The sequence below is a fragment of the Papio anubis genome, chromosome 8 (assembly GCF_008728515.1).
Source record: "Papio anubis isolate 15944 chromosome 8, Panubis1.0, whole genome shotgun sequence".
In the NCBI taxonomy this organism is placed as follows: Eukaryota; Metazoa; Chordata; class Mammalia; order Primates; family Cercopithecidae; genus Papio; species Papio anubis.
The window spans coordinates 53,927,471-53,991,122 of record NC_044983.1 but is presented as its reverse complement, the minus strand read 5'-3'; the positions used below and the strand labels follow the sequence as shown (position 1 = coordinate 53,991,122).

Here is a 63,652-nt window from a genome sequence, read left to right as displayed (position 1 = left end):
CTGCAAACAGGGACAATTTGACTTCTTCTTTTCCTAACTGAATACCCTTGATTTCTTTCTCTTGCCTGATTGCCCTAGCCAGAACTTCCAACACTATGTTGAATAGGAGTGGTGAGAGAGGGCATCCCTGTCTTGTGCCAGTTTTCAAAGGGAATTTTTCCAGTTTTTGCCCATTCAGTATGAGATTGGCTGTGGGTTTGTCATAAAAAGCTCTTATTATTTTGAGGTACGTTCCATCAATACCGAATTTATTGAGCGTTTTTAGCATGAAGGGCTGTTGAATTTTGTCAAAAGCCTTTTCTGCATCTATTGAGATAATCATGTGGTTCTTGTCTTTGGTTCTGTTTATATGCTGGATTACGTTTATTGATTTGCGAATGTTGAACCAGCCTTGCATCCCAGGGATGAAGCCCACTTGATCATGGTGGATAAGCTTTTTGATGTGCTGCTGAATCCGGTTTGCCAGTATTTTATTGAGGATTTTTGCATTGATGTTCATCAGGGATATTGGTCTAAAATTCTCTTTTTTTGTTGTATCTCTGCCAGGCTTTGGTATCAGGATGATGTTGGCCTCATCAAATGAGTTAGGGAGGATTCCCTCTTTTTCTATTGATTGGAATAGTTTCAGAAGGAATGGTACCACCTCCTCTTTGTACCTCTGGTAGAATTCAGCTGTAAATCCATCTGGTCCTGGACTTTTTTTGGTTGGTAGGCTATTAATTATTGCCTCAATTTCAGAGCCTGCTATTGGTCTAGTCAGGAATTCAACTTCTTCCTGGTTTAGTCTTGGAAGAGTGTAAGTGTTCAGGAAATTATCCATTTCTTCTAGATTTTCTAGTTTATTTGCGTAGAGGTGTTTATAGTATTCTCTGATGGTAGTTTGTATTTCTGTGGGGTTGGTGGTGATATCCCCTTTATCATTTTTTATTGCATCTATTTGATTCTTCTCTCTTTTCTTCTTTATTAGTCTTGCTAGCGGTCTGTCAATTTTGTTGATCTTTTCAAAAAACCAACTCCTGGATTCATTGATTTTTTGGAGGGTTTTTTGTGTCTCTATCTCCTTCAGTTCTGCTCTGATCTTAGTTATTTCTAGCCTTCTGCTAGCTTTCGAATGTGTTTGCTCTTGCTTCTCTAATTCTTTTAATTGCGATGTTAGAGTGTCAATTTTAGATCTTTCCTGCTTTCTCTTGTGGGCATTTAGTGCTATAAATTTCCCTCTACACACTGCTTTAAATGTGTCCCAGAGATTCTGGTATGTTGTATCTTTGTTCTCATTGGTTTCAAAGAACATCTTTATTTCTGCCTTCATTTCGTGATGTACCCAGTAGTCATTCAGGAGCAGGTTGTTCAGTTTCCATGTAGTTGAGCGGTTTTGATTGAGTTTCTTAGTCCTGAGTTCTAGTTTGATTGCACTGTGGTCTGAGAGACAGTTTGTTATAATTTCTGTTCTTGTACATTTGCTGAGGAGTGCTTTACTTCCAATTACGTGGTCAATTTTGGAGTAAGTACGATGTGGTGCTGAGAAGAATGTATATTCTGTTGATTTGGGGTGGAGAGTTCTATGTCTATTAGGTCTGCTTGCTGCAGAGATGAGTTCAATTCCTGGATATCCTTGTTAACTTTCTGTCTCGTTGATCTGTCTAATGTTGACAGTGGAGTGTTGAAGTCACCCATTATTATTGTATGGGAGTCTAAGTCTCTTTGTAAGTCTCTAAGGACTTGCTTTATGAATCTGGGTGCTCCTGTATTGGGTGCATATATATTTAGGATAGTTAGCTCTTCCTGTTGAATTGATCCCTTTACCATTATGTAATGGCCTTCTTTGTGTCTTTTGATCTTTGATGGTTTAAAGTCTATTTTATCAGAGACTAGTATTGCAACCTCTGCTTTCTTTTGTTCTCCATTTGCTTGGTAAATCTTCCTCCATCCCTTTATTTTGAGCCTATGTATGTCTCTGCATGTGAGATGGGTCTCCTGAATACAGCAGACTGATGGGTCTTGACTCTTTATCCAGTTTGCCAGTCTATGTCTTTTAATTGGAGCATTTAGTCCATTTACATTTAAGATTAATATTGTTATGTGTGAACTTGATCCTGCCATTATGATATTTACAGGTTATTTTGCTTGTTAGTTGATGCAGTTTCTTCCTAGCCTCGATGGTCTTTACATTTTGGCATGTTTTTGCAATGGCTGGTACTGGTTGTTCCTTGCCATGTTTAGTGCTTCCTTCAGGGTCTCTTGTAAGGCAGGCCTAGTGGTGACAAAATCTCTAAGCATTTGCTTATCTGTAAAGGATTTTATTTCTCCTTCACTTATGAAACTTAGGTTGGCTGGATATGAAATTCTGGGTTTAAAATTCTTTTCTTTAAGCATGTTGAATATTGGCCCCCACTCTCTTCTGGCTTGGAGAGTTTCTGCCGAGAGATCTGCTGTTAGTCTGATGGGCTTCCCTTTGTGGGTAACCTGACCTTTCTCTCTGGCTGCCCTTAAGATTTTTTCCTTCATTTCAACTTTGGTGAATCTGGCAATTATGTGTCTTGGAGTTGCTCTTCTCAAGGAGTATCTTTGTGGCGTTCTCTGTATTTCCTGGATTTGAATGTTGGCCTGCCCTACTAGGTTGGGGAAGTTCTCCTGGATGATATCCTGAAGAGTGTTTTCCAACTTGGTTCCATTTTCCCCCTCACTTTCAGGCACCCCAATCAGACGTAGATTTGGTCTTTTTACATAATCCCATACTTCTTGCAGGCTTTGTTCATTTCTTTTTCTTCTTTTTTCTTTTGGTTTCTCTTCTCACTTCATTTCATTCATTTGATCCTTAATCGCTGATACTCTTTATTCCAGTTGATCTAGTCGGTTACTGAAGCTTGTGCATTCGTCACGTATTTCTCGTGTCATGGTTTTCATCTCTTGCATTTCGTTTATGACCTTCTCTGCATTAATTACTCTAGCTATCAATTCTTCCACTTTTTTTTCAAGATTTTTAGTTTCTTTGCACTGGGTACGTAATTCCTCCTTTAGCTCTGAGAAGTTTGATGGACTGAAGCCTTCTTCTCTCATCTCGTCAAAGTCCTTCTCCGTCAAGCTTTGATCCGTTGCTGGCGATGAGCTGCGCTCCTTTGCCGGGGGAGATGCGCTCTTATTTTTTGAATTTCCAGCTTTTCTGCCCTGCTTTTTCCCCATCTTTGTGGTTTTATCTGCCTCTGGTCTTTGATGATGGTGATGTTCTGATGGGGTTTTGGTGTAGGTGTCCTTCCTGTTTGATAGTTTTCCTTCTAACAGTCCAGGCCCTCAGCTGTAGGTCTGTTGGAGATTGCTTGAGGTCCACTCCAGACCCTGTTTGCCTGGGTGTCAGCAGCAGAGGCTGCAGAAGATAGAATATTGCCGAACAGCGAGTGTACCTGTCTGATTCTTGCTTTGGAGGCTTCCTCTCAGGGGTGTACTCCACCCTGTGAGGTGTGGGGTGTCAGACTGCCCCTAGTGGGGGATGTCTCCCAGTTAGGCTACTCAGGGGTCAGGGACCCACTTGAGCAGGCAGTCTGTCCCTTCTCAGATCTCAACCTCTGTGTTGGGAGATCCACTGCTCTCTTCAAAGCTGTCAGACAGAGTCCTTTGCGTCTGCAGAGGTTTCTGCTGCTTTTGTTGTTATCTGTGCCCTGTCCCCAGAGGTGGAGTCTACAGAGACAGGCAGGTTTCCTTGAGCTGCTGTGAGCTCCACCCAGTTCGAGCTTCCCAGCGGCTTTGTTTACCTACTGAAGCCTTAGCAATGGCGGGCACCCCTCCCCCAGCCTCGCTGCTGCCTTGCCATGATATCGCAGACTGCTGTGCTAGCAATGAGGGAGGCTCCGTGGGCATGGGACCCTCCCGGCCAGGTGTGGGATATTATCTCCAGGTATGCCTGTTTGCTTAAAGCGCAGTATTGGGGTGGGAGTTACCTGATTTTCCAGGTGTTGTGTGTCTCAGTTCCCCTGACTAGGAAAAGGGATTCCCTTTCCCCTTGCGCTTCCCAGGTGAGGTGATGCCTGGCCCTGCTTCAGCTCTTGCTGGTCAGGCTGCAGCAGTGGACCAGCACCGATTGTCCGGCACTCCCTAGTGAGATGAACCCAGTACCTCAGTTGAAAATGCAGAAATCACCGGTCTTCTGTGTCGCTCAGGCTGGGAGTTGGAGACTGGAGCTGTTCCTATTCAGCCATCTTGCTCCAACATTTCTATGTTTACCTTTTTTAAAATCAGTAATCAATTACCAAAAATGGAGTGCTAATATCTTCAGCTTTAATTGTAGATTTGTGGACTCCTTTCATTTCTGTCAATTTTTAATTAACATATTTTAAACCTCTCTTATTAGATACATAAATACTTAGAATTGTTATGCTTTTTTGTTGAATTTTTTTTTTATCATAATGTATTATGCTTCCATATCTCTGTTTTTCACCTTAAGTGTTCTTTGTGTGGTATTATTATAGCCACTTCAGCTTCCTTATGATATGTTTTTGCAAGATACATATTTTTCCATCCTTTTACTTTTGATTTGTGACTTTATAGTTATAGTAGGTTTTTTGTAGACAGTTCATAGTTAAGTGATGCTCCTTTGCATTGTTACTGGAATATTAAACTCTTTTAATACGATTATTTATGTGGATAGATTTATGTCTGCCATCTTGCTATTTTGTTTTTTATTTATCTTTTTTGTTTGTATTTTTCCTACATTTTCATCTTTCAGATAAATTAAGTGTTTGTAGCAACATGTTTTATTTCCTTTACTGGAATATTAGCTGTTTTTATCTGTTTCATTTTTTTTTTTTAGTGATTTTGTGATTACTCTTAATATTATGTTACTTTAACCAATTTTATTTTGGAGTAATGGAAAGACAAGACAACTGGTTTATATTGCCCACATATTACCATTTCCAGCACTCTTCTTTTTTTGTCTAGCTCATAATTTTCATTCTGGTAGTATTTTCATTCTTGCAATGCAGATCCGCTAATGATTAATTCTTTCAGCTATTTTCTTTCTGTCAGTCTTCATTTTGTCTTCATGTTTGAGGCATATTTTCATTGAACATTGAGTTATAGATTAGCAGGGCTTTTATTTCTCTAAGCACCTTAAGTATATCATTTTATTGTCTTCTTGGTGTATTGTTTCTGATGACAAATCTGTGTATATCTCTTGATTTTTATCTTATGTAAGCTGTCTTTTTTTTTTACCCCTCTAAATAATTTTTAGATTTTCCTCTTGACTTTTGTGTTTAATACTTTGACCATGATGTGTCTACCCTTGTTAGTTGTGTTGTTCTTTATCTTTCTCCAGCTTGGAGTTCTGACTTCATTGATCTGTAAGTTTGTTTTTCACTAAATATAAGTAATTTTGACTGTAATTTCTTCAACATTTTTTCACCCCATTTCCTTCTCTTTTTGTAGAATTTCAATTACAATTAGGTTACTTATTGCTGTACCATAGGTCACTGAAGCTATATTTGCTTTTTCTAATCTTTTTTATTTCTGATCTTATCATATAATTTCCATTGATCTAGATTTAAATTTAAGTAGTTGTGTGTTTTTTGAAATCTGCTATTAAATCTAGCAGTGAATTTTAAAATTTCAGGTATATTTTTAAATTTAACAATTTACTGTTGATTTTTTCTCCATAGTTTCCATTTCTCTACTAATTTTTACTACCTATGCATTTATTATGACTATCTTTTCCTTTAAGTCCTTGAATATAATTATAATCATATCTGGGTCAGGATAAAATGTTTCTATTAATTTTCCCCCGATTATGTGCCATGCATTATTACTTATGTGTGTCTAGTAACTTTGTGTTGCATACTGAACAACGTGGATGTGTTGCATGTGGTCTGGATGATATCACCTTTTCTTAAAAAGTGTTGAATTTTGTTTTGGTAGTCAGTTAAATTAATGATGAGTCATTTCCTTTGCGTCTGAAAGTCCTTTGTTTTGAACTTTGTCCTAGCCTATGGCCCTTACTCAGGGATACAGTTGCTTAGTTGGCTCTCTCTATTATAACTGGACTGGAACTCCAATATCTTTCAGTACTCTATAACCTCTGGTATCACCATATAAGTCTCATCCCTGCAGCAGGTAAACTCTGCTAGATGTTTTAGAATCTTGTCCTGCAGATGCATAGCACAGCCCTTGGCCAAAGATTTAAAGTTTATGATGCTTTATGGAGCAAACTTCTGTGCTGCTTTCACTTCTTTAATATCCTGCTCTACAAATTCCAGCTACTCCAGCAGTCTGTAGCTCTGTTCTCTTTATGTTGGTTCATTGAGACTGGTGTTTTGCTTGGGCTCCGCCTCCATGTGCTGCAGAAGGAACATGCCTGCAGGCAGAAAACTGAGGTTATTATGAAGTTTATTTTGATTGTTTTTCTTCTCTCAAGGATCATAGTTCTGTGATACCTATTTTTCAATGCCTGAAAAAATTGCTTTAAATAGTTTGTCCAGTTTTATTGTTGATTTTGGTGGAAGGGCATATCTCCCATTTACTCTATCAAGGATGGAAGTGGAAGTTATATATTTAACTTTACATTCTGATTCCAGATTATAAACAGTAAGCTTTAAATTGCAGCATGATTTATCCTGACACCTTTTTATTTGGGCTGCCTCCCATTCATTGTGAGTATGCTCAGAATAAGAGTAAAACAAAAATCTTAAATACAGTATTTTTCTAAGAAAAAAACAGTTGACAAGATTAATGTAAAACATTATAAATATCAAAATAATGACTTTTGTTCTGTTTTATTTCTTGGCTCCTATATATAATTAATAATTGACTTTTATACTAAATGTAACTTCCTGTATCAAGCCATTATGAAATGACAGTCTTTTTCTTCCTTCCTTCCAGGTTTGATAATTGAACTTCAGTCAGAGGCAGCTTTAAACATCTACTTACATAAGAACTCAATTATATGGATGCTCTGATACAAGTTATATGGTCCTATAAGACAACTAGATTTTATGTAGGTCAGAATTGATAAGAATCTTGGATTACCAAATCAATTATCTGTTGTAGATTTTACCTTCTAGGATCAGTAATGGAATACATTGGCTTCCCAGAGTTTCCAATGAAGGTTGTAACCAGCTGTTCTGGTTAATTATATCCTTTTTATGTCTAAGAGAGATAGGATGCTAAAGCTTTAACCTCAAATTTATTTTTGTACCTTTCCAATCACACCAGGACAAAAGGTTGAATTTTATGCAAATTTAGTGCATCAGTATACTAGATCAAACATATTTTCATATCGTTTGAAATGCAGATTTGCTGGACTTTTACTTTACAGCTCTCTTTTTATATGAGGTTTTTAACTGCACACTCTCCTTGGTTCATTTCTCATATGTGCTTTTGGGTCAATTACAACCCTGCCTCACTGCTTGCCTTGTTCTCTGGCAGCAAGATAAACACTGAACAGAGCCTTTTATCTTAGCAGGGCCTCTCCAGATACAGCACTAGAATGACTTTTCTCTCTTCAATGTATTATTTATGGGATTTTAAGTTATTCTTTCACTTCGGGTGTGAAACCAAAACTTTCTTGTGCACTGCAGCAGATGCGTCAGTAAGTACACATGATTACCCATCTTCCTGTGATTTAGTCTGTAGTACTTCCTTTGGTTAACCACTTTCAGCTGTTATTTTCTGCAGCTAGCATTATGAACTTGGGTTTATAGCACCTTGAGACTGAGGAAAATTTTCAACTCAGGCACACTGAAGGGTGACAACTTTTTTGGACAGAGGCTGTTTATGGTAACAACAATTACAGATCTATTTCCACTTGCATACGATTGCTCATGCTGCCTTCTGCTTTCTGGTGAATGTTCCCTAGATGGTGCTTCTCACGGTTATCCATCACCCACCTCCCGCAGAGTCATTCTGGGTGTTTGGGTCATACCCAGACCTGCACCAGGTCTTTGGGGTTGAAGTTTGGAATTTGCATTTTAAACAAGCATCCAAGGTGGTTCCCATGCATACAAAAGTTTCAGAACCAGTTTCTTGAGGGCAGATATTTTAAGATCCAAATTGGCAAAATATTTACTAATTAAATCTATGATCTGACGAATTCATATATTAGATGATTTAGCATTAAATTTCATGTCTAGAACTTTGCATATACACCTATTGTACTTTATTGCAGTAAAGATTTTTGCAGCCTGGGCCAAAGATTTCAATTTGAATTAGCAGCCACACCATTTCCCTACTTTTAAAATGGGATGTAGCAAAGCCACCTTTATGGTGCATGTCCTTCCTTTTAGGATCATCAGTTTTCTGGACCAAATTATTAATGTATTTGTTGCAAGTGATCATGGCATTGTCTCTCTTTGATCTGAGACTGATGATGTCTCCTGAGATTCTTGTAACTTTCTGCAGATATTCTTGCTCATGTTGAAAGAATGAATAGGATCTTCCAATGGATGCTCTGATTCCCTGATGTGACAAAGGAATTGCTTTGGACATTTAGCAGGCTCCACACTGCTTCCTGGCTTATTTTCTAGACAGTGCAGGGTCAGAAGCCTAAATTGGCCACTCGCTTTCTAACTGGTCTCCTTACTGGTGCTCTGACTTCCAACCATCATTTTCAATGTAGCAACAAGAGTGTTCCTTAAGAGTATAATTCCAATCATGCCATTTCCTTGCTCAATACCCACTAACAACTTCCCACAGCACATGCTCTGTTGCACTGCCCAGATGCTTTTTAGGGCTGAAGCACTGATTTTTCCAGATACTCATCTGTAGGGCTGAAGCACTAATTTTTCCAGATGCTAGGACTGTTGACAGTCTTCTGCTAAGTCTTTCTTTAGGACCTGCCTCTCTTGAAGAGAGTTGTCTCACCCATGGTTTCCTCCATAACAGCTTTTGCACCTACTGATAGTCAATGCAAGTATATATGGCCTGCAGTGAATTGCACGTTCTAGATTGAGAGCTCCCAGAGGGAGAGGCTGCGTCACAGTTCAACTTCCTCCTCTGCCAAATCTTGCTTCCTTCACACTTCTGAAGATATAGATGCCTGATATCCCTTCTCAGAAACTCCCTGCCCATACATTTCCACCTCATTGTCTGTCCCAGGGAACTCAGATGGCAACACTTCTATCTCACCCAGAAGAGATCCAGACTCCTTCCCTGAGTGGCCTGGGCCTGCTTCCTCCTCCCTCTCTTCTCTCCATGAACTTCATTACGGTCACTTGGATTTTTCTGCTGTTCCTCAAATTATCCTAGTTTGATCCTGCCTCAAGGTTTTGCACTTCCCTCTGCCTGGAACAGAATCCTTGCCCAGAACTCTGCAGGACTTGCCTCCTTGTCTCCATTAACGCAACCCCCGAAGAAAGGCCTTCTCTTATGATCCTTTCCTTTTTTTCATATCACATGTTACTTTTATTGACATTAAATTTACTGGGAAAATAGTGAGTTGGGAAGCAACTCACTTTTACAGATTATGCTTCAGTTTCAACGACAGGTTGGCTATGGATACAAGAGTTCTGCAAAACTAAAGTATTCTCTGAGAATCAATTGGCTCTATGGAATCAATGAAAAAGAATATTGTACGTTTTATTACTAATTATAGATGATGTGCTGCAATGCTTCATATCAGTAAAACTGATGATGAGTACATGCATACATATACATATATGTATATGTATATGTATATGTGTATATATATGTATATGTACTCCTCCCCAGCCAGCCACTTAACATGGACCATCAGCCTGACCTTTAGGGTAAGTGGTTCCTGGCTTTCCTTTATAATTTAGTCACTTTTCAATTTTCCTCTTACCTAGATGTGACCCAGGCACCTCAGAGCCTGGAGAAGTATCTGGCACATAGTAGCTCTTTAAAAGATGTTGCTGGAGTAGATAAACTCCTGACGATTGCTAATTTTACAGAGCAACCAGCAGTGGCAATACAATTCTTAGCCTTTCAATAAAATGGCAGAAAAATTCAGGGAACATTATGTTTTCTTGTTTTTTAATCTCTGTAAACCTCCTTAAATCTTTTTAGAATCAACAGAGTATAAATTTTTTTTAAAAAGCAACAACGATAATAAGAACTACCATCGACTATGTGCTTGGGAAATGCTGAATAGTGTTTTTCACATAGAATCTCATAAGTACAATCTCTAAGAGTAGGTGATACAAAAAAAAGTAAAACACTTTTAACATGTACAAAAGTCAGTTTTATGTTTTAGTAATTCAGTTATAATTAAAGCAATTATATTTAAATAAATTATTGTTTTTACCATTTGTTCATTTATTTATTGAATCTGCATTAAGCATTTTATAAAGCCACTGACGTCGGCACATTAGTCTCTACTTTTTTTTTTTTTTGAGACGGAGTCTCGCTCTGTCGCCCAGGTTAGAGTGCAGTGGCGGGATCTCAGCTCACTGCAAGCTCCGCCTGCCTGGTTCACGCCATTTCCCCCGCCTCAACCTCCCGAGTAGCTGGGACTACAGGCGCCCGCCACCTTGCCCGGCTAGTTTTTTATTTTTTATTTTTTAGTAGAGAAAGGGTTTCACCATGTTAGCCAGGATGGTCTCCATCTCCTGACCTCGTGATCTGCCCGTCTTGGCCTTCCAAAGTGCTGGGATTACAGGCTTGAGCCACCGTGCCCGGCCTAGTCCCTACTTTTAACAAACTTACAATTCAGTTGAGGAGGCAAGTCATGAGGCTCCGCAGCAGAGACACAGCCCCTGGGCCCCACCTCGTGCGTGAACATCCAGTGTTCATCAACACAATGCTGTGCAAACCCAGCTTCAGGACCTTGGCGGCTCCTCCCCAGCCTTGAGTGGAGTCATAAAGACTCCACTCAAACTGGCCTCCACCCGTCACTCGCACACATTAACTGTGGGCAGGTGATCTCACTTCCCCAGGCATCCGGAGAATGGCGTTGCTGCTTTGGAAATGGGAACATGCAGTGCTGGGCTCCTCTCGGAAAGGGCAGGCCAAGCTTAGGGACCTTATCACATGGGCACCATGTGCTGGCCCCTAACCCTCTCCCCCTTCTTCCCCACTACTCCCAACCTCCCTTCTGCACCAGTGGACACACAGTGGTAGGGGTTCCTTGCCGGCCACGCCACGAAGCCAGGAGTCCCAGAGGAGAAGGCAGGGACAGTCTCCCTGCCAGCATCCCTGTGCCTGCTGACCTCTGCATCCAGCCCCATTTTTTTTAGGGTTGCTCCTCTCCTGTGGCCGAATGGTGTGGTGTATAGACATAGGTCCTGGTAGGCCTGAAACCCCAGGTTGACAAATTTACACGGGAGAAGTGGAGTCCTGGGTGTGAGTCCCTGGTGTCCTTTCTAAAGTGTACCCCCTTCTGTCAATTTCTGTCCTCTAACCCAGTTTGACTTCTTCAAAGAATTATCAAGCTAGCATTTTATTATATATTTATTTGTTTCTTATGTTTCCTTTATGTGAATGTAAAGCCTATGATTTCAGTCGTTTTCCTGATCAGGGAGCAATGCCTGGCTTGTGGTAGGCACTCAGTAAATAGTTCTGATTGGGTGGAGGAATGATTGGATGAATTCATGAATGTCCACCAGTTGACCCAACTCTCACACAAAACAATAGGGATAAGAATGCATATCTATTTTGCTCTCTGCTTTTCAGTCTTCATTTCTAACAGGCATTTTCACATATTATTTACTGTATGTCCTTTTCTTAGCTCTGCTATCTATTGGCTGTGTGACCCGAGCCAAGTTACTTTACCTCTGTGTCTCAGTTTTCTTATCCATAAAATGTAGATAACAGGGTTGTTGCCAATGAAAGTACCTAGAATAGTGCCTAAAGTGTGGCAACTACTTCGTTAAGTGATAATGAGTTATTTTTCAAATGATTACTATATTATTTAATTTAAAATTAAAATTTAAATACTTAAAAGTATTCTATCATAAATATATTTACCTAATGAAGTACTTTTGTATGACATATTGTTTCCAAGTCCTTCATGCTCATAAATAATACTGTAATGTATTATTTATGTACATGAAAATTTTTCATATCTGTAATTATTTCCTTGGATCAGTGCCTATAAGTAGAATTGTGGCTACAACACTATACACTTCTGTTAGTCAGGGTGTGCTATCTGCTGTAATAAGTACACTAAAATGGATAATGGTAAAATACAGCGAAAGTTTATTTCTTACTCAGATTTCTAAGTGGGTATTGCTAATCGCCCTCCTCTAAGTGGTATTGAGCTCCACCATCTTCAGGACATGGACTCCAGGGTTATCACACTAATCTGCTTCAGGCCAGTGGAAGGAGGAACAGAGGCTGAGTGAGGAAGGCACATTCCTTATGCTCCTTGGCACAGAAAAGATGCACCTCACATCCAATCTCATTCCGCAGTGAGAGAGACACATATGGCCTTGCAGAGATGTCAAGAGAGCTAGGAAATGACTCTGGCTGGCTTAGCCACTCTACCCTATGGTGAAGGGAAGCATGAATTGTTGGTGGACCCATAGCTGTCTCAGCCACAGCACATTTTTAATACTGCTGATAAATCATGTCAAATAATCATCAATCAACAAAAAATTATTATATCCATGTGGTACCCTAATGAGTCAAAATTTATATTTCTCAAAGCAGAGATGAAGTAGTCAAATAAATATTTGTTAAAATTTGTAATATTTCTTTATGGTATTGCCCTCTTATGTGAAGTATACAAGTGTCAAACAATTAAATCCCTGTTTCCCTTAACGTTCTGAACCAAATTGAGAAATACACCCAAAAGTAAGGTGAGGATTGTAACATGGTAAACCCAGTGAAGAGAGACTATGTTTGGGCCCAAAGTCAAAAGAGTGCTTTCAACTACCTCCTCTCCTTCCAATCTCGACTTGGAGACTTGTTCCTGAAAAGAGTTATGTCTGAAGAGTACCATTTGTGAGGGCACTTACCCAAAGGGCTGCCCTGAAAATGGCAGCCTATGTTGTATTCATTAAGTCCAGGAAAGCAGAAGCCAAAAGAAATGGCTTCCAGGTCTGTCCAAAGAAGGTTGGTCTGACTCCTGACCCAGGTATATTCATTGGCTAGGAGTGGGGTTAACTCTTAATAAAAAGGTGATGTACACCTTGAGGGTAAGACAGTATCTATAATGAGAGCCATCAGACTAGGCCAGGCATGAAAAAGGAATCTTGTGCCCAATTTTACCAATCAGATAAATCATTCCCCTTCCATTTGGAGGAATGAGAGCTTAGAGAAAGGGTTATTAAAAATTTTTGAATTGGGAGGTCATTAGGCTGGCACAGCTCTGGCACTTTTAGTTCCTATGTGAGCAAGCTGAAGCCCAACGTAGACCGTAAAACAAAACTAGAGACTTTACCAATCACCAACTTCTAACAAACCTCTAGTAGGAATTTTCCATCCTAATCAATCCAATATGTTTTTTTGTGTGTTTCTTCGACATACAGCCTATTAAAAGCTTGCTGCCATGCCACTGCAGTGGAGGTCTCTGAACCTCTTCTGGTTCTGCATGTTGCCCAATTCATAAATCATTATTCATTCAAATAAACTGTTAAGTGTAGTTTGTCTAGATGTTTTTAAAGGCGTGGATGCTTCCTCTCTAATACCTTGTGAACAGGTAAAAGTCCCAATTCTATTAGCTGAGATGGAGGTAGGCTCCTTGTTCTGCTCACACTAATCCCTCTGGAAAAAGAAAGTACACTGTTTCAAGGCTCAGGCTCTAAGGAAATAGCAGATCTCAGTTTCCCACGTTGAACTGTTGAGAACTTAGTCATATGGCTGCACATACCTGAGAGGGAGGCTGCATAGTATACCTTAGCTGTTACCGCAGGGAGGACCACCGAGCTCTTGGCTCTTGCATAAATTACACCTGTCTAAACACAAATTTTTCTCAGAGAAGTTTTAATAGGCTTGTAGTTTGAGCAAAGCAAGGGAGCAGCGTATGGGAAAGAGGTCCTGACTCCCTGAAGGGCTTGGCTGTGGTCATTTTAAGGACGATGAGGTGGGAAAAGGAGCGACATGCAGGCACATAGAGGCAGATAACTTTTAGCACCTGCACAGTTTGATAACATGTCTTTTCATGGGTCGCATGTCTCACAGCATGTTAATCTCTACACCTGTGTGTGAATTTTAGTATTATCATGGGATTATAATGAGGAAAAACTCAGTGAAAGGTCAGTGCTGGAGTCCATCCTGTCTTCAGTCAGCTGGATCCGGTCTGGTTCTTATCGGGAATGCCAGAGTCTCACTTCGGTGACCTTGGAAGATGGTCAGGTTCAGGGATGTTTGACTCTTGCTTTAGCAATCTTGAGAGGCATTAGTCAAGGAGATAAATGGTTAGATTCTTCCTTTTATGGTTAGAAATTTAGCCTAGTCAGCAACGTCAGGAAGGGACTGCTTTCTGCTATGTGACTTGGGTCCATCTTGGGAAGGGAGGCAGGTAGATGAGGACAGAATATACCAGATGTATGAGGCCATGGGGTCTCGGTGCCTGTGTCTCTTCTTTGCCAGGACCGCGTATCTTCTGTGTACTCTCTCAGCCACATGCTTAAAGGTGGGGACAGATTTTGGTGGATGCTCATCTGCTTCATCCATCCCCTTAACTTCCATACCATCCTTACTCCTATCTGGTTGATTTACCCTTCAGAGTTTCTGCGCACTCCAGAGTGGCGCTGTAGTGAGAAGAAAGAGAGCATTGCTCTTAAATCTTAGAGTAGCTTCAGTATTGCTTCAAGATTGGGGATGGTGTAAACCGGAGGATGCTGCGGTGTGTTGTGTCCCTGGTGGACCTACTAGATTGGAAGTTGTGGACTGTGTTTGGCAGTCCTGTTAGTCCTTTCCTGTTTTTCTATCTCTTTAACTCACAGGTGTGTGGTCTGGAAAGGTTCAGTGCCTTAAGTCAGTCGCCTCACGGTTCATCTGTGGCCTATTTGTCAGCTATGAAAATTCCTGGAAGAAGTGAGAAGTGGTCATTTACTTATTAGTGCATTCTAATGTATGCATTGCTAAGGATTTCGATGAAACCTGTGGTAATTAAGAATTTGTTAAAAGCTGGGCAGTCAATTCCAACCAGAATTCTTGGCATTACGAGGGAATTCCTGAGAAACTTATAAACAAAAGTATGGTCCGTGCTCTCAAGTAGCTTAGAATCTAAGTCAAATGAATGATATATGGAAAGTGTGGAAAAATAGCCTGTTTTATAAATTATAAAGCACATAATCTGCCCCTACCCGAAGGTCTCAAATAAGGCTAATTTGTTTGTACTTTTCTATTTAAACTGGCAACAATAGCCATGAATAATTGTATGCCCTTGAGCATTTCAACCACTCACACAGATGTCTCCAAAGATAAGATTTTATTTTGGGCAGAGGATGACTGAATGATTTGTAAGCCTCAGGCCCATGTTTAGTGGGATAAGCTAAAAGTGCTGGCTATATTTTAAACCATGAAATTAACTTTTATGATTTTCATTTGGAATCGTCCCCCAAGCTTATTCCAAATAGCTCCGTCATGAAAATTAAATATTTCATCTGTGAGTAAAATTATTTCCTAAATGTAATTTCTTCTAAAAACATAAATCTCATACTAGGCACACTTTTCAAAGCTATTTAAAATGGTAAATCCTCTCAAACACCAAACAATGCTCACAGGCATGTTGTCACTGGCTGTCCCAATTACAACCTTATGCTTCATCAGTAAGGACCAAATCTATCTTATTTCTGCCAGAGAACGGGTGGTGGTGAACTCATTCACAGATGCTGCTGATGAAACACTGGGTTAACTGTGACTTGTGTTCTGTGTGGGCAGCTCCACTGCGTGTCTTCAGACTCCAGATCCAATCTAAAGGCATAAGCCAGGGTAGAGCAAGAGGCAGGGGCACAGTGAAAAAAATGCAATCCCATGAAGCCTCTGCTTCCCGTTAAGACCCAGAGTGACTGCTTTGTTCTGATACTCAAGACTAGAAAGTGCCTCTATCTATGATCGTACTTGACTTTGAAGCCATGTCAGAATATTTTAAGAAAGCGTGTTCAGTGGGAAGAAGGAAACTTTTGGAGTGTGTCATAGGATAGAGTAATGGTATAACTTAGGATGACATGGAACATATTTGGCCTACGATTTTCCTAATATTTAATGCAATTAGTGTTTCAAAAGATGGCTTGTTTGTACACAATAAAACTATTGATATTTTTCTTGAACAATTAAATTACATGATACTTATGTAGCATATAATAATAAATTGAATCTGTTGTTCCATTATCCAAAATTACTTACTGAATTTTAGAAAATGAATTAGTATTGGACTATTAAAAATTTGAGCAATATTGCTGCCCCCCTTAACAAACTTTGGTCATTTTTCAAATAATAGTGTTATCTGTGCTATATGTGTACTCAATTTTGAATTATTTGTAGGGCGCTGTTAACACATGAGAGATATGGGATTTACATAAGTCAAAGGACATAACATTACAATTGGTGATCATGTAATTTACTATTCAGTCTGGGATACTTTTGAGAGTAAAAGGACATAGTAATAATTATACTGAGACAATAGACATACACTGAGACTGTCCTGTTCCATCTGGAACAGGAGTCACCATTTACGCTTTGTGTCAAATCACTTTGTCTGCATGTATGAAATGACTGACTTGGGTTAGACCGGGGGTCTGTAAACTATAGTCTACAGGCCAAATCCAGCTTGATGCACATTTTTGTAAATAAAGTTTTATTGGAACGCAGCCACATCCATTTGTTTGCATATTTTCTGTGGCTGTTTTTGCCCTATACCGGCAGAGATGAGTCATTACAACAGAGACAGCTTGGCCCCCAAAAGCCACAATATGTACTATCTGGCTCTTTGCAGGAATAATTTTGCCTGTCCCTGATTTAGATAATATCTAAGAGCCCATGCAGCTCTAACATTTTGTGATTATCATTCTTGTTACTTTAACTCATATATTGTTTGTTGAATAAAGAAATAGCCATATTTGGCAAATTTTATTTCAAGATTGCTAGAATAAGCCTTGGTGCAAAGCAGCCGTGAGATATGTGAGCCCGGAAGTTAACCTGGTGAGGATTTGCTGAGTTTTTTCTGGGAAGCTGTGGTGAGGCACAGTGCATGGGATAAAAGGTAGACGTGTACCTGAGAGTTGAGGGTGGAACTCTCAGAGTCCTGGAAGAAGATAACTTAAACAACTGGTCTCAGAAGGATCCCATGATCTCAAGGGCTCTGACAAGTATGTCTCTCTCACAGAATGTTATAGCTGCATGGGCTGTTAGATATTATCTAATCCAGGGACAGGCAAAATTGCTCCTGTAAAGAGCCAGATAGTACATATTTTGACTTTTGGGAGCCAAGCAGTCTCTGTTGTAATGACTCACAAGTAAGTCCTAGGGCCACTAGGGTACCTGGCTGTCATTCATCAAACTTAGTCTCTTATCAGGCCATGTAGATTAAAAAATCATATATGTCATGAAAACACATGGACACAAAGAAAGGAACAACACACAGTGGGGCCTGTCAGGGCATCGGGGGTAGAGAGAACATCAGGATAAATAACTAATGCATGTTGGGCATAATTCCCAGGTGATGGGTCGATAGGTGCAGCGAACCACCATGGCATATGTTTACCTATGTAACAAACCTGCATGTCCTGCACATGTATCCCAGAACTTTAAACTAAATTAAATTAAAAAAAAAAAAAAAGAATAAAAAAGAATCTATATGCTGGTTTATTGATCTAAATCCAGAAACATTTTTTTTGTTCTAAAACTTTGTGTTTGAGTTCTAATCTTCTGAATGCACTTAAATAATGGATTAGTTTTCAACGTCTGAGCCTTGAAGAACTCAGTGTCACAGAGGTAGGTTTGTATGTGCGTTGGTAGCAGATCATGTAGATCCTTGTATAGGCTTTAGCTTTACTCTGAGTGAGATGGGGAGCCACTGCACCGGCACATACAGAGAAGTAACACATCTGACTTATGTTTTAAAATGCTGAACACAGCCAGTATGTGGCAACCGGAATGAATGGAATCAAGATCAGAAGCAGGTAAGGAAGGAAGTTATTCAAGAAGGCAGGTCAAAGATGATATCAAATTGGATGAGGGAGGCGGCGGCTGAGATGATAAAAGCGGGTACATTCCAGGTATTTTTGGGAGGTTAATTTGATAAGTGCAGAGTGATATGGGGGTGTAAGTGCAGAGGAGAGTCAAAGATGACTCCAAGGCTTTGGGCCTGAGCAGCTTCTTCCATGGGGCTGCTGTTTACTGAGACGGATAGGATTTCAGGTATCCTCCATGTTTAAAGGAAAAAAATATCAGAACCTCTGTTTTGGAAATGTCAAGTGTAAGATGCCTACTGGACATCTCCACATTGGAGATGTTGAGAAAATAATTGGATATAGGAGTTCAAGCTGCAGGATAGAAGTCTGACTGACCTGGAATGAATGCATTCCAGTGGAATAAATATGGAATGAATATATATTGGAATGAATATATATTCATTCCAGGTAAGTCAGGCTTCTAGCCTGAAATATATATATATATATATATATATATATATATATATATATTTGGCATATAATACCAATTTACTGCATTGGTCCATTATATTTGGCATATTTTATATATATATATATTGCAAGATAGAATGAATGCACACATGCATAACACAAGGAATCAGCATAAATGATATTTATGAGCATGAGACTAAAGATCACAAAAAGGGTAAGTATAGGTAGAAGTCAGAGACCTAAGCCCTTGAGGCAGAATCCAGAAAAGGTGATTAATGCACAGTGGTGGGTGAGGGAGGAGGAATATCAGGCATCATGCAAGCAAGGGAAGAACTGTTATCAGTAGGAAGCTGTGATCTGTCTCAGATACTACTGATGGGTCAGGTAACATGAGAACTGGAAATTGACCACGGATTTAGCTGTGAAGTCACTGATGATGACAAGAGCAGTTTCGGTGACACAGTATGGATGAAAGTCTGATGGGCGTGGGTTTAAGACAGAATTGAAGGAGAGAAATGAAAGTCTTTGGGAATAGATAATTCTTTTGGCTCTCTAGCCAAAGACCACTAAGAAACACTATAGCTGAGCCAGTTGGGTTCATTGCTCAGTGAAAGGGGGAAGATGACACATCAGGCAGAACAGTGGCATCTCAGAAAGAGACGGGGACTTGGGGAAGGTTTGTAGAAGAGAATCTTTGTTCTGGATTGGAAGCTGTCCAGAAGTAGGGATAACTCTATGACTGAGTATCTGAAATCTCAACGACAGGGCAGGAAGACTAGAGTGAGTCAAAGCCAAAATTAGTAAAGATGCAGCAGTCACTCATATTAGGAAAGAGGGTGTTTGGTAGTTTTGCGGTTTGGACAGTGACCTTGTTGTTTTTATCTATGCTTAGATAAAATTGTGAAGTGGTCTTGTTTTTTGATTCACTTCGTCATGGTCAGAGTGACCTTGTCTGATGTGATGTTCTGTGACATTGTTTATGTTCAAAGGGGGAACAGCAGGGTCTAGCTGTGAGTGAGGGTTAGTGGACCATCACTGAGCAAGGGCTCAGCGGAACTCAGCAGGAAGGTTTGAAAATAACTGAATGTTATTGTGATCCTTTTCTTGCTAAAAAAGTGCACATGCTTGGTTTTGCTTTGCTTTCTGTGTCACCTTTTCAACTGTGAGGCTTCATGTTTGGGGGATTAACATTTACTGAGCACATAGCTTTGCAAGTTTCATAAATTGAGTCTACATGTGCAACAGGCTCATTAGCTTTCTTTGGTCATAGAAGAAAAGATATTCACTTCAAATTGATCAATAAAACATCTGAGAATATTTACTTAAATACATCAAGCTCCAAAATCTTTGGTTGTGTGCTCTTCTAAAACCCTGTTCTCCACTTTCTTCCGGATTGCAATTCTTACTTGTGAGGGATGTGCTACATTTCCTGTATAAGTGATAAGTAAAGGCACTTAGACTGTGGGTTAGTGTCTATTAGCTGTACTAAATGCTATTGAATATTGAATAGCTTCTTAAAATGGTTTTTATTAAATTAACTGATGATACCATCACATTAATAGCAATTCTGGAAAACAGAAAAGTTTTTATTTTCTTAATATATTTTTGTGCATTTGGTGAGAGAATGTAAAAATTATATTCAAAAAGAAATAAAGTATAAATTTGCATAAAATTAATTCCATTGAAGGCTTAATTTTGTCTCTCACGGTTTAAGTAATTTTTTTTTTCCAGCAGTCTTCTGGTTAGTTGAACCCAAAGAAGCTACCATAACAACTGTGGTTATTACCACCGATATAATTGTGGTAGCAGTATAATGGTACAATGAACAACATGTTCATTTTACAAAAATGAAAAATTCACAATGTGAAAACAAAGTCTCCTTCGTACTGTGTTTAAAGTACAAACAAATCTAGTTGCCAGATACCCTAGTGACCCTAGGACTTGTCAGAGCCCTTGAGATCAGGGGATCATTCTGAGCCCAGTTGTTTAAGTTATCTTCTTCCAGGACTCTGAGAGTTCCACCCCCATATTTCATACTTGAAAGGCTCCTCTTTCAGCCGTCCAGGACCTATTTCTAGAAACATGTGGGGCTATCAGCTTCTTTTATGGCATTAGGAGATATTCAATGCTGCTACAAAAATTTACAAACGTATCCCTTTTACTTTACACAAACGATCTGTGTTTGTACTTTCACTTAACAATATTTCTTGGGGGATTTTTCCATTACAACATACATAGAGCTATCTCATTCTTTTAGGCAGTTAACAGTGATCAATTTTACAAATATATGAAGGTTATTTTAATAATCCCCTGTTACTGGACAGTTAGGTTATTTTCAACCTTTTCCTATCACAAATGATACTTCACTGAATAATCTTATACATATACTATATATCCAAGGGACAAATTTCCAGAGGTAAAATTTCTGAGTTAAGGGTCATTGACATTTTAAAAATTAGTAGTTATCATCAAATTTGTATGTACAGAAATGTTATCAATTGCCACTCCCACTAGTATAGTATGAGAATACCTGTTTCCCATACTATTACCTCAGTGCTATGTGAACAAACATTTTGGTTATTGCCAATCTGTTGAAAGGAAAACATTAATCTAATTTTATTTTTCTTTTGGATTTCTAGGCTTTTTCTTCTTGCTATAAAATTGAATTGTTATGTTAGATATTGATATGGTTTGGCTCTGTGTCTCCACTCAAATCTCATCTTGTAGCTCCCACAATTCCCACATGTTGTGGGGGGTGGTAGATAATTGAATCATGGGGGCGGCTCTTTCCTGTGCTGTTCTCGTGATACTGAATGGGTCTCATGAGATATGATGGTTTTAAAACTGGGAGTTTCTCTCCACAAGCTCTCTTTTTGCCTGCTGACATCCACATAAGATGTGAGTTGCTCCTCCTTGCCTTCTGCCATGATTGTGAGGCCTCCCTAGCCATTGAACTGTAAGTCCAATAAACCTCTTTCTTTTGTAAATTGCCCAGTCTCGGGTATGTCTTTATGAGCAGCATGAAAATGGACCAATACAGTAAATTGGTACCAGGAGTGGGGCATTGCTGAAAAATACCCGAAAATGTGGAAGTGACTTTGGAACTGGGTAATAGGCAGAGGTTGGAACAGTTTGGAGGACTCACAAGAATACAGAAAAATGTGGAAAAGTTTGGAACTCCCTAGAGACTTGTTGAATGGCTTTGACAAAAATTCTGATAGTGATATGAACAATAAGGTTTACACTGAGGTGGTCTCAGATGGAGAAGAGGAACTTGTTGGGAACTAGAGCAAAGGTGACACTTGTTATTTAGCAAGGAGACTGGTGGCATTTTGCCCCTGCCCTAGAGATTTGTGGAACTTTGAACTTGAGAGAGATGATTTAGGGTATCTAGTGGAAGAAATTTCTAAGCAGCAAAGCATTCAAGAGTTGACTTGGGTGCTGTAAAAGGCATTCAGTTTTATAAGGGAAGCAGAGCATAAAAGTTAGAAAAATTTGCAGCCTGACAATGTGATAGAAAAAAAATCCCATTTTCTGAGGAGAAATTCAAGCTGGCTGCAGATATTTGCAAAAGTAATGAGGAGCTGAATGTTAATCCCTGAGACAATGGGGAAAATGTTTCCAGGGCATGTCAGAGGTCTTCATAGCAGCCCTTCTCATCACAGGCCTGGAGTCCTAGGCGGAAAAAGTGGTTTGGTGGGCCAGGCCCAGGGTCCACGTGCTGTGTGCAGCCTAGGGACTTGATGCCCAGCATCCCAGCTCCTTCAGTCATGATTGAAAGGGGCCAACGTAGAGCTCGGGCCATGGCTTCAGAGGGTGCAAGCCCCAAGCCTTGGCAGCTTTCACATGGTGTTAAGCCTGCAAGTGCACAGAAGTCAAGAATTGGGGTGCAGGAACCTTCACCTAGATTTCAGAAGTTGTATGGAAACACCTGGATGTCCAGGCAGAAATTTGCTGCAGGGCTAGGACCCTTATGGAGAACCTCTGCTAGGGCAGTATAGAAGGGAAATGTGCATTGGAAAACCCCACACAGAATCCCTACTGGAGCACCGCCTAGTGGAGCTGTGAGAAGAGGGCCACCGTCTCTAGACTCCAGGATGGTAGATCCACTGACAGCTTATACCATGTACCTAGAAAAGTCGCAGACACTCAATGCCAGCTTGTGAAGGCAGCCAGGAGGGAGGTTATACCTTGCAAAGCCACATGGGTGGAGCTGCCCAAGACCATGAGAACCCATCTCTTGCATCAGCATAACTTGGATGTGAGGCATGGAGTCAAAGGAGATCATTTTGGAGCTTTAAGATTTGACTGCCCCACTGGATTTCAGACTTGCATGGGGCCTGTAGCCCATTAGTAATGTTAGTTGAGTTTCTCCTATTCAAACTCATGGTAAGTTTTTCATTCATTCACTTCTTTTCTTTCTTCTTTTAGTTGTGTTTCAGGATATTGTCATATAGATTTTGAACAATTATTGTTAAGCATATCCCTATCCCTGTTGTGTTGGATCCCTTCTTCTCTGTTAGATTCTCTTGTTGTTGTTTTTATATATGATAGCTGTTTATTTCCATGTACTAATTTTGTATCCTGACATCTTACTAAACTTTTTTATTATTTGCAATAATTTTTAAGTTTTTCTCAAGTATTTTCTAGCCATATAATTTTATCAACTACAAATAATGATCATTTTGTTTATTCTTTTCCAGTTTTTATACATATTAATTGCTTTCTTTTTTGATTGCTTTGGCTGGTACTTACAAGCATGTTAAATAATAGTGGCAGGAGTAGACATCCTCATCATGTTTCTGAATTCAAGGAAAATGTATTCACTATTCTTCACCAGGCATTTCATAGGTGTGCATGTGTGGGTGTGTATACACATACATATATCTATTTTAAGTAAATACCTGTTTATATTAGGTATTAAAAAAAACCCTTGTTAGGATTTTTTTAAAAAAAGGATATCAAATATTTTTTGGATGTTAAATTTAATAAAATGTTTTTATAGCCTGCTTCTATTGAGTTTATTCTTTTTTAAAATTTTTAATTAATTAATTATTTATTTTTTTGAGACAGGGTCTCACTGTGTTGCCCAGGCTGGAGTGCAGTGTCATGATCTCTGCTCACTGCAACTTTCGCCTCCTGATTCTCCCATGATCCTCCCATCTCAGCCTCCTGAGTAGCTGAGATTACAAGTGTGTGCCACCATGCCTGGCTAATTTTTGTGGTTTTAGTAGAGACAGAATTTCACCATGTTGGCCAGGCTGGTCTCAAACTCTTGGCCTCAAGTGATCCTACCGCCTTGGCCACCCAAAGTGCTGGGATTATAGGAGTGAGTGACCATGCCTGGCCCAAGTTTATTCTTAATTAAAATAATCTTTGTATTAGTAGCATAAACCCCACTTAATCAGATGCAATATTCTTTTACTTGTAAGCATGGATTTTGTGTGTTAAATATATTTTATAAGGTCTTTCTCATGAACATTTATAAGTGAGATTGATCTCTAGATTTATTTTCTAGTGTGGTTTTTATGGGTATCAAGATTTAAGAAAATGTTTTGCTTAGAACAATTGGGAAGGTCTTCTTTATGTTATATGCAGGAACAGCTTAAAATCACATTAGAATTATCTGGAGAGTTTGCAGAATTCCCCTATGAACACACCTGTGCCTGGTGCTTTTTAATGGAAAGAAACCTCTAGATAATTTCCTTTATTTCTTCTATGAAAAATGATGTATTTATATTTTTGCTATATATCCTGAGATCAGTGTTAGTAAATTATTTTCTCCCAGAAAAATATACATTCTGAGTCTTTGAGTTTGGTTTTCTGAGTTTGTAATTGACGTTTCGCTTTATTGTATTATTGGCATGTGTACTTAAAATGAAAGGGAATTCTCTTTTCAGTATGTGTTTTAGTAATTAAAGCTATATGATCATGTCATTTAAGTTTTTTAATGTCTTTGGTTTTATCTATCTGATAAAAATTAAAATCAATGGAATTGATTAAAGACTCCCACTATTAATTTTTTCATCTATTTTTCACACATTTTGTCTGTTTCATTCATCTTATTGCTGTGTTGTCTGGCAAATAGGTACTCAAAAACATCAGGTCTTTGTTGTGGGCTCTATGTTTTATCAAGTTAAATAGTATTTTAATTTTGTTGTTGTGTAAGTTTCATTGTTTTTCTATTCTGTTCTCTGTAGTTTTAATACTACTGCCAATATTATGACCCTTAATTATTATAGCTTGATAATAACTCTTCATATCTGGTAGAACAGTTTCTACCCTACCCTACTCATGTCAATAATTTTTCTTTGAAAATTTCTTCTCTCTTTTTGGTCATATGCTCTTCAGTGTAACTTTTGGGAGCAAATTGTCATGGTTCAAGACGTGCATATTGGAATTTTATTTAGAATTACATTATATCTATGAATCACTTCAGGATCAATTGATAGCTTTACAATATTAGGTATTCCTGTCTATGAATACAGATCATCTCTTCAATTTGTTAAGTCTTCCTTAATGCCCTTCAGTAATATTTTCTAACTTGCTATATGTGGGTCTAGAGCATCTTTTCTTAGGTATATTCCTAGGTATTTTGTAAATATTCTTGCTATAATAAATAGTATCTTTGAAAATCATGTTTTCTAATTCATTGTCACTGATATGTAGAAACATAATTGACTCTTATACTGGCTTTTAATTTTTCCACTTTGCTGAGCTCTCCTCGTATTTCTAAAGTACCATACTATCTACAAATAATTACATTTTTAATCCCTCTTCTAGACCATATGCCTTTTCCCCCTTTTTCTTGGCTTTGCGCTGGCTAGAACCTCTACTTCAAGCTGACTAGGAGTTATATTAGTAGACATCCTTGTTGTATTCCTGATTTTAAGAGTTTGCTTATAATATTTTCTCATTTACATGGTAACACTGTTTTTAAAATAAGTGTACTTTATCAGGTTAACAGGCTCTCTTCTGAATTAATTAAACATTTTAGTTATGTATCATACTCAAATTCTTCAAATGCTTTCTTTTTGTCGACTTTAACTCATTTTTAAAAATGCACTTTATAGACAATGATGAAATTAGTATATTTCAACTAAATCGCTCTTTCTCGACTTCTCTGCCACTGATTTTTAGTTGATATTATTTAATGCTTGCCTTTGTGTTTTAAAATATACTTATCCTACTTTTCACTTAGTCTTTTTATTTATCTCTTTTGAACTTGTTATATTAAAGATGAGAAAGTCTATATACTTATACTACCTTCCATGTTCTCTCTCTATTCTTTTACCAAATATTTTCATTTGTATTTATTCATCATCAGTCTTTTAACAGTCACATTTTATTTTGTAACTATAATCTTTTGATTTATTTCAGTATTCAGGTAATTGTTACATTATATTACAGTTAAATAATCACATCCATTCCCTTTCCATAGTTTCTACTTTCACCTTTTAGTTGGCTGAAATATATCCTCTAGTACTTTTTCAAGAAGGGCCCTTTCCAAGTATGCTACATCTTCCTTTTATCTTTAAAGAAGTGTTTGGCTGGGTGTAAAATTCTTGGTTTAAAGTTTTTTCCCTTAAGATAAAGTTAGTTTACCATAGTTTTAAATTTTAACAGTGGATATTATTCTGGAGAAATCTGAGGGTAGGCCTGGATTTTTGCAATTGTAGGTGTGAAATGGTCTTTCTGCCTAGATGATCAAAAGATTTTTGAGTATGTGTCTTATTCTGTATCCCCAACATTTTATTTTGAAACATTTCAAAACTACAGACAAGTTGTAAAAATAGCACAATGAATATCATATATCCCTCACCTAGACTCACCAATTTTTAATATTTTTGTCACATTTGCTATAATGTTTTTGCTGTCTATATGTAGTGTCCACACATGCACTTTTTTTGGTTGAATCATTTGAAAGAAAATCAAAGATAGAAAACTATACCCATAAGTATTTCAATATATACCTACTAAAAATAAGGATATTCTACATAACCACAAGACCAATATAATGTTCAAGAAATTTAACATTAACGCCAAAATATTTTCTAATAAACAGACTATTTGTAAAGATCTGTCAGGAAAGACATTTCAGATGCCTACTCTGTAATCTATCCTGGTGGCTGGCAACTTCTTTTAAGACAGCAAAGCTTCGTATTTCAGATCTATGGCTCATTGAGAAATCTGATGCTGCCCTATCTCCTGAAAAACATCTATGTGGGAAATGACACACATAAGACTTCATGTGAATTTAAAAGGTCCACAAAACTCCTGAGTCTATGTTTGAAAACACCTCTGGGGAGGAGGAGGGCCATGAATTCTAGCTGAAATTTTCTTAATGACCCACCTAAATGATTGCTTGTTGTTTGTCTACCATTTCAAGATCATAGTACTTAAAAAGATGGAGATAAATTACTCTTAAATCCACCAACATTTTGTTCTCATGCTTCTTGCAAGAAATGTGGAGTTTCTGCTGCTGCTGTTGCTTCTTTTCTTCTTCCCCTCCTGGCTTCTGCTTCTCTTCCTTTCCTTCCCCCTTCTTTTTTCTCATTTCCCTCTCCCTCCTCCTTCTCTCCTCCTTTCTTTCACCTCCTCCTCCTCCTTCTCACTTTTCTTTTTCTCCTTTGTATAATTAATATATGATTATACATAGTAAAATGCACAGATCTTAAAACTGTATAATTTGATGAGTTGACAAATACATATGAATAAGACCACCAAATCAGTATAGAGATGCAATGTCCATCATTTTAGAAAATAGAATCAATTTTGCACCCCTCCAGAAGCAACCACTATATTCATTTCTGCACTTAGAGATTATGGTTTTTTTTTTCTCAAAATTCAGGTAAATGGAATAATAGCATATGAACTCTTTTTTGTCTGGCTTCTTTAGTTTAACATAATATTTCTGAGATTCATTTGTTTGTTGTAAACATCAGAAAGTCATTTCTTTTTTATTGCTGGATAGTATTCCATTGTATTAATAAAACACAATATGTTTAACTAATCTCCTGAGAATCTGAGTTGTTTGCAGTATTTTCATAGGTAATATTAATTAAGCTGCATTGGACTTCTTGTGTAAATGTTTTTTTATGTGAATGTATGTTTTTATTTTGGGCAAGTAAATACCTAGGAGTGGAGTTGCTGAATCATAAGATAGGTATATTTAATTCTATAAGAAACTGCCTAAAATGGTTTTCAAATACTATCTATACTCCCACCAAAAATGTATTATATTTCCTGTGACTCTGCTTCCTCTTCAACATTTGGTATTATAAATCTTTTAATTTTAGTCAGTCTAGTAGGTATGTAGTGTTATTTCCTTTTGGTTTAAACCTTCATTTCTGTTATGACTAACAAAGTTGCGTGACATTTTATATGTTTATTTTGCATTTATATTATTTACTGAATTTTCTATTCCAGTCTTTTGCCATTTTTATTGATCTTTTTGAATTTTATTTTTAGAAGTTATTTATATATTCTGAAGATAAATTATTTGATATATACACACACATGATAAATGTGTGTGTGTATACACACACATATATACATGTGTGTATATTTATATATGTATGTATATATTTATATATTTACTATATATAATGTATATATGTATTTTTATGTATGTATATACACAGGTATATAAATATACACATACATACATTTATATATACACATGTATAAATACATACACATACAAATATATATATAAATATACAGTTATATAACTGTATACATGTACATACACACATGTACACAAATGTGTGTGTATATATGTATATGTATATATGTATATATACACACACACATTTATAAGTACATACATATACAAATATAAATATACACAAGTATATAAATGTGTGTGTATATATGTATATGTACATATATGTATATATACACACACATTTACAAGTACATACATATACAAATATGAATATACACACATGTACATATAAATGTGCGTTTATATATAGGTGTATATATATACACACACACACACATTTATAAATACAGTGGCTTCTCATATATACACACACACATTTATCAATACAGTGGCTTATCATTATTTCTGGATTCAACATTTACAAGTTTTCCTACTTGCTAAAATTTATTTGCAATCCTCAAATGAATACTTAGGGCACTTTTGTGGTCTCTTGCAAGCATGCTCAGATTTGAAAATCTTGAGTTATCTGATGTGCACTTTTCCAACGAAAGTAAAAAAAATGATGCTCTACTTTCTTTTTTCAGCTCTCATACTGTGAACAAGTGTCCTGTTTTGTGCCTATGTAGTGCCAAATTTTGTATTTTTTGCCCTTTTTGTTGATGATTTCACTGTTTATCGTGGTCCAAAAGCATAGTGCTGTCTAGCGTTCCTAAGCACAAGAGGCTGTGATGTGCCCTATAGAGCAAATACGTGTGTTAGATAAGTCTCATTCAGGCAGGAGTTGCTCTTGGCTGTGACTTCAGTGTTAATCAATGATATATATTAAGTAAGCTGTTCTTAAGTAAAAACATATAAAACAATGATACATATTGATCAGTTGGTGGAAATACTGTGACCAGAAGCTTGGGAACCTAACCCTGTACAGGTCCTCAACTAATGCTGTCTCCTTCAACATCATATTGTTACAGACTACAGGCTCTCAGGCTACCCATGCAATGGAAATTAACATGGGGTCCAACAGATTTCCCGGACAAGGCTTTTATTTCCTGGCTTGTGCTTGAGTGCAAGGGAGTCAGCAGAGGTACAAGGATCTTCCAGCTGGTTCCCTGAAAACAGCCAGTAGGGACTTTGTATTAAGCAAAGCATGAGAATTGACATCAGGGGTAAGGTATGCAGACTGGGCTGGGTGAAGCACGTGAGAGGTAGGGTATGCAGGTTAGCAAGTCTGGTTCCAATGGTTCTCTTGAGTAATGGGCCACCTGGTGGTCTGGCCAGAGCAACAAGGCTGTAAATCAGTTGTTCAGCATTCCTTCCAAAGTGAGCATACTCTGCAACCTTTGTTCAATATTTGGATCTCCTAAGGCCAGTTTCTGGAATTCTTTAAGTGGAAGGCATGGTTAAACATTACAAGAGCACAGAAGACTAGCTATTTTCTTTGTGTGGTTAAAGCTTCAGGGCTAGCAGGTATAGTGTAGGCGAGGTAGTGGTGTGGGTTTTGTGAGGAAAAGAAGGAAAAAAGAAAAAAATATGTGAAGGAGGAGCTACATCCCACTCTTATTCTATCTCAGTTTCATTATAATGTTGATAAGAAAAAAATTGCTTCCTCCCTGGGACCACTGTCTGTTTGGAGTTGGCATGTTCCCCTCACATCTGTGTGGGTTTTCTCTGAGTATTCAGTTTCCTCCACATCTCAAAGCTGTGCACTTTGGTGAACTGGAGTGTCCACACAGTCCCAGTGTGAATGTGCATGTGTGTGTGTGTGTGTGTGAGTGTATGAGTGTGTGGGTGAGCCTGTCCTGAAATGGGATGATGGGATGGCATCATGTCCAGGCTGATTCCCACCTTGCACCCTGAGCTGCCAGTGTTACTGGAAAGGGTCCCAATTCAGACCCCAAGAGAGGGTTCTTGGACCTTCTGTAAGAAAGAATTCAGAACGAGTCCATATAGTAAAGGAATAAAAGAATGGCTACTCCATAGTAGAGCGGTAGCATGGGCTGCTCAACTGGGTGTACTTACAGTGATTTCTTGATTAAATACGAAACAAGAGGTGGCTTGTTAAGGAGTTTTCTGGGTAAGGGGTGGGCGATTCTCGAAACTGAGGGGTCCTCCCCTTTTTGACCATATAAGGTAACTTCTGGACATTGCCATGACATTTGTAAACTGTCATGGCGCTGGTGGGAGTATCTTATAGCATGCTAATACATTATAATTAGTGTAAAATGAACAGCGAGGATGACCACAGTCCACTTTCACTGCCGTCTTGGTTTTTGTATGTTGAATATGAATTCTAAATTTCCTTTCAAAGAATTAATATGTATGTTCAATTCTTTGTCTTCTACTTTTAAACTTAACTTCCTGGTGAAGTAACCTTTTTCGATTGCTACTCCACCCTGACTCATCCCAATTACCTACTCTACCCTAACTCATTCTGATCACCTGCTCCACCCTAACTCATTTCGATTACCTGCTACCTGCTACCTGCTCTGCCCTGACTCCCGCCAAAGCACTCACCCTGTCATTCTCTTTAAATTAGCCAATCGGAATTAGTTTAGCCTGTGCGGTCTAACCCTTGCCGCTAGGGGAACGACACAGCAGCAGGGGCCACAGGCGTCAGGGATAAGAACCCCTTCCCCTCCCTTGTCCAAATGTGCGCCCACCATTGCTCCATTGGTGAGAGCGCACCGTTCTATAAAAGTAGCTTGCCTTGCTGAAAATTAAAAAGAAAATTTTATACTCGAGTGCTATTTCTTTTGCGGCACTGAAACTTTATAACAGGTGGGTTTTAGCCAGCTTCTTTACCAAATCCTGTTTTATCAGCAGGGATCTTGTGACCTGTATCTCGTGCTGACCTTCTATCTCATCGCATGGCTACGAATATCTAACCTCCTGGGAGTATAGCCCAGTAGGTCTCAGCCTCATTTTACCCAGCCCCTATTCATGCTGGAGACACCAGGAGAGACTCGGCCCATCTGCAATGCTGAACTCGAACAAGTGAGTTAGAAAATGAATGAGTTAATGACTACAAATGATTCTGAAATAAATTTTCGTAAGTAAATGATAATCATCCAAATGCAGGACAATAAACAACGCGAGACAAAAGTGCTGTGAGCCACCATGTTTGCGATGGTTTTTGAACTGCGTGATGTGAGGAGTTGCTCCTGCCAATTTTTGCTTTGCAAACATTTATTTCCTGATTTAACTCACCACCACTATGACTATTGTTGCTCACTGCTTCACTAAAAATTGGGTGAGTCATTATCTTACTTGTTTTTATTAATATTTCTTAAATGTATGAATTGCTCACATTTATTTCAAAGGTTAATATTAGAAATATTTTGGGTCTTTATTTAGAAGTTTGGTGATGTTTTTGTGACTAGAACTATGTCATAGGAATGAAACTCTTATTTGTATCCATTAGCTTACAGTAGAATTGGTTTCGGTGTATGATTTTGCTTACAGTCCCAGTTTCTAAGAACTGTACCCAAAATATCTGAGACAGGTCTCAACCAATTTAGAAAGTTTATTTTGCCGAGTTTAAGGATGTGCTCATGACACAGCCTCAGGAATTCCTGACGATATGTGCCCAAGCTGGTCAAGGTACAGCTTGGTTTCATACATTTTAAGGAGGCACGAGACATCAATCAGTATACATTGGTTTGGTTGGGAATGGCAGGACAACTGGAGGTGGGGGAGGGAACTTCCAGGTCATAAGTAGAGAAGAGACAGATGGTTACATTCTTTTGAGTTTCTGAGAAGCCTTTCACTGAATAGACAATTTACGTGTGAAAAGAGGGTACAGGAAATAGTCACTTATGCCTTAGTCTGGCTTAGTGATACATACTTGTCTCACATGAGCCTCAGAGGGGTGACTGAGTTCTGTCTGTCCTTTGTCTGCAAGGAATTTCCTTGTGGGCAAATTGTGAGGGAGGTAGGTAGCTTTTTTTTTTTTTTTTTTTTGGTCTTTGTAGCGATCTTATTTGGGAATAAAATGGGAGGCAGGTTTGCCTGACATGGTTCCCAGCTTGACTTTCCCTTGGCTTTGTGATTTGGGGGTCTTGAGATTTATTTTCCTTTCACAGAACCTATGGAAGACTTACTATATTCCCCTTAACAGTTCAATGTTCATTAATCCAGTGTTTATGGTGACTTTATAGAGGACTCTGAATAATGATAATTGACTGTATGTATCTTTGTCTACCTCTCTTTTATCTATCTAAATTTTCTACCAGTCTGACCTGCCTTTTCATTTGCTTACTGGTAACTTTTGAGGAGCAAAAGTTTTTCATTGTAAGAAGTACCGTTGATTATTTTAAAATCAATTATTACTCTTTACAATTTATCTAAGAAATCAAATCTTTGCCTACTTTTAAGTTTCAAAGATATTCCCCTCTGCTTTCATCTAAGACTTTTATAATTTTAGTTTTACATTTGTATCACCAATCGAGTTAATTATTGTGTATGGAGTGAGGAATGGGTCATGACACATGGCCATGTGTCCCTCCCAGCTTTTTATGCCATTTATGGAAAATACTTTTGTTTCCCCATTGTATTTCATGGATGCTTTTGTTGAAAAGCAATCGACTACATTCGTGTAGGATTATTTCTGATTCAACACTGTTCTGTTCATCTTTTTTTAAATGCTTATGCCAATAGACTACTATTATAATTACTCTGCCTTTCTAATTAAGTCTCAACATCAGCTTCTGTGAGCCCTCAAACTTTGTTCTTCATCATCCAGATTGTTGTAGTTATTCTGTATCTTTCCAATTTCCATGTAAATTTCAGTATCAACTTGTCAATTGCTACAAAAACATTTACTGGAGTTTTCACTGGAATTGTACTGAATCTAGGGTTCAGTTTAGGAAGAACTTATATCTTTACATTATTTATTCTTCCAGCCTATAGATATGATATAACTCTCCATTTGTTCTCCATTTTAAAAATTCTTTTAATATTTTTCCCTGCAATGTTTGTAATATTCAGTGCATAGTTCTTGCTCATCTTGATGTGGGATTTGTCTTCTCAGTCACTTTGCAAGCCAGGGACCCCAGCTGGCAATGTGCCCAGGCCTTCCTCGGCCATGCTGGTGTGCCTCAGCTCACCTGTGTTATAGCTTGTACCCACATTTAGTGGTCCTAAGCTCTTTTATTGCACCCAAGAAGAATGAGGATATGCTGGACATTGAAGGGTAAGAAGGGTGGAGAAGAATGTTACTGAGTGAGGGAACAGCTCTCAGTGGAGAAGGGATGAGGGGTGTTTCCCCAGCCCTGCAGTTAGGTGGTTCTCTCCTCCTGGCGTGGCTGGGTCCAGGGCTTTTTATGGCCTCCGAGTAGGGAAGGGGCAGGCTGTAGGTAGTACTGGAAAAGGCAGCATTTGATTGGTTAAAAGGCACGGAACAGAAGTTCTCACTCTGGGTTGTGGGTTTCCTCTGGGACCAGCAGTTGGGTCTTTCAGCCTTCAGGCTGTTATTGACTTTAAGATGGGGTTTCACCATGGACCTGGCCCTATCTGCTAAGGCATTTGGCTGCCTCCTGTCACTATCAATCTGTTGTTGAATGCATTCCAAATGGCTATACCAATCAATAAAAAAAGTAACAAATAACCAATGTCAGAATAGTAAAAAGACATCATTATCAGACTCTCGATTAAGTAATTAAGAAATTTTTATAAGCAAATATAAATACATTCTTAGAAACATACAAAAGAAAAACTTACAAAAATACAAAAGAAAATTGAAAATACAAATATTTGTATGTCTATTAAAGCAATTGAGTCTGTAATTAAAAATAGTTTTGTAACAGCCCAATGGGTTCATCTGGCTGGCTGCCTAGACAGAGCCGATTCATCAAGACAGGGGAATTGCAATAGAGAAAGAGTAATTCATGCAGAGCCAACTGTGAGGGAGACTGGAGTTTTATTATTACTCAAATCAGTCTCCCTGAAAACTCTGGGATCGGAGTTTTAAAGTCTAATTTGGTGGGTAGAGGACCAGTTTATCAGGGGTGCTGATTGGTTAATTTGAGGATGAAATCACAGGGAGTCTAAGCTATTCTCTTATGCTGAGTTAGTTCCTGGGTGGGGGCCACAGAACTGGTTGGCAGGTCCAAGTGGGGCCATCCAGTTGTTAGAAATGCAAAACCTAAAAAGACATTTTAAAAGGCTGATCTTAGGTTCACAATAGTGATGTTACCTTCAAGAGTGTCTCTCTGTCACCCAGGAGCTGGAATGCAATGGTGTGATCTCAGCTCCCTGCAACCTCTGCCTCCCGGGTTTGAGCAATTCTCCTGCCTCAGCCTCCCGGGTAGCTGGGATTACAGGCAGTTGCCATCACACCCGACTAATTTTTACCTTTTAGCAGAGACAGGGTTTCACCATGTTGGCCAGGCTGGTCACAAACTCCTGACCTCAGGTGATCCACCTGTCTCGGCCTCCCAAAATGCTGGGATTACAGGCATGAGCCACTGGACCCGGCTTAGGAAACTGAAAATCTTATGACCTCTGGAATAATGCCTGGTAATGTTTAGAATTCCAGCCCCTCTCGTTCTAACTTGGTGGCTGGTGGCCTTTCATTTGTTTTACAAGAACAGTTTAACTTTAAACTATAAACTAAATTCCTTCCCAAGGTTAGTTCAGCCTACACCCAGGAATGAACAAGGACAGTTTAGAGATTTAAAGCAAGATGGGGTCAATTAGGTCTGATATCTTTCACTGTCGTAATTTTCTCAGTTATGATTTTGCAAAGGTGATTTCAGTTTTACAAGGCAAACTCTAGGCCCAGAGACTGTATTGGTGAATTCTGTCACTTTCTAAAAGAATAATGCTAATTTAAAAAATAAATTATTCCAGAAAACAGAAGAGACCTTCCCAACATATTAAGCGAGGTCAGCATAATGCAGAAACTAAAAATGGACAACACTTTATCATAAAAAAAGTTACAACTCAATACCACTGATGAATAGTGATGCAAAATGCTAATCAAAATATAATCTAGTCCAGGCATGGTGGCTCATGCTATAATCTCAGCACTCTGGGAGGCTGAGGCAAGAGGATTGCTTGAGCCCGGGAGTTTGAGACCAGCCTGGGCAAAATAAGGAGACTGTCTCTACAAAAAATTAAAAATAAAAAATTAGCTGGGAGTGGTGGTGCATATCCGTGGTCCCAAGTACTTGGGGGGCTGAGGTAAGAGGATTGCTTGAGCACAGGAGGTCGAGGATGAAGTGAGCCAAGATTGCACCATTGTACTCCAGCCTGGGTGACGGAGCAAGACCCTGTCTCAAAACAAAAACAAAGCAAAAACAAAATGGAATCTAACAATCTATAAAAAATAAAAATATAGCCAAATATAGCCAGGTGCAGTGGCTCATGCCTGTGATCCCAGCACTTTGGGAGGCCGAGGTGGGTGGATCACTTGAGGTCAGGAGTTTGAGACCAGCCTGGCCAACGTGGCGATACCTGTCTCTACTAAAAATACACACACACACACACACACACACACACACACACACACACACAAAATAGCTGGGCGTGGTGGTGTGCGCCTGTAATCCCAGATACTCGGGAGGCTGAGACAGGAGAATCCACTTGAACCCAGGTGGCGGAGGTTGCAGGGAGCCAAGATCAAGCCACTGCACTCCAGCCTGGGTGACACAGCGAGACTCTGTCACACACACACACAAATAAATAAAATAAATAAATAAAAAGAAAAATACATAAAAATAAAATTGGATTTGTTTCTAAAAATGCAAGGCTAATTTCATATTTAAAAATAAAATTCACCTCATAAAAAAGATAATGAGAAAAAATTATATGATTATTTCAGTAGATGCAGAAAATATCTTTGTTAAAATTTAACATTCAGTCATAATAACACCTATTAATAAACTAGGTAAAGCAGGGAGCACCACTAATTCAAATCTTTGAATAAAGGAACTTCATGGTGGCATGTTAAAAACTTTCTCTTTGAACCAGGATGAAACAGAAGTGTGACTCAGTATGATCACTTTTAAAAACATTGTATATTGGTGATTCTAACCAGTGTGGTAAGGCAAAAAAACAACTTACTTAATTAATGAAATAAAAGTATAATGACTGGAAGGGGAAAATTAACTATTATTTATTCATAGATTACATATAGAAAGAACCTTAAAAATTAAAGAGAATCAAAGGAAATTAAAGAATCTGCAGATAAATCATTAGAATTAATAGGTAATTTAACAAGATTCTGTATATAAAGTCAATATACAAAATTAATTTCTGCTTAATGGTAACAACAAGAAAAAACATCAAAAGATGCCACTTGCAGTGGAATAACATACTAAATACTTTGGAGTGAAACTAACAAAATATGTGCAACACAAACTTTATGCCGAAACTGATTATTGGGGAAAAATGAAAGAGTATTTTTCTTTTTTTTTTAGGAATTCTATTTGTGTGAAAGATTCAATATTTAAAGATGTCATTTATTACTAAACTGATCTATACAGTCAAAGCAATTTTAATCAAAATAACCATTGTACATGTGTATTTGTGTGTGTGTGTAATTTGATAAGCTGGTTCTAAACTTTATTTGGAAGTGTAAAGGGCCAAGAATAGTCCAATAATGGCTGAAAAAGAACAAGGTAGGAGGACCTATGTTACTGGAAATCAAGAATTTTTACAAAGCCACAGTAGTTAGAACAGGGTGAAGTTCTAACTGTGTGGATCAGGGATAGCCTCATAGATCAATGGATGAGAACACAGAGCTCAGAGGTCTCCCATGTATGATACGGACATAGGATTCCTGAGTAAGGGGAACTACAACATACCATGCCGCTCTTGCCTCTAAGAAGTAAGCACAGTGTCTGGTAGGCCTTGGCAGTTTCTAAAGACAGCATATTTCACATCTAATAAAACTGTTCCATCCTGCACACAAGGGGACACAGAGGGGGTCATCTCTGAAGAGCCAGAACAGCAGAGGCATCAGAAGCAGATATCCATACTAAAGGACACACAGCCTTGCCACTTGAGTCATATGACCTGGCTGACTTGGCCTATCATAGTGAAGTCATTGGAGTGGGGAAAAGATGCTGTGTGGCATTTATGCTAACACTCATAGAGAAAATCACTACACAGATGCCTAGGAGTTTAGGTCAAGGCTGTATCATATGCAGCAGAGAATTATAGGCCTTCTGATAAACAGCTCCAGGCTTAATACTGGGCTCTGGTTAAGATAGAGTACCTGACTGCTGGCAGTAACTGGCTGTGTTCCCCGAGGCTGCATAAGCAGGAAGCCCTGGCCCCGTGTCATATGCCCCTGCTGTACCATCGCCTCTCCCTAGTGCTCACCTGCCACCCAGTGAGATCCCTAAGAGCAGCTGATGGAGAAGGAAGAATCCCAAGGTTTGTTCATGGGTGCATTGGCTTGGAACGTGGGCGTTAAGAAGAAAATGGATGGTGCTATATTGGCCAGCACTCAGGGATGGCCCTGAAAGGTGGCCGTGGGAGAACCTCCCACCACAGGCAGAACATCGAGGCAGGCACCTGTCATTTGCTATTTTATTTTATTTTATTTTATTATTTTATTTTTCAGAGACAAGATCTCACTCTATCACCCAGACTGGAGTGCAGTGGCACTATCACGGCTCACTGCAGCCTCAACCTCCTGGGCTCAAGTGACCCTCCCACCTTAGCCCCACAATTAGCTGGAATTATAGGCATGTGCTACATATCCAGCTTATTTTTCTTTTAATTTTTTTTTTGTGGACACTGGATCTCACTATGTTGCCCAGGCTGGTCTTGAACTCCTGGGCTCATGCTCATCTGCTTTTTGTGGAATGGAAAACTGTCTGAAGTTATAAAACACATAGGGACTCAGGAGCCATGGCAAATGGCCTCGCCAGCTGGTCAGGGACTGAGAGAAAAAAAATTAGAAGGTTGCAACTCCTTTTGCTTTTCTTATTTCAATAGAGAATTTTATACTTTTCTTTCTTTCCCCCTCAAGTCAACACAACTCAAAACTCTCTTCTACTTAAAATAACTTCAGTGGAAAAAAAGACGTAAGAGTTGACTTTGTAATAACAATCCCCAGATTGTTTTCAGCCGGATTATTATAATTGTCAAATAAATATTATTAAAGTAAGCCAATCTACATTTACTGCTTCATCACATCAGATACTCATAATGCTTTATGAATCTCCTGTGTTATTTTCAATAACAAGATTATGCACGTGAGAAGAACAGACTTTTTCTTATTCTCTGATGTCCTCTGGCTAGTCTCCAGAGGCAGAGGATATCTTGCTGTTTATCTCTGTGACAAGGTAAATGCTCTAATCAAATACTCCTCTGAGCAGTCATAGAGTATTTGTTCTCTGGTGGCTTTATAAGCAAATGTATCAGAAAAATTTACTTACAAAGCAGGAACATTAAATTTTGGTTTATTACATCGTTTTTGGAAGCTAGAATATAACATGTAAATTGAAGGAAAGGAAATAATGATATGTTGTTAAAACAACACTCAGTCTTTCATATTTTTACAATAAATTATCACCTTGATCTGTAGGTTAATAATAATAGTTTCTGATACTTGGAGTTTCTGTATCAAAAGCATTTCTTGGCCTAGACCTGCACTGTCTGGCACCCACTAGTTGCCTGTGGCTACTCTGCCCTTGAAACCTAACTTGTCTGAATTGGGTTGTGCTGTAAGTGTAAAATACAAACTGGATTTTGATGACAAAATATAAACAAAAATGTAAAATATTGTATTAATACTTTTTATATCCATTACTTATGGAATAATATTTTTGATATATTGGGTTAATTATAACATATATTATGCAATGTCATTTGATGTGTTTCTTTTTACTTTTTAAAAGTGGCTACTAGAAAATTTAAAATGGCATATGTACCTCCCACCTGTGGCCTGCGTTACAGTTCTATTGAACCGTGCTGGTTTAAAGTAATATGGTTAGAAAAATTGTCAGGATATCTGAACACATGGGTTCCAGGAATAGTCTTTTAGTTACAGATAATGGTAGGAGTTTGCATTAGAATCCTAGGTTCTGGAAACCCTAAAAGTGTGTCAAGTATTCGTCTGGAACGGCATAAGATCTGTGTTCTTGAATAAGCACCTATAATTGACATTAATTTTATTGTTAATAGAATAAATAAAAGCATAATGTATAAAATATCTGCACACATGGAGTTCAAATTATGACACTGTTATTTCACCACATCTCCTGCTCTTACTAAGTATTAACTCAAATTTTTATCATGATCACAGTTTGTATCTTTATTCTTTCATTCATATGCCAGAACCACCACTGTGTTAAGTGGGATTTATAGGAAGGACTGAAGGGTAGCCAACGAATAGAACAAAAGCAACAACCAAAAAGTGAAGCGTGTAGCTCCAGCTCAACTGTAGATAATGTAGAGACATAACTATCACCCAGGCACCCATCCGGAGAACTAGAGTTCTCTTCTACTCTTCCCCTTCCTACCCTCCATAGTCAGCATGCCTTCTATTCTGGCTCCTAAATAACTCTCAAACCTGTTTCTTCATCCTCACATCCATGGCTACTGGCTTGGCAAACCCCCTGATGGCCTTTCCTGCTGCAATGCCCATGGCTTGGATCCCCAATCCAATTTCCTTTGACTCCTACTACTCATTCTTCAAATGTGAACCAACTGGTTGTTTTTTTTTTCCTAAATGTCAGTCTGTTCAACTCTTTTAAAAGTTCTGCGACAATCCAGACTGCCCACATGATAAAGTACACAGTGCTTAGAAAGCATTCAAGGCTTTTCCTTCTGGCCGCCTTTCACCACATTCTCCTCTGTGTAAGCATGTTGGATTATTCTGTGCTCCCCTGATGTGCTGTGTCTACCTACACCATTGACCCTGTGACATAAGCCTTTGAATACTGCTATGTTTGCCAGGGATGCCCTCCCTTTTCTAACCACCTTCCACCTGGCCAATCCTATCATTCTGAAGGTGTTGTGGACTGATTGTGTCCCCCACAAAAGCATATGATAAAGTCCTAACTCCCAATGGGACTCTATTCAGAGATGGGGCCTTTAGAAGGTAATTAGGTTAAATAAGATCATAAGGGAGGGGCCCTAATCTGATAGGTTAGTGTCCTCATATGAAAAGACACCAAAGAGTTTGCTCCTCACCTCTCTCTAGCTATGTGTGGACACAACAAGAAGGTGACCGTCTGCAAGCTAGGATGAGAGGCCTCACTAGAACCCAACCATACTGGCCCCCTGATCTCAGACTTCTAGCCTCCAGGACCATGAGAAAACAAATGTCTGTCATTTAAGCTTCCCAGTCTATGGTATTTGGTTATGGCAGCCTGTGTTGACTAATGCTGAAAGCTCTGTTCAAAACTCGGTCCCTGGAGAGTGTGCTCCAGTATCTGAGGCTGGGTGCCTTTTTTCTGCTTACACAGAATCCCTGATACTTTAATCAGGGTCCACACCATATTGTTATTACTCTTATTTTTATCTTCTGTACAACTCTGTGAACTCTTTGAGGGCACAGAAAGCCTTGTATTCGTCTTTGTTTTAACCCTTCAGCACTCAGTTTGTTTAATATTGCAAGAGGTGCAGGGTAGAGGAGGTATTTTGTTGGTTGAGCATATGGGAGGGTTTTGTAAAGTTCTTCCAAAGCAAATAAATAGTGTTGGGGAGAACAAGTTGTTTCTTGAGTTCTCATAAGTAATTTCCAGTTTGACGCCATCTGGACAGAAGGAGCAACAGGAATCCTGCTCCAGGCAGCTGGTGTGGCTGGGGAGACCTCAGTGAGCCCTGTTTCATGGGAAAGGTACCAGCCACCACACTTAGTTAATGGTTAATGCTCTCATGGAGGTGAATGGGGTGGGGTGGTGGAGGTGTTATCACAATGAGACATTCATGAAAAACAGATTTGTTCTCTTGTCCTGTGACCACAGATGTAAAAGATTAATGGCAAGGGAATAAGAAGGAATCTCTAGTTGTCAAAACACTTAAACCAATCCCTCAGAGAAACACCAGGGATTGTGTATTTCAGATGGCTTGGTTTCTACAAGCACTACTACAGTGGTTCAGGTTTCACACTTTCCCATTGCAAAACTAACAGGGGTCAGTTTTCACATGTTTGACCAGGTCTTTATCATTTATTTCTTCTCTCAGATTAGTTTTCTGAACTAAGTCAATTCTTTACTATTTCACAGGAGCCCAGGCAGCAGAGTATAATATAGTGTATGCTCTTTATCTGTCTTTTCCTCTCCATTTGTGGCTAATTTTCCAAGCAGGCAGTGTTGATTGTACAAATTAGACTTGGCAGATTTTGAGGGTGTCCTGGAGAGTTTTTGGGGTGGAGGGTAAGCATATAAGGGGAACTGGTAAGTAGCCTACTGGAAGAGTAAAAAGCCACAGTTTATTCATTAGGCTGCATGGAATTGGATATAGAAAGTTCTGGGTTAGAATTCTGACTACTATTTACTTGCTGTGTGATCTTTGATAAGGTGCTTGACTTCTCTGAGCCCAACTGCCTGTACAAATGAAAAATTACGGTGCTTACCTTGTAGTATTGCAAGGATGAGAGACTATATGCATAAAGCACTTGGTAAATGTGAGCCCTCAGTAAATGTGAACTATCATTAACAACTTTCCTGTTGGTTCACTGTCCTTGGAAGCCATTTACCTCTGTTGGCAAGGAAGAATTAAAGATGACTAAGGTGTATTGGAATTCTGGGACGGTAAAGAACCTTAAGAGGCTGCTATTTTCATCTAGATTAGTGTCCAAATCATTCATGATGGATAGTTTGGATTCTGTTTTAATATCTCTTGAAATGGAGACTTTAACACTTTGTAAGGAACCTATTCTAGTGTTTCATCATCATAATGCTTAAGAAGTTCTTCCTTATAAGCAGCAGAAATCTATCTGGTTTTAATGCAAGCTCATTTCCTCACATTCAGCCCTTAGGGGAAAAGGAGAAAAGCTGTTGAGTCTCTCAACTGAGAAAATCTTCGCATACTGAACACCAGAATCATCACTCCTTTTCAGTTTCTCCCTGAGGCTAAATGACCACAGGGCCTGTAATAGTTCCTCATGGATACAGTCCCCACTGCTTGGTTGTCTTTGATCCTTTTATTTGAGGCAGGTTTATTGCTTGATATTTGGTTAAAAATCTATCCTTCTACTCTTGGCAGAGCCAAACTATTACAGAACATAAGGGAAAAATGCATTCTCAAGCCTATAAAATATTAAAATTATTTTGATGGTATGCTAACAAATCCCAGGCAGGAGATCATTATAAGCAGGAGATTTAGAAAGTATCCTGGCATCTTCTGTGATGAATCTTACTAATGTAGCATGGTGGGTAAGACATGAATTCTGGAATCACAGACTTAGGGTTGGAACTCCAGCTCCTCCACTTACTAAATATTTACTTCCTCCAAGCCTCAGTTTTCTCCTCTATACAAAGGGACAACACAAGTACTAACCTCAAAGGGTTCCCAAGGTGACCATGTGTTCCATTTATCCATGCATTGCTCATCAGCCCCAAGCTCCAGGCATGCTCTGCTGCAATGAATGACATTCTTCCACATCTCTCCTTCACAGTGAGCCCAGGGTCACCTTCCTCAGGACAGCACGTGGAGGGATCCTGCAGGAGGAAAGGCTCCTGCTGCACAGTGTGTCAGTGGGATCAGGGTGAGGAATCTATGCAGCTCCACCTCAGTCTCATGGTCAGAATCTCAGCCTGGCCTGGTGGCCTTTCCATGCCCTACCCACATGGAGACCAGGGCCCCGAAGGCCGCCTGCCACACTGCAGGCCTGTGCGTGGCTCCATCAGAGCCAGCCCTCTCTCTGAACACCCACACTGTTTGTAATTGCCTGTGCTCCAGAGGGCTGCTTTCTGCTTGCTGGGTCACAGCATATCAGCCCTAGACAGGGCAAACCAGCAAATTCTTCCCACTATTCAGGGACTGAACTATGCTTTCTGCAGCAAGGTGTGAACCCCACAGCCCTTTTGAGTCTGTCCTTCTTTTTGTATTTTACCTAAGCTCTGGGGTACCATGCACAGTGTCTCTGTAATTTATAGTCACTCTTTTTTATTAGAGTTTGATGATTTTTTATGTTGAACTTCTCCTGTTTAATTTCCCATATGGATTATCTCTCCTGATTGGACCTAGACTGATAAAATAGAAAAAGAAGCACCCCTGGAGTCTCTGACTGCAGGAGGCGCCATGGACTGAAGGCCAGCCCAGCTGTGGTGCTGACACATCCCAGTGTCCATGCCAAGGCCCTGCTTCCCAAGGCTCCTCCCAGCCAGTAATGGGGCACGGCAGGGATAATAGGGCAGCTTGTTTTTGGGTGATGTGGGTGCCTATGATAGGCAACCTTGACTCGAGGACTCCTGATCGGCTTTCTTAAAATTGCAGCAACCTTCCTTTTCTCCCAATCTTGTCCACAGCAGTTGGACCCACACTGCTGCTTCTCCCAGCTCCCCCCACCATTTTCCCTCAAATCTGTTTTCCCATAAATCTCCCACAGATTTCACCCCATCGTGAGTCAGCTGCCTGGAGGACCCAAGTAAACGCAGTTGCTACAGGAATTTATTCGGATAAAGCACACAGTAGGTGCTTGTAAATGTTGGCTATGAGGTTGCTGAGGATGACGAAAATTAGCCGAGGTTCAGAATCCCTGCCTACCAGGGTGTCAATGCTAAGTAGCAAATCTTGGTTTTGTTTTTTGGTGAGGAAGTAGTAACTCCTGTGCTGTACAAGTCCCTCAATGGCCTTGACAACTAAGCTGTTTCTCCTCTTTTCACTTGTAGCTCTCAAGAATGTGCTGGGATGGCCACATCCTGAGATAAAGAAGAACAACACAGGCTCTGTTCCTGTTCCTCAGAACTGGATGTTGTCCTGCGGTGCTTATTTGTCTAGCAAGTCCAGTTGCTCCTGGGCATAAAACCCAGATCAGATTATGCTTTTGGAGTTCCTCAGCTGCAGTGCAGCATAAGACACACACAGTGGCCAGACACAGTGGCTCACGCCTGTAATCCCAGCACTTTGGGAGGCCAAGGCGGGTGGATCACCTGAGGTCAGGTGTTCGAGCCCAGCCTGGCCGACATGGTGAAACCTCATCTCTACTAAAAATGCAAAAAATTAGCTGAGCATAGATGGGCACCTGTAGCCTTAGCTGCTCGGGAGGCTGAGGCAGGAGAATCACTTGAACCAAGGAGGCAAAGTTTGCAGTGAGCCAAGATCATGCCACTGCACTCCAGAAGAAGAACGAAAACTCTGTTCCCCCCCTCCAGCCCCTCCCCCCCAAAAAAGACACACACAGTGAGACTCAATCCACCTGGGGCAGTTTTCCTGAGCCTTGGGGGACTGGCTTGCCGTAGTCCTAGGCTTCTATTGTCCCTTGCTGACTTTCTGTAAGTAATTAAGTTGCTCTACTTAACTCATGTGAGCTGTCTGTCTCGCTGGACCCATGCAAGTGGATTGATACTGTTACACGATATTGGCAATGTGTTTAGCATCTTCTTCTGGGACTGATATTGATGCACAGTGAAGCTGCTTCATGTATTGTTCTTCTGATTACTATCAATCAGGGACACAGATGTGCTATTCAATGACATCCCTAAATGGTGGTATTTCTAAAACTTTAAATTCATCTTCCTTCTCTGAATCTGACAATAAGCACAGTGCCAGCAAAAATCCCCAATTAGCAACTTGGAATTCTGTGTTTGGGTGTCTGTGCTCATTAACATTTTATTCTAATAAATTGAAGAAATATGTAGTAATGTAGCAAGATATCAGCTTTGTATGCCACAGGCCACTCTTTTCATCTCATAAGCTTTTTCCAATTATTGCACCTGTAATTCAAACCTAGCAGAGGTAGTATAAACAGATATACAGATGATCCACTCTTAGGCTCCTATAATCTTGATCTGGCATCCCTAGCTAAGGAATTAGTGTTTTTCTATTATTATAACTGGCAAGAAAAAAATGTTAGTTGTTTATAGCATTTTTAAATTGGCTTTAAAAATTGCCTATTTCAATGATTGTAATTCAGTTAGTAGAATCTTTCCTCATCTTTGGAAACTGTATAGTGATCTGAGAATCCCTTTTGCATGTGATGGAAAGAGTTTGTCCTACCACAGGGGAGGAAGAATAGCAGATAAGAAATCTGAGACAGGTGGTTTCATCCTGTTTAATGTGAGTTTGATACATGACACTGACTGGTTTATCATTCCCAAGACTTCTCCTCCTTTGGCTGTAAAATACTCTTCAAGGACCTAGGCCACTAAAGGATGTGCAATAGCTCTCCCTGCCCAATGCTGACATGATTTGTTGTATTTACCACTGCACAATATTCGGCATGCAATGCTTTGGTGGCCTGTGTGTGTGATGTATGGCATGCTATGAATAACTAGTGCCAATTTTCAACTAAGGAACTGATTGCAAAAATTTTTACTGCAAGTGAATAAGGAACACTTTTGTGAGGTTTGATTCTCCAGGGAGCCCAACTGAATGCATCTGGAACTTTCCACATCAATTCAGAGGCAGAGCCAGAAAATGTGGCTAAACATTTTGGCTGATTCAATCATAGCCTAAGTGTTGTGATTGGCAATACATATTCTGTAACCTTTGATTCAAACAGCAAAAATTTAACCTCAGAGAGGTAACCTGAAGGGGGTGTGCCATTAGGATAATTTATTCTTTCAGTTATATTCTTGTTTCAGCAGAAGAAATGAATTTGGTAATTGGGAATATTTCTAAACTTGTATGCTTAGACACATACACCATTAACATAAATGCTTCTTTACACTCAGGCCCTGGAAATAGTAGCTGTGATTAATATGCTCATCCATATGCTTTTTTATACCCTTTAAATGCGAAAGATGATTTTTAAAGAATTAAGCATGGATTGGAATTCATTCTGTAATCACACGAACAAATGGCATTTTAAAGGATATAACAGAAAAACATTGCACTAAGCAGAAATGGCAGCTAGGAAATTGATTTCTTATGACAAAGAGAAGCTTTTTCCTCCTCATTTCAATGGAATAGAAAAAGAATCCTAAAATATGCAATATAATCAGGCTGCTTCTTGTCTTTGGCCAGAAGCCAAAACTATAGTTTTACATTGTCACATGAGACTCTCATCCTCTGCTCCCATCCTGCCCCTGTCCAAACCCACCCCATGGTGCTCCCCTCTTTCCCTGGCAGAAGCATGTTGGGCTTTACAGGGATACCCCCTCCCCATGGCTTAACATCACTAGCACACAGCTACAGATGTTTCCAAGCCACAGAGGGAACTGCCACTCTCTGGAAATTTACACTCTCCTCAGTTAGCCTACGGGGAGCTCAGTGGGGGAAAAGAGGGGCTCAGTGATTCTTAAGTGCCTCTCAGAAGCCCGCAAATGGACTTGTGCTGAAACATAGATGGGCAAACCACATTGTTAAAATGGAGTTAACAGAGTCATCCAGTAATATATTCCCAAACATATTCTTTTACAATTTATTTTATGCTTGGATAAGCCTGTGTGCTAGTTTGCTATTAGGATGACATATTCATGCAATGCTCATTACTAAAATATAATAAATTATAAAAGATACGTGTTCTTGGAAAGGTGTGAGTTAAAAGGAAAAAAAACTGAAAAAAAGTTTTTCAATTAAATGGATAATATATTACAAATGGGGAATGTGTTTATAAGGCATATTATTTTTATCATATCCTGATATGAGAATGTCTGTGATTTTTTGCTACATGGAGTGGGAAGTGACAGGCCAGACCTCACGGGAGACTGCGAGGACGGACAGAAGTTGGAAACAAGGATTCAGCTACATGTGTGCAAATTCTAATCTGGTGTGCAAAGGACAGTATCAGCTAAAAGTTTGTCAGAAGGTTTCGGCTGAACCCTACTCCCAGGTCTAGATGAACTCTTTTTGTACCCTGTGGCCCTCATTTTTTGATAGTTGTCGTGTTTGTCATTACCTGCCCAATATCAGTCATCCCTGGCAGATTGTAGTCCTCATGAAGGCAGGGCTCTGATTTTCTTGTTCCTGAATCCTCACAACTAACATCTGCCCACACATTGTAGGTGCTCAGTCCATGCTGAATAAATGATGTTAATATCAGTTTGGAAGACTAGTGGCAATCAGTGGGGGAGGAGAGCAGAAAGACAGAGGAGAAGCAAGTCGCCTGCCCTCAGACAGGCCATGTGGAGGTAGTAACCACCTGGGGCCTCTGCGAGGAAGCTACCCAAAGCACAGCCAGAAGTCCCTACCCTGGGGATGTCTGGAGCTCCAGATGCAGGCAGGGGCTGCCTCCAGGCTGTGTCAGTGTGATGGTCCAAGGCAAGGCCAAGTTTACAAGTGGAGTTTAAGGAGGTCTGACTGTGAGGGAATAAGGAACGTGGAAGCTGGGATCCAAGCTTAACTTGATGCTCTGCCTATAATGAGAAAACTTACCTATAATGAAAAAATTAGTGTTGCCACACTAATTATCAACTGATAGTAACAGCGATCTGCTTCCTCTGCTATGAGTCATGTCCCCGTCCCTTATGATAACGAATGGGTCAGTTAGCCAGCCACTCCAGTTTCAAATTGCTCCTTGGAAAAATGTGTACAGTAAAGTTCTTCTAGCCAAATAAAACAATAGCTTATTGTCTATTATCAAGACTATGTAAAACGTGAAAAGAAAAATTGCGTACAGGAAAATAAACTATTAACCGTGCTTGACTCAAGCATTCTCTTGCAGCCCCAAATGGGTCGGAGGTCAGTTCTTGCAGGGTCATCTTCAGAAAGCTGCCTTCTTTGCATCTATCCCTCATCTTCAAGTGCGAGGATAAACCTTGGAAAGTATCCTGAGAGCCTCAGGGGTAGAGAAGCAAGACTGTGAAAGGGTACACAGCCCAAAGGTTGAGCCTGATTCCCAAGGACCTGCCCAGGGGAGATCAGGCCCTGCAGGCCAGAGCACCTTCCGGCCCTGCTCTGCTGGGTTCCATTGATCTCTGCCATTCAGCCAGAGAGGAGCTGAGGAGAAAAGGCCCATTGCAGGCAAAGACAGAGGGGAATGGAGCCTGTTCCTGCGCTGCTGGGTACCTCCTTCCACAGTGACTTCTCTGAACCCATCTCAATCCTTGTCCCTGTGCGGGCTCCCCTCCCGCCCCCAGGGGCTTGCAGTTTTTTGTTTGCCAACCTCGCTCTCCCTTTGGGACATTCTCCTTCTCATTCCCGCTGCCAGGAACAATGCCGCTGTGAGTTGGATGAGAACGTGTTTGGGAAGAGGGTCCTAAATCAACGATGCTTCATGTCAGCACAAGTCACATAACACTTTTTAGCCACTCTGCACTTCCTAGGAGCCCCCAATGCTTTTCAATGGGCTAGAACGATGTATCTAAGCCCCAGCCTGAAATAGTTTCCTGTTTTGTTGTGTAGCAGACCCCTTAGCCTTCCTCAGCTCAACTGTCATCTCCCTAGAAAAGGAAAGGTGGTGAGTGGCGACCTGAGTCTTGGGATGGTTGGCCGGCATTGCCACTGGTGGTTGGTGATCCTGGCCCATGGAACTCTGCCCGTCTTTCAGTGGACCCTGCAGCTCTGGCCACTGGGCACCTCGGCGCTCAGAGACACTTTCCCTCTTTCCCAAGTTCCACAAGTACTAATGAACCCTTGCTACATGCCAGGCTCTATGGTAAGTCTTGGTCATATTGTTTGAAGAACAGCAGCTGGGTCCCGGTTTCACTCAGCACCAACAAGGACCCTATCTTTGCTATGTTAGCCCTATAGATTCAAGGGGACAGATGAAACTGAGATTTAATGTCTTGGTACTTTGATAAATGGAGGCTTGGTTTGATTTCTTTTTTGTTGTTGGTGTTGTTGTTTTGTGTTTATTTGTTTGTTTTAGAAAAAGAAAGGATTAGATATTTCTCACAACCAGAGCTGTGGGGTAAAACTCATGCCTGCCAGAAATGTGAAGTTTGTGAGGGCAGGACTTGCTCAGAGGACTTTTTCAAGTCCATGGCTGTTGTCCTATCACCAGAGAAGAGCATGGGCTGCAGTAGGCCTCCAGGAGGTAATGTTTGAATGAATGAATGATGCAACATGTATTGAGAACTTGCTAAGTACCAGGCAGTATTGAAACCACTTTGGCCATAGTAGTTCACGAAACCCTCACCAAAGTCCTTGCTGGGAGATGCTGTCATCATCCCATTTTATAGAGGAGGGTCCCCTCCATTTGACAGAGGAACACAAAGACCCAACTAACATTCCTAAGATCCCATCAGCCTGACACAGCCAGGAGGCAGAGCTGGGTTGCCTTGTTTTGGCCACCCGATGTTGCCTCTGAGAAGGGGAGACTCCCCGAGGGGTCAGGATTTATTTTCCTATTCATTTGTTCACTCACTTATTCCACAAATATTGATGAACCCCTGCTACGTGCCAGGCTCTATGGTAAACCTTGGTGACATACTTTGAAGAGCAGCTGGGTCCCAGTTTCACCAAGCACCAATAGATACCCTGTCTTCTCTGTGTCCCAGGACTTGACAGTGCCCTGCAGTTTGGTCAGCCGTCTCCTATCTCTTCTCTTCAGGGACTCTAGCTTACTTACGCTCTCCTTTTTGGTTCTATCTGTTGTCAACTCAAGTTATTTTACTGAAGGTTTTACTTCTTTTATATATTGACATGCATACTCTTTAATTCTCCCCCTTCCTTTTCAATTTGTGCTCAGCTACCCAACACCTTTACCTAGAGCTGATAGACATAAGGAGATCAATGGTGATGCACTCTTGTCAAGGGGCAAGAAATCCATATAAAATAAAGGGGAATAATACTTCAAAGTCCATGTAATTTAATAAACCGATTGTATTTTTTAATACTGTTTTACTAGTTCTAATTAATTTCTTCCTAGTTCAAGAACCAACCTTCAAGATAAATATTGATCATTTCAAATACAAATTTAATTTTTTTCTATTTTGTCCTGTTTTTGTTCCATTTAAAATACACAGTATTTTGGTGACTCTGTGACTGGTCAAGGGCTTTAGGGCTCACCAAGTATCATTTATTACATTTGTTGAATGGAAAAATATGTTTTAAATTTGAAATGCATGCAAGTAGCTAGCAGGATTTTTAACTCATTATAGAATAAATGTCGAAATTTATTTGGAAAGTCATGGTTATAAATCTACAAAATACTGGCACTTTCATGCTATTTTAAAACATCTTTCTTTTATGTATTAGTTCTTCTGTTTTCACATTCCATGGACTTCCTCAGGCTCCCCATCCTAACAGCTGAGGCAACAGTAGACTATGGGAGAACATAACATCTAGAATACGGGTTTTTTTTTGTTTTTGTTTTTGTTTTTTTTGAAATTTCAAAATGCAGTCTGCCAAAGAATGTCCCTAATGCCCTCCAAAAAGCAACAGCTGGCTGTGGGCTAGACTTTCTGAATTAATCCTAACCTGCATGCAACAAACCTAGAGTACAAAATTTTGTAGCATTTTTTGTGTTTCTATCTTGCAAATAGATGTTTAGGAACTCTATAGATTTTTGTTCTTTCGAGGTTGAAAAAATAAGCAGAATTTCTGAGTCTCAGAATGCCCATCAAGACATAGTTTTATTTAACAAACAGTTTAAGACAGGAGAGACACTGAAACAACAAAACCTTGTCTTCTGGAGTTGTCATCATTCCTTCTTTCCAGATGGATCCCAAAGTATTTGCCAGGAATACTGCTTTATTTATGACTTAGAATAAGAATACATAGAGAATCATAACAATTGTCACTGCACTCAAACTATTTTCTGCAATTACCAACGGAAATAACAAAAACACTAGGAAAACACATATTCATCAAAATAGCAGATTTTTTTTCTTTGTGAGCTGTAATTAGTTCCTGTGCCAATTTCCATTCTCTGAATTGCATGCTAGATGATAGACATTTTTTTTCTTTCTTCTTCTTTTTTTTTGGTGAGAGGAAAATGAATGTATTAGCTCATAAGCACATCCTGACCAGATTACAAATTAGTTCCTCTGGAATTTATCGGTAAATAAACAGTCTTTCCAAAAAAGAAGTCTATTTGTCCAGAAATGTTTACTTGGAAACATTAGTGTCTGCTCTTCACATATCTACATATATTTTTTTGTATATGTCTTAGCCCCTGCAATATCATGAATTGTACCTTCTCTCAATGTAATACACATGCCTTGCATGGTAACAGCAGTCATTTCAGGTAAATTAAGAATTATTCCATTGCATGGCCAAGTGCGGTATAATCCCAGCACTTTGGGAAGCCGCAGTGGGTAGATCACTTGAGACCAGAAGTTTGAGACCAGCCTGGTCAACATGGTGAAACCCCGTCTCTACTAAAAACACAAGAAAATTAGCCAGTCATGATGGTGTATACCTGCAATCTCAGCTACTCGAGAGGCTGCGGCACGAGAATCATTTGAACCCAGGAGGCAGAAGTTGCAATGAGACAAGATCGCACCACAGCACTCCAGCGTGGGTGACAGGGCAAAACTCTGTCTCAAAAAAAAAAAAAAAAAAAATTATTCCATCACAGTAAACTAGAATATATAATCAATGTGGAAATTTTGGATTCCTTTTAAAATGTGTACACAAATGCTGATAGTCCAGTCACACTTTTTACACTTTACTTTTTTTCACTTAAAAACACTGTACATTATGGCAATTGCTCCAAGTCAGTGTATATAGAATTGCTGTCTGCACAGCATTCCATTATTTGGAGAAACCACTGATACATCTAACCAATATCTTACTGATGGATGTTTCTTATGTTGTCTGTTCTTGCTATGGCAAACCACGCTTCAAAGACTTTTCTTTTCCATATTATTTTATACATGAATGAGTATATCTGCAGGCTAACTTCTTAACAGCCCTCCAGCAGCGATTCACACCCTTCTCTCACATGGAAATCACACAGGCATCTGAAAAATACTAATGGCTAGGTCTCACCTCAAAGATTCAGATTGTCGCCTGTGCATTGAGAACTTCAAAGGTCCTCAGGTGATGCTAAGGGTTGAAAACCTTTGCCTTCAAGAACCGTCACCTGCCCAGGTCCTGGCTCTGCCAAGGAGTATCTGTGTACCTCCACCCTGCAAAAGCCACGGAGCTCCCACACTGCCACACTGAACTGTTGTCCACTTGAGAAGTGAGAACCCATGTGTAGTGGTAATTTTTTTTTTTTTTCCTTTTGAGGCAGAGTCTCACTCTGTCACCCAGGCTGGAGTGCAGTGGTATGCTCTCGTCTCACTGCAACCTCTGCCTCCTGGGTTCAAGCGATTGTCCTGCCTTAGTCTCTTGAGTAGCTGGAACTATAGGCATGCACCACCATGCCTGGCTAATTTTTGTATTTTTTTTTTTTTTTTGAGTGGAGACAGGATTTTGCCATGTTGGCCAGGCTGGTCTCAAACTCCTGACCTCTCGGGATCCAGCCTCCTCAGCCTCCCAAACTGTTGGGATTACAGGTGTGAGCCACTGCGCCTGGCTGTGTCGTAGTAATTCTAAATTGCATTTCTCTTATGACAAACGCAGTTGAAAATATTATATGTCTAAGACCATTCACACTTGCTTTTTATGTGACTATCTCTTATTTTGGTCATTATACTGTTGTTCTTTCTCTTTATAAATTAAAGAAATTAGCTCTTTGTGGAAGGAAATTTTGTTTGTTCATTTTTGCTTCATTTGTCATTGTCTTGACTTTTTTGTGGCATTTTTCTCTACGAGAAATAGTTTTATGTTATCGAGTTTATCAAAAAGTCCTGGCTTCTGAGTTGTGCATCAGACTGAGAAAGATCCTCCTTATTCTGAGATTATTAGTATTTTTTTTAATTTTATGACTTCTTACATTTAAACTTTTACTCATCTAAAACTGTGACATTTATTTTGGCATCAGTTGTGTGGTATGGATCCAACTTTATTACTGTTTCCAGATGTTCAAACACCAAAAACTGAATTATTAATCCTCTCATTGATTTGAAATGCTACTTTCATCATAAACTAAATTACTATATATACCAATTCCACACTATTTTTTATTATATTAGAGAACTATGATAGAAATTTTTAATATGTTATAATAAATTATTCCTTATTACTCTTGCTTTTTAGAAATGTTCTGGTTTTTATGCTTGATAGTTTTCATTATTAATTTTAGAACCAGCTTTTCTACTTCCAGAACAATCCTATTGTATTTTTATGGGGAATTATGTTGAATTCATTTAATTAGAACTGAGCACACATTCCATCATGGCCCACCTCCCGCTGACTTCTAACCTCATTTCTGTTTTCCCCCTTTTACTGAAAATCCCAGCTCTAACAGTACACTTAAATTCAACAGACACATCATGTTCCCTCTTTATCTTTCAATCAGCTGAAAGACTTGGAGATAGGCTCAGGGAACCCTCCCCTCTCCCAGCACTGTTCCCTGGTCGATGCCTACTCTCCCACTCTCAGCTTAGATCTTCTCAGAAGACTTGGCAGTTCCCCAAGGGCACCCTAATACATTGGGTTGCAACTGCCCGTTCACTGGAGTGAGAGAGGAGGGTCAAAATGTACACGCTCAGACTCTGAGGTGCAAAAAAATCATAAAGTGAAACTTTTTCTGTGAAGCACCTCATGTTATTTAAAATTTTTCATGTCACCTATAAATGGGTGGAAGAAAACCCTTGAAATTGCTATCTTATATGTCACTTTTAATTTTAAAAATCTTGAGAACATTTAGTCAATTCAAAGCTCCACCTCCCTTCAGAGTTGCCTCTGGTCTCTCAGGGTTCTTCCCTTCAGGATCTCCTTCTCTCCCAGAAGGCATCTGAACCTAGGAGCACTTTGTGGTTGTAGCAAAAGGGGTCTCTGCTCTGAATCCTGCCTCTTCTGGGCATCCTCTGGTGTGACTTGAGGTGTGGCTGGTGCCTTCTGTGTAGTTTGAGCCTTGTGCTGGGGCTCAGTGCTGACTGTGCTCACACAATGCCCTTTGTGAGGTTTCTTCTCTCTGTGGCCTTCTTGTCCCAACCTCAGGCCTCCTCATGTGACTTCTGCACCTCCTCTCTGGGATGGTTTCGGTGGGTGCTAGATTGCTTTCAGTGCTCCCTGGGACAGTTGGTGGCACTCTGTGAGCCTACTCTCAGGCACCCTTACAAGCTATTCTTAATTTCCTCCATCGTTCTGCTTGTTGGACATGGCATCATGCTGCAACACTGACAGTCTTTCAAAGCTAAGTGCGGAGGAGGTGATTCCATCCCTGGCAGTTCTTGGATTCCCTGTAAATGTCCAGGCCCCTTCACTCTGTGATCTTGGTCAGGTTACTTAACTTTCTCTTCCTGAATTTCCTCAGCTGTAAAATAGGGCTGAAAATAGTACTGAAATCATGTGCCATTCTGCAGATTAATTCCAAGCACTCAATAAATATTTGCTCTTTTATTATTGTAATTATTCTACTGTCTCCACTTTTAGGTGCAAGCAGGGATTACATACAGAAGCTTCACCACCCAAGTCTTTATTAATTGATTTGTTATCTTTACTGATTTCTTTCAGCAAGTGAACAAGATAGCACTTTTAAAAACTTCCTTTCTTCTGTTGCATTTGGATTGTAGAATTGATTTTTAAAGACACTATTAATAGAGGTATTTTATCTTGGTACAAAATTATTATTAAAATAGACTTAAGCAGAGACTTCCACTTATGGGTATGGTAGACTAAGACCCTGTTGGATGATTTTTTTCACCCTGCATACAACAACTGTGAGACTGCATGTAATATAGACAATCATATGATAGTACTGGAGACTGAAGAGAAGATGACAGGATCTAATGAGGGAGTCTGTGCTTGCTTGAAGGAGGAGAGACGTGGATCTAGACAAGTAAGTTTTCAACTCCACTGCTTTTAGCCTGGGCTAAGTGTTGTCTTCATGGCTCAGACAGCAGTGGCAGTGGTCCATTAGGAAAACTTAATTTTTCTGGTCTGAGAAATCAAAATGAAGCCAGGAAATTGTAAATGTTGGAGAGAGTGGGGTAATGTTAGAAGGTAAAGAGGCAGAGAGGGGATCCCTGGTCCTGTCCATCATATCACTAACTGAATCCAGAAGCATATGGCATGGAAAAGACACAAAGCAGCTCTGGTAAAGATCTGAACTGAAACGGAACTGCTGTCCAAAAATCAGTATTCAGTTGAAGACCAGCTAAGAACATTACCTGCAAAAAGAAAAAAAAAAAGCTCTATCAGATAAAAATAACAGTATCTAGGATCTGTTAACATCCATGATGACTAACATTCTATCCAAAATTACCCAACATATAAAGATCCAAGAAAATGGAAAATATTCTCAGGAGAAAAAAACACTAATTGTGTTCAAGCTAGAGATGAACCAGATGCTGGAACTAACAGGTAAAGAAATTAAGACAGCTATTATAACAATAGTCAATGAAATAAAACAGAACCTGTTTTCAGTGGATAGAAATCTTGGCAGAGAATTTGGAAATCTCAGCAGAGAATTAAAAACAATAAAATAGGAAAAGACTGGAAGTTATAGAACTAAAATTTATAATTATGATAAAAAGTTGGTGGAAAAACTTAATAGTCAAATGGAGCAGAGAAAGACTAAATGAACTCAAATATAGAGCAATAAAAATTGTCCAAGGTGAAAAACATGATTCTAGGAAATTAACAGTTAGACTGGATAAAACAAGAAAACATACATGTAATAGGAATTTCAGAAGGAGATGAGAGAATGAGGTAGAACAATATTTTTTAAGAAATAATAGCTGAACATTTCCCAAATTTGGTGAAAGACAAAAATGTTTAAATACTAGATGCTACACAATCTTCACAATGAACACAAACAAGTTATAGCTAAGGCACATCATAGTAAAGTGTTGACAGCCAAATATAGAGAGTAAATACTGAAAACTAACATATTAAATACAAAGAAACAATAATAATTACAGCCACTTTCTTATCAGAAATCATGAAGGACAAAAAAGAGGAGAATAATAGTTTGAAAACGCTGAAAGAAAGCAACTGCCAACCCATAATTCTATATCCAGTAACAATATTTTGTAAGAATGAAGGCTCCAGAGCAGCAACACACTTATATTCTCTCAGACTTAACTGGGTAGCCTAGCACGTGGTGCCACGGCCAGACATTGTTTCAGGGATAATAGAGAGGTGTCCTGGAACTCTCCTTATGATGATGTGCCAATTCCATGGGCGTTCTGTTATTGGGATTGTCATGGTTGAAGGGCCAAATGCACTATTCAGGACTACCAAACTAAAATAAGAGAAGAGATAGGACTGTATATGTAAATAAAGGAAAGTTAAAGGAATGCACAGACTTGGAATTGAGGACATCAAAGTGACAGCACTGAAAAATCACATGAAAAATGTATTAATGGGGAGAATCACATAATTGAATCAAATAACAGCAAAAATCAGTTGCATGCTGAAATTCTAAGTAGTGGGTAAATCAGCTGGAAAGTAAAAATAAATGTTCAGTTAAGATTTACTCCCACTTAAGACCATTTGTGTTTATGGTGTATTCTCTTCCTATTTAAAATTTAATATATGATTGTTGGCTGCTTGTATGTATTCTTTTCAGAAGTATCTGTTCATGTCTTTTGCTTATTTTTAATGAGGTTATTTGTTTTTTCTTGTTCAATTGTTTAAGTTCCTGAAAAACTCTGGATATTAGATCTTTGTTGGAGGCATAGCTTGTGAATATTTCCTCCCGTTCTGTAGGGTGTCTGTTTACTCTGGTGATAGTTATTTTTGTTGTTGTTGTTTGTTTGTTTGTTTTGCTGTGCAGAAACTCTCTAATTAGGTCCCACTTGTCAATTTTTGTTTTTATTAAAATTGCTTTTTTGAGGACTTAGTCATAAATTCTTTCCCAAGACCAATGTCCAGAATGCTGTTTCCTACATTTTCTTCTAGGATTGTCATAGTTAAAGGTAAGCTTGTCCAGCCTGTGGCCCAGGATGGCTTTGAATGTGGCCCAACACAAATTTGTAAACTGTCTTAAAACATTATGAGGCTTTTTGCCTTTTTTTTTTTTTTTTTTTCAGTTCATCAGCTCTCATTAATGTTAGTTTTTGTGTGTAGCCCAGGACAATTCTTCTTCCAATGTGGCCCATGGAAGACAAAAGATTGGACACACCTGGTTAAAGGTCTTACATTTAAATCTTTCATCCATTCTGAGTTAATTTTGTATATGGTGAAAAGTAGGGGTCCAGTTTCATTCTCCTGCATATGGCTAGCCAGCTATCTCAGTGCTATGTATTGAATAGGGAGCCCTTTTCCCATTGCTTGTTTTTGTCAATTTTTCCCAAAGATTAGAGGATATAAGTGTGAGGCTTTCTTTCTTGATTCTCTATTCTATTCTATTGGTCCACATGTTTGTTTTTGGACCAGTACCATGCTGTTTTGGTTACTGTAGCCTTATAATATAGTTAGAAGTAGAGTAACATAATTGTTTTGGCTATTCAGGCTCTTTTTTGTTTCCAAATGAATTTTGTAATAGTTTTTTCTAATTCTGTGAAAAATGATGATAGTTTGATAAGAATAGCATTAAATCTGTAGATTGTTTTGGACAATATAGCCATTTTAATAATATTGATTCTTCCAGTCTATGAGCATGGAGTGTTTTTCCATTTGTTTCTGTCATCTATGATTTCTTTTAGCTGTAGTTCTCCTTGTAGAGATCTTTCACCTCCTTGGTTAGATGTATTCCTACAGTTTTTTTTGGCTATTATAAATGGATTGCATTCTTGATATGGTTGTCAGCTTGAATGTTGTTGTATATAGAAATGCTACTGATTTTTCTATCCTGAAAGTTTACTGAAGTTGTTTATCAGTTGTAGTAGCCTTTTGGCAAAGTGTTTAGTGCTTTATAGGTATAGAATAATATTGTCTGTGAAGAGAGATAGTTTGACTTCTTCTGAAGTCAAAAAGCAACAGATGTTGGCAAGGTTGTGGAGAAAGAAAACACTTAAACACTGTTGGTAAGAATGTAAGTTAGTTCAGCCACTATGGAAAGCAGTTTGAAGGTTTCTCAAAGGACTTAAAACAGAACTGCCATTCAACCCAGCAATCCCATTACTGGGTATATAGCCAAAAGAAAACAAGCCATTTTACCAAAAAGACACATACACTCACATGTTCGTTACAACACTATCCACAATAGTAAAGACATGCAATCAATCTAGCGGTTCATCAGCAGTGGATTAGATAAAGAAAATGTGGTGCATATACACCATGAAATACTACACAGCCACAAAAGAGAATAATATCTTGTCCTTTGCGGCACCATGGATGTAACTGGAGGCCATTATCCTAAGCAAATTAATACAGGAACAGAAAACCAGATACCACATGTTCTCACTTATAAGTGGGAGCTAGACATTGGGTACTCCTGGACATAAAGAAGGCAACAATAGACACTGGGACTACTGGGGAGGGCAGGGAGGAAAGGAAATGTTGAAAAACTGTTGGGTACTATGCTCAGTATCTGGGTGATGGGATCATTCATACACCAAACCTCAGTATTACACAATATTACCTAGATGACGAACCTGCATATGCACCCCTGAGTCTAAAATAAAAGTTAAAAAAATCCTAAAAATGCTAAAAGATTTATTAAAACAACAACAACAAAAAGACATTACATGGGATTTCCAAACTGATCTCTTACAAATCAGAAGCGGGAGGAGGTGAGTATCAAAAAAACTACCTATTGGGTACTATGCTTATTACCTGAGTAATGAAGTAATCTGTACACCAGACCCTCATGATACAAAATTTTCCCATATAACAAATCTGCATATGTACTCCCTTAACCTAAAATAAAAGTTGGAAAGTAAAAAGTTTAAAAAATTAAAATTAAGAAAATAAAAAAATTGGTACTAACTGAAACATGTGTATGTAAAATGCTACAATTTTTATTTCTGATAATAAAACAGTTAATACTTAAAAATTGTATTTCACCATTTTTAATAAAATGGAACATTCTTAAAGCTATTAGAAATAAGATTTAATGAATACTATATAAACATACAGACTAAGAAAACACAGGCATACCTCATTTTGTTGCACTTTGCTTTATTGACATTCTCACATACTGTATTTTTTGCAAATCAGAGGTTTGTGGCAACCCTTCATCGAGCAAGTCTGTTGGTGCCATTTTTCACAGTGTGTGCTTAATTCATGTCCCTGTGTCAGATTTTGGTAATTTTAAAAATTTTTCAAACATTTTCATTATTATTTTTGTTATGGTGATATGTAATCAGTGATCTTTGATGTTACCATTGTAATTGTTTTGGGGTACTATGAACCATCCCCATATAAGGCAGTGAACTTATCTGTTAGTGATGTGTGTATTCCTACTTCTCCATCTCTCTTCCTCTCCCCGGGCCTCTCCATTCCAAAAGATGCAAGAATATCGAAACTAGGCTAATTAATAATTCGACAATGACCTCTAAGTGTTTAAGTAAAAGAAAGAGCTGCATTTCTCTCACTTTATATCAAAAACTAGAAATGATTAAGTTCAGTGAGGAAGGCATGTCGAAAGCTGAGATAGGCCAAGAGCTAAGCCTTTTGTGCTAAATGAAACTACCCAACAAGGTCTGAGAGAGTACAAACATGCTGATGTTCTGGGGATTCACTGCTTTTTTTTTTTTTTTTTTTTTTTTTGAGACAGGTTCTCAAAGGCTGGAGTGCAGTGGCACCATCTCAGCTCACCGCAACCTCCACCTCCCGGGTTCAAGTTATTCACATGCCTCAGCCTCCTGAGTAGCTGGGAATGCAGGTGTGCACCACCACACCCGGCTAATTTTTCTTGTATTTTTAGTAGAGACAGGGTTTCACCATGCTGGCCAGGCTGGTTTTGAACCCCTGACCTCAGGTGATCCTCCTCCCTCAGTCTCTCTAAGTGCTGGGATACAGACGTGAGCCACCATGCCCAGCTGGGGCTTCATTCTTAAAAGATATTGGCATTGAATATAGAATTTTAGGTCCACAGTTTTTTTTTTCAGCCATTTTCAAAAGATTGTTCTCCCTTTTTCTGTCCTTACGGCTTCTGATAAGAAAGTGGCTGTTAATAATCCTTCTTTCTCTGTATGTGATATGTTAATTAACCAAATTGTGAATGCAAAGGAAAAGTTCTTTTGTTTTGTTTTGTTGTTTGAGGAAGTTTCACTTTGTTGCCTATGCTGAAGTACAGTGGTGTTATCATAGCTCACTGCAGCCTCGAACTTCTGGACTCAAGCAATCCTCCTGCCTCAGCCTCTTGAGTAACTGGGACTACAGGCACATGCCAGCACACCCAGATGATTTGTTAAAAACTTTTTTTTGTAGAGTCAGGGTCTTGCTATGTTGCCCAGGCTAGTTTCAAACTCTTGGCCTCAAGTGATCCTCCTACGTCAACCTCCCAAATTGCTGGGATTACAGGTGTGAGCCATCACACTCAACCCTGGAAAAGTTTTTGATGGAAATTAAAAATCCTACTTCAGTGAAAACACAAATGATGAGAAAGTGAAACACCTTTATTGCTGACATGAAGAAAGTTTTTGTGGTCTGAATAGAAGATCAAACCAACCACAACCTTCCCTTAAGTCAAACCCTAACCCAGAACAAGGTCCTATCTCTCTTCAATTCCATGAATACTGAGAGAAGTCAGAAAGGTGCAGAAAAAACTTTAAAACTAGCAGAGGTTGGTTCATGAGGTTTAAGGATGAAAGCTGTCTTCATAACATAAAGTGTAAGATGAAGCGGCAAGTGTTGATGGAGAAGCTACAGAAAGTTATCTAGAAGATCTAGCTAAGATAATTGATGAAGATGGCTACACTAAAAAACATATTTTCAGTGTAGATAAAACAACCTTTTATTGGAATAAGATGCTATGTAGGACTCTTTTACACACAGAGAATTCAATGCCCAGCCTCAAAGCTTAAAAGAACAGGATAACTCCATTGAAAGCGGAGAAAGAGATCACATTAACAAAACTCTTATTACAGCATAATTGTTATAATTGTTAATTGTTAGCTATTGTTAATCTCTTACTGAGCCTATGATAAATTATCAAACTTTATCACAGTTACGTATGTATAGGAAAAACATCGTAGACATAGGTTGTAGGCATATCCATGGTTTTTGGCATCCACTAGGGTAGCAGAGCATATTGACTGTGGATATGCGTGATGTAGATCACAAACATTGAGTAGATTAGGGACAAAGGCCAAAACTTGAATAATGACACAACAAGGATGTTGTTGTGTAGAACTGCATGTCAGTGCTAGAGGCTAAACTCTGAGAACTCCATCCTTCTAGCAGGAGGAATGAGAAAGAGAGTGGGGGTGGTCAGAGATAGCAGGAGAAATCCCAGATTGCAGAGAGCTGGAGAAAATAATCGCGTAATTCTGGGAATAAACTGGCATAAGTTTCAGAGTTACCCCGAGCAATGTATATGTGGATTGGAGCAAAGACACATAGTAACGAGTTCAAGAACTGAACTCCGTAGAAACCACTGCCCAAGTCCCAGACTAACCCTCTATATGGTGCATATGCTGGGAAGACCCAAACAGCGCAGCAAAGACTTTGAATTGGAACCATCACAGATAGAAGGCAAACTAGAACTTTCTGGATGACTTCCTGTCATCCAGAGTAACATTCTCCAAAGGCAGGTGGTGAATGACCGAGTGCTATCTTCACATCATCCTGGAAGTCTCAGCCACTGAAACAAAGCAAGAAAAATAATTAAAAGGCATATAAATTGGGAAAGAAGAAATAAAACTGTATCCATTAGATTGGACATCTAAATGTCCAGTCATGTAGACATGATTGTCTACAAAGAAAATCTCATGGAATCTGTAAGAAGCTCTCAGGAAAAATAATTAAGTTTAGTGTGTCACAGATTATAAAGTTATTACACAATAACAATCATGTTTCTACATATTAGCTGGAAAAACTGGAAATCAATTTTGAAAAAGTAGTATTATTTATAATTATATCAAAAAATGAAACATTTAGGTATAAATCTAACAAAATATATACTATATGTATATGCTGAAAACTGCAAAGTACTGATGAAAGAGATAGATGAAAATCTAAATAAATGAAGAGATATAACATGTTTGTATTGAAACAACGTTATCATGCCAATTTTCCCCCAAATAATCTATTGATTCAGTGTAACTCCAGTCAGAATCCCAGAAGGATTCCTTGTACATATTTATGAGCTGAGTCTAAAATTTATATAGAAAGCCAACGGTATTAGAATAACCAAAACAATTTTGACAAAGAACAATCAAGTTGAAGGACACATGCTGCCCTATTTCAAGACTTATTCTTTAGCTATAGTAATCAAAATAATATGGTTTGGTGAAAGGATAGACGGATAGAACAATAGAACACAATTAGGAGTCCCATGATCTATCCACACAAATGTGGTTAATTGATTTTTACAAAGGTGCCAAGACATTTCACTGGAAAAAGAATAGATTTTCCAGCAAATTGTGCCAAAACAATTGAACATCCATAGGCATAAAAGTAACCTAGAATTTTATCCTGGAGCTTATACAAAAAATAACTCAAAATGAATCATAGATCTAAATGCAAAATGTAAAACTATAAAACTTTCAGAAGACAATAGAGGGAGAAATCTTTGTGACCTTGGATTAGACAAAGTGTTCTTAGATATGACACCAAAAGCAGGATGCATACAAGAAAAAGTTAGTAAATTGGACATCATTCAAATTAAAGTCCTTGGCTCTGTGAAAGACACTCTTAAAAGAAAGGGACAGGTTACAGACTGAGAAAATGTATCTAAATCATATATCTGACAAAGCATGTATATCCAGAATATATAAAGGACTTTCAAAACTCATCAATATGAAAAAGTCTAGTCCATTAAAAAATGAACAAATGATTTAAAAAGACAGTTCACCAAAGAAAATATAGGGTAGGCAAATAAGCACATAAAATATACTCAACATTATTTAATCCTCAGTAATTTGAAAATTAAAACCACAATGATGTAGCACTACACACATACAAAAATACCTACAATAATAAATAGTGATCACATTAATGCTGGTGAGTGTGCAGAGTAACTGGAAAACTAGTACATTTCTGGGGGGAATGCAAAATGGTATAGCTGCTTTGGAAAATAGTTTGGGCGTCTCTTAAGAAATTGAATATGCACTTATCATGATTCAGCGATCCTACTCTTAGGCATCAACCGAAAATAAATGAAAATATTCACATAAATATCTGTAGATGAGGATTTACTTATAATCCCCCCAAAATGGAAACAGTCTAAATGTCTTTCAGCTGGTCTGTGGATAAATAAGTTGCAGTAGACCCAAGCAATGTAACACACTCAAGAATATGCAACACATTTACAAAGGCAAAATTATAGAGATGCAGAACAGCTCAGTAGCAATTAGAAGGTTTCACTACAATGGGGTGGTAAGATGAATTTTTTTTTGTAATGGTGTAACTGTCTTATGGTGGTGGCTACAAAAATTTATGCATTTGTGAA

At 39.0% G+C, this 63,652-nt stretch overlaps 1 long non-coding RNA gene across 1 annotated transcript; it reads right to left on the bottom strand.

Annotated features, from left to right (window-relative positions):
* Positions 1-4,758: 4,758 nt before the first annotated feature.
* Positions 4,759-17,633, bottom strand: LOC110743948. Its single transcript, XR_002523813.2, has 2 exons — positions 10,645-17,633; positions 4,759-6,337 (listed from the first exon to the last, which is right to left on the bottom strand). It is a non-coding gene; the product is annotated as an uncharacterized LOC110743948 (long non-coding RNA).
* Positions 17,634-63,652: the final 46,019 nt, after the last annotated feature.